Source organism: Salmo salar, chromosome 01 (assembly GCF_965601325.2).
Source record: "Salmo salar chromosome 01, fSalSal1, whole genome shotgun sequence".
In the NCBI taxonomy this organism is placed as follows: Eukaryota; Metazoa; Chordata; class Actinopteri; order Salmoniformes; family Salmonidae; genus Salmo; species Salmo salar.
In genome coordinates this window covers 69,508,671-69,580,759 of record NC_138291.1, presented here as the reverse complement: position 1 = coordinate 69,580,759, position 72,089 = coordinate 69,508,671, and the positions used below count along the sequence as shown (strand labels likewise).

At 44.2% G+C, this 72,089-nt stretch overlaps 1 protein-coding gene across 1 annotated transcript; it reads right to left on the bottom strand.

Annotated features, from left to right (window-relative positions):
- Positions 1-37,304: 37,304 nt before the first annotated feature.
- LOC106607673 (muscarinic acetylcholine receptor M3) lies at positions 37,305-43,196 on the bottom strand. Its single transcript, XM_014204892.3, has one exon. The coding sequence runs from the start codon at positions 43,179-43,181 to the stop codon at positions 41,304-41,306; it is 1,878 nt and encodes a 625-aa protein (XP_014060367.1). The 5' UTR covers positions 43,182-43,196; the 3' UTR covers positions 37,305-41,303.
- Positions 43,197-72,089: the final 28,893 nt, after the last annotated feature.

Sequence of the window (72,089 nt, the reverse complement as noted above, 5' to 3'; positions counted from 1 at the left end):
TCTATAGATGACAAGAGTGGTTTTGCAGTTAATGAAATGCTTGACGTAATACTCCATTTTGGAAGCTGTGTCAACAAAATACGTCTTCTGTGCAATATTTCTGCAATGGTTACAATGGTAACATTTAAAAGAGCCCTTGGGTTTGTGGTCAAGCCAAGTTTTTTGAGAGTCACCCGGAAGATAACTGTGGACTAATTTGTCAATTAGGGTAGGACATCTCTTAAAGCTTATGACTGGTGGCTCAGGAAAGACTTGGCGTAGTAGCGTATCACTTTGTATGATTCCCCAATTATTTTTTATGATTCTTTAATGTTCTCTGCTTCAGTGCTGTATTTTGTAACAAAATACACTCTCTCTGATGGCTGTTTTACATTGCAACCATTGCAGAAATATTGCACAGAAGAAGTATTTTGTTGACACAGCTTCCAAAATGGAGTATTACGTCAAGCATTTCATTAACTGCAAAACCACTCATGTCATCTATAGATTGGAATGTCCACAGTGCAAGGTGTTCTACATTGTACAGACAAAGAGATATACTGTATCATTACATTACGTGATGTTTAATATTTCAATCTAAATATTTATTAATGGCTATTGTAATTTTACGTGATGATAATTATCATTACACAATCCCATAATCCCTGTTGGGCAAAAAGGCATCTAGCCGCAATATTTACCTCCTTTCCACCAATGTTACTCTATAACTCATGAAACACCTCTATGCGCAGTCACTTACCAGAGAATACATCTTGATAGGGCCCTGTGGTAGTGGTCTGGACACCTGAGAGGCATTGTCTGGCGCATAGGGTCAGACTTGCCCCTGGAAAGCCTCTCTCTGACCCCCCACGCTCCTGGAGGTCAGTGGCGGCCTCATGCCTCAATCTGAGGCCTTCCAGATCCTTGGTCCGTTCTGCAGAATGACTGAAAGGCCCGGAGATACTGCAGGACCTCTGCCTGGGGGTTCTCCATCTCTGGGGCTTGTGGCCCCCAAATCCTGCCCCAGAGCCTGGCTCCATCCTATGAGGGCTCTGGCTTGGCGAGCCTATGGGTGATGTCAGCTGCCTGGTGGTGGTCTTCACGTAGGTAGGGTGGATGGGAGGACAGGGCTTGACAGTGGAGCTAGTGGAGGACGTCCTTCTGGAAAGAGATATTTTGGAACTGTAACTCTTCAGCAGAGAGACAGAATAGCTACTCTTCCTTCTGCTCAGAGACCGGAAGATTCTCCCCATGTCCCTCTCCTCCTCCCTCTCCACAGTCAGTTCCATGTTACTCACACTTCTGGATGAACGTGAGTCCGGTCCCAACCTGATGCACCTAAACCCCTCGATGGCGCTACCTGCCACATCAAAGCTCTGGCTCTGAGTCAGCTGGGAGGTCAGCACTGAGTTCTCCAGGTCATCCTGGGTCTCCTCAGTGCTCTCATAGGACGTGGTGGTGGAGTTGGTGTCTGGGAAGCTGTAGGTGCTGGTGGTTTTGGGCAGGGGGCTGTCGCTGCTCCCCTCCGTGTCCGCTGAGGAGGGGCCACTGTCTCTTGGTGAACCTAAATCTGACTCCACCCCAGATGCAACCCTTCCCTCTGCCTCTGATTGTCTATGATCAGCACTTTGGTCTGGTCCTGCAGTATCAGTACCAACAGGTGTCTCATCAACCTGTTCCTTGTCCAGGTCTGGCCCCAGAGTGGAGCCTACCTCCTGTGGGTCAGAGGGGTCAAGGGCTAGGGGTTTAAAATCCCCATCTGTGGTGGGGGAGGTGACCCCCTCAGCCAAAGGGACAGTGACTCTATCCAGGACCACATCAGTGTTCCCATGATTCTCCCTGATACCTTGCTGGATGTCATAGAGCAGATCCTCATGCTCATCCGTAGCAGAGTGGAAGCTGTAGAGGTCCCCGTCTGATTCTGAACTCGTTCTCTGGCCCTCGTCCTCCGCTTCCGACGTTGTCAAGTGGCCATGCTCTGGGTCACCATCCGACATCATTCCCAGCTCATCTGCAGAGAGGCTCCTGTTGACCCCACCAGCTCCCTCCAGCTGGAACCCCTTGCCATCCAGGATATCCTCCTTGGACAGCCCCTTTGCCTTTGACACACTCTTCCTGATTCGCATGCCCAAAAACACAGAGGTTTTGGCTTCCGATTGAGATTTTTTCTTGCCACCATCTCCCCCTTTGGACTTGCCTTTTTTGGATCTCTCAGGTTCCCTGTCCTCCCTGTCCTCAACTCCCCCATCACAGGGGGCATCTTCCCTTGCTGCCTTCCTCTGCTTGGCCTCCTGGTTCCCCCATCTTCCTAAACAGGCGGACCCCCTTGACAAACAGGCCATGCTGCTGGGGCTGGGGTTGCTGCTCCTGGGTTGTTGAACTGGCTTTTTGGGAGCTCAGCACTAATCCCTGCCTGCTCAGCGGTGTTGCAGCTATGAGGATGCTGTTGCTGAGAGGAGGCTGACTGGCTCACTCTCTCCCTCCCACTCCCTCCTCCTATCTGCTCTGTTGCATAATGGCTGCTGGATGAGCAACCCACCCAAGCATGTTCAATGCGAGGCTCCTCCCCCTCCAGAGAAGGCGTAAGCGTCCGGTGAGGATGATGTTGTTGTTGCTGGTGTCTGCGGAACATGTTGGTCACAGTAATCTTCACCCTGTCTTTAAAGGCTCTGGTGAAGAAGATCTCCATCAGGAAAAGCACCTAAGTCTCTACAGTCTGTATGGTCTGCATTCTGTCTGCAGGACAAGCTGGACAGTCTAAATTAACAACAGAGAGAGTGGAAGTATTCAGTAGCCATTCATTCAGTTTATATTTAAACATCATCTTTACAATCAAATGAGATACATTTTGTTTTCAATGGAGCCTATAGCTAAGACACTAAACAAACAAACCTCCATGGAAAATTCCTGTTCAAACTCCCTATCACCTTTTGTCACATAATATAGTCGGACCATAATGTACACTTTCAAAGTGTCTGCTATTGCCATTATCATTAATCCATCATATGGAAAAATAATACAATATAATAATAGCTCTCTGGTTTGTGCTACGACACCATTATAAACATTTCAAATATCCATTGTGGTTATTAACCCTGCCTTGTTCGTTCTCACGTTTTATTCTCCTGCGTATTCCCTGTACTGTTACAAATATGTCAGCAGTTGTTTGTGTCATGCCTATAGTCTGAGTGAGAATATGATTCACGTAATTCAATTTCTACAGCCTGCATATCTATTAATAGCTGTGGTGTTTAGTCCAGCCTGTCTGTCGTTGCTCTAGTACAAACCCAGTGAGCTTGATATTACTTTGATCCTGAACTAACACATACCAAAGTGCCATCTTCAGTACAGTAGATTGAACTGGGAGGAAACATTTGTGTTTTATCTAAGTCGTTACCATTTACACCTGCTAGATATTTATACACGGGCATTCTGTTGACTCTTGTCATACACTGTAGGTTCACTGTTATCAATATATTAGTTAATTCAAACAATGATAACTAATTGAACTTTGGGTGTGGCTCATTGGTAGATCATTGATGAAGATCGCTTCGCCAGAGAATGCCCACTATGATACAACTATCAATGGTTAGCATTGCGCTCAGATGTAAAATGCTCATTCAATTACCTGAGAATGATCACTTTTGATTATGAAAATAATTACTTGAAGTTTCACTTTTCTGATCATGAATATTAATTGTTCTCTACATAGTAATAAACCAAAAACTACATTAGGTGTACTGTATACTATGCACACAGTATAGTCCAACCAATAAAATACTTTCCCAGTAAATCTCACCAAGCAACTGTCTTCAGTAGGCTACTGTTTATCTGTATACATTATGTGCAGACCAGGGGGTTTGGTCAAGACGTTTACACAAATCAGACAGAGTATGATTAGCTTGGTTTCAATGGTGTTTATTTAAATAATAAATCCAAAAGAAAAGGATAGGTCTCCCCCACGAGACCTTCTCCGGGATACCGTCTTCTGGGCTCCAGGTCTTGCTGTATCCTGTCGGGATCAAAACTGCACTCAGTCCTGTTACCACTGTAACTATCCCCCCCCCCCCCCACTCTCTCCCTGTGTGCTGCCCTTCTGGCAGCTTTATGGGCCTTGCACAGCTGGTGAGCAATCAGCCTTTGATTACTCACAAACTCCCAATCAGCCCCATTTAGTTCTGGCACCTGTCGAGACCTGGCACGTCCAGCAGATGGAGCCATCGCCTCGTGATGTATACGCCGTCTGTCACCAGGCCTCGACAAGTCTCCCCCTGGTGGCTGACCTGCTGTACGCCACAATTATCACAATGGGCCAAAATACAAATCTACAACACAGTTTACATGAATAATATACTAGATATACATACCTTCAATATATAGTAGAAGTCCCGCTACACACAGAGGAGAGAAGAGAAAGAAAGTCATTGCCTTAGCGGTTTCTCTCCAGCATTGAGTGGAACACAATCAAGTGTTTGTGATCTCCACTGGGCTGCTCCTTTTCCTTGGTCACATGAAGAAGTGATGTTCATCATCACATGTTCTGATTCTGAATCAAAGTGAAAGAAAATTATAGAAAATGTTCCAAATGACAAAAAAATACTAAATGAGGATGTATTGATTCCGTATGTCTTCACACCTCATAGTTAATATTTGATGGAAGCACCTTTAGCAGCCATTACAGCTGTGAGTAATTTTGATTAAGATTCTACTAACCTTGCACAACATTTAGGGCAACATACCGTGCCTTCAGAAGGTATTCACACAATTGACTTTTCCCACATTTTGTTGTGTTACAGCCTGCATTTAAAATGGATGTTTTTATCACTGGCCTACTCACAATACCCCATAATGTCAAAGTGGAAATATGTTTTTCTAAATGTTAGCAAATTAATTAAAAATGAAAAGCTGAAATGTCTTGAGTCATTAAGTATTCAACCCATTTGTTAGGGCAAGTCTAAATAAGTTCAGGAGTAAAAATGTGCTTAACAATTCACACAAGTTGCATGGGCTCAATAATAGTTTAACATGATTTTTGACTGACTACCTCATTTCTGTGCACCACACATACAATTATCGGGAAGGTCCCTCAATCGTGCAGTGAATTTCAAACACAGACTCAACCACAAAGACCAGGGAGGTTTTCCAATGCCTCACAAAGAACGGCACCTATTGCCAGATGGGTAAAATAAAAAAAAGCAGACATTGAATATCCCTTTGAGCATGCTGAAGTTATCAGTTACACTTTGGATGGTGTATCAAAACATCCAGTCACTACAAAGATACAGGCATCCTTACTAACTCAGTTGCCAGAGAGGAAGGAAACTGCTCAGGAATTTCACCATGAGGCCAAAGGTGACTTTAAAACAGTTACCGAGTTTAATGGCTGTGATAGGATAAAACTGAGGATGGATCAACAACATTGTAGTTACTCTGTAATACTAACCTAAATGACAAACCTGTACAGAATACAAATATTCCAAAACATGCATCCTTTTTGCAATATCGCACTAAAGTAAAACTGCAAAAAAGGTTGCAAAGCAATTAACCTTTTTTCCTGAATACAAAGTTTTATGTTTGGGGCAAAGCCAACAAAACACACCACTAAGTAACATTTTTTCAAGCATGGTTGTGCCTGCATCATGTTATGGGTATGCTTGTCAAGGACTAGGGAGTTTTTGGGGATAAAAAGAAACGGAATAGAGGTAAGCACAGGCAAAATTCTAGAGGAAAACCTATTTCAGTTTACTTTCCAGCAGACACTGGGAGACAAATTCACCTTTCAGCAGGGCAATAAGGTGAACCATAAGGCCAAATATACACTGGAGTTGCTTACCAAGATGACATTGAATGTTCCTGAGTGGTCTGGTTACAGTTTTGACTAATATTGGCTTGACAATCTGTGGCAAGACTTGAAAATGGCTGTTTAGGCTGTCAATAATCAGCAACCAACTTGACAGAGGTTGAAGAATTTAAAAAAGATGATGTGCAAATATTGTACAATCCAGGTGTGCAAAGCTCTTAGAGACTTTTTTAAATTTATTTTATTTATTTCACCTTTATTTAACCAGGTAGGCAAGTTGAGAACAAGTTCTCATTTACAATTGCGACCTGGCCAAGATAAAGCAAAGCAGTTCGACAACATACAAAAACACAGAGTTACACATGGAGTAAAACAACATACAATCAATGATGCAGTAGAATAAAAAAAAACAATAAAAAAATAAGACTATATACAATGTGAGCAAATGATGTGAGATAAGGGAGGTAAAGGCAAAAAAATGCCATGGTGGCAAAGTAAATAAAGTATAGCAAGAAAAACACTGGAATGGTAGATTTGTAGTTTGAAGAAAGTTCAAAGATAAAATATAAATAATATGGTGCAAAGGAGCAAAATAAATAAAATAAATAAATACAGTAGGGGAAGAGGTAGTAGTTTGGGCTAAATTATAGATGGGCTATGTACAGGTGCAGTGATCTGTGAGCTGCTCTGACAGCTGGTGCTTAAAGCTAGTGAGGGAGATAAGTGTTTCCAGTTTCAGAGATTTTTGTAGTTCGTTCCAGTCATTGGCAGCAGAGAACTGGAAGGAGAGACGACCAAAGGAGGAGTTGGCTTTAGGGGTGACCAGAGAGATATACCTGCTGGAGCGTGTGCTACAGGTGGGTGCTGCTATGGTGACCAGTGAGCGGAGATAAGGGGGGACTTTACCTAGCAGAGTCTTGTAGATGACCTGGAGCCAATGTGTTTGGCGACGATTATGAAGCGAAGGCCAGCCGACGAGAGCGTACAGGTCGCAGTGGTGGGTAGTATATGGGGCTTTGGTGACAAAACGGATGGCACTGTGATAGACTGCATCCAGCTTGTTGAGTAGGGTATTGGAAGCTATTTTGTAAATGACATCGCCGAAGTCGAGGATTGGTAGGATGGTCAGTTTTACGAGGGTATGTTTGGCAGCATGAGTGAAGGATGCTTTGTTGCGAAATAGGAAGCCAATTCGAGATTTCACTTTGGATTGGAGATGATTGATGTGAGTCTGGAAGGAGAGTTTACAGTCTAACCAGACACCTAGGTATTTGTAGTTGTCCACAAATTCTAAGTTAGAACCGTCCAGAGAAGTGATGCTGGACAGGCGGGCAGGTGCAGGCAGCGATCGGTTGAAGAGCATGCATTTAGTTTTATTTGTGTTTAGGAGCAGTTGGAGACCACGGAAGGAGAGTTGAATGGCATTGAAGCTCGTCTGGAGGGTTGTTAACACAGTGTCCAAAGAAGGGCCAGAAGTGTACAGAATGGTGTCGTCTGCGTAGAGGTGGATCAGAGATTCACCAGCAGCAAGAGCGACATCATTTATGTATACAGAGAAAAGAGTTGGCCCAAGAATTGAACCCTGTGGTACCCCCATAGAGACTGCCAGAGGTCCAGACAGTAGGCCCTCCGATTTGACACACTGAACTCTGTCAGAGAAGTAGTTGGTGAACCAGGCGACGCAATCGTTTGAGAAACCAAGGCTACTGAGTCTGCCGATGAGGATGTGGTGATTAACAGAGTCAAAAGCTTTGGCCAGGTCAATGAATACGGCAGCACAGTAATGTTTCTTATCGATGGCGGTTACGATGTCGTTTAGGACCTTGAGCGTGGCTGAGGTGCACCCATGACCAGCTCTGAAACCAGATTGCATAGCGGAGAGGGTGCGGTGGGATTCGAAATGGTCGGTAATCTGTTTGTTGACTTGGCTTTCGAAGACCTTAGAAAGGCAGGGTAGGATGGATATAGGTCTGTAGCAATTTGGGTCAAGAGTGTCACCTCCTTTGAAGAGGGGGATGACAGCAGCTGCTTTCCAATCTATGGGAATCTCAGACGACACGAAAGAGAGGTTGAACAGGCTAGTAATAGGGGTTGCAATAATTTCGGCAGATAATTTTAGAAAGAAAGGGTCCAGATTGTCAAGCCCAGCTGATTTGTAGGGGTCCAGATTTTGCAGCTCTTTCAGAACATCAGCTGAATGGATTTGGGAGAAGGAGAAATGGGGGAGGCTTGGGCGAGTTGCTGTGGGGGGTGCAGTGCTGTTGAATGCAGTAGGGGTAGTTAGGTGGAAAGCATGGCCAGCCGTAGAAAAATGCTTATTGAAATTCTCAATTATAGTGGGCTTATCGGTGGTGACAGAGTTTCCTATCCTCAGTGCAGTGGGCAGTTGGGAGGAGGTGTTCTTATTCTCCATGGACTTTACAATGTCCCAGAACTTTTTAGAGTTGGAGTTGCACGAAGCGAATTTCTGTTTGAAAAAGCTAGCCTTGGCGTTTCTAACTGCCTGTGTGTATTGGTTTCTAACTTCCCTAAAAAGTTGCATATCGCGGGGGCAGTTCGATGCTAATGCAGAACGCCACAGGATATTTTTGTGTTGGTTAAGGGCAGTCAGGTCTGGGGAGAACCAAGGGCTATATCTGTTCCTGGTTCTAAATTTCTTGAAAGGGGCATGCTTATTTAAGATGGTGAGGAAGGCATTTTTTAAAAATAACCAGGCATCCTCTACTGACGGGATGAGGTCAATATCCTTCCAGGATACCAGGGCCAGGTCGATTAGAAAGGCTTGCTCGTTGAAATGTTTCAGGGAGCGTTTGACAGTGATGAGTGGAGGTCGTTTGACCGCTGACCCATTATGGGTGCAGGCAATGAGGCAGTGATCGCTGAGATCTTGGTTGAAAACAGCAGAGGTGTATTTAGAGGGCACGTTGGTTAGGATGATATCTATGAGGGTGCCAGTGTTTGCGGCTTTGGGGTTGTACCTGGTGGGTTCATTAATAATTTGTGTGAGATTGAGGGCATCAAGCTTGGATTGTAGGATGGCTGGGGTGTTAAGCATGTCCCAGTTTAGGTCACCTAGTAGCACGAGCTCTGAAGATAGATGGGGGGCAATCAGTTCACATATGGTGTCCAGAGCACAACTAGGGGCCGAGGGGGGTCTATAGCAGGCGGCAACGGTGAGAGACTTGTTTTTGGAGAGGTGGATTTTTAAAATTAGAAGTTCAAATTGTTTGGGTACAGACCTGGATAGCAGGACAGAACTCTGCAGGCTATCTCTGCAGTAGATTGCAACACCGCCCCCTTTGGTCGTTCTATCTTGTCTGAAAACGTTGTAGTTAGGGATGAAGATTTCAGAGTTTTTGGTGGACTTCCTAAGCCAAGATTCAGACACAGCTAGGACATCCGGGTTGGCGGAGTGTGCTAAAGCAGTGAATAAAACAAACTTAGGGAGGAGGCTTCTAATGTTAACATGCATGAAACCAAGGTTATTACGGTTACAGAAGTCATCAAAAGAGAGCGCCTGGGGAGTAGGAGTGGAGCCAGGCACTGCAGGGCCTGGATTCACCTCTACATCCCCAGAGGAGCAGAGAAGAATAAGTATGAGGGTACGGCTAAAAGCTATAAGAATTGGTCGTCTGTGACGTCCAGAATAGAGAGAAAAAGGAGCAGGTTTCTGGGGGCGATAAAATAGCTTCAAGGTATAATGTACAGACAAAGGTATGGTGGGATGTGAGTACAGAGGAGGTAAACCTAGGCATTTAGTGATAGTGAGAGAGATATTGTCTCTAGAAACATCATTGAAACCAGAAGATGTCATAGCATGTGTGGGTGGAGGAACTGAGAGGTTGGAGAAGGTATAATGAGCAGGGCTAGAGGCTCTACAGTGAAATAAGCCAATAAACACTAACCAGAACAGCAATGGAGAAGGCATATTGACATTAAGGAGAGGCATGCTTAGCCGAGTGATCAAAGGGTCCAGTGAGATTCAGACAGCTAGCCGGGCCATAGGTAGCAAGCTGGTGGAAGATGGGAGGGAGGTCTGTTTTTTAGCCAGCTCGTGCGTTTCCGTCTGTGGGTTAGTGGGGTTCCGTGTGGAAGGGGGGACCTGTCCAAGTTGGCAAAATAGTTAGTTATAGTGGCCCAAGAAAAGTGTCCGATAGACCTATTCAGATCGCAGCCGAAAAGACAGCTAACGATTAGCGGGCCGCAGATGGGCGATCAGGTTACGTCGCGACGGAGGGGCCAGTTGGATAACTCCCTCGGGCAGATAACGTCGGTGGTCCAGTCGTGAAGACCCGATGGGGCTCCGGATCGGCAGTAAAACGGGTCAGGATAGGTGAGTTGTAGCCCAGGAGACACTTCAGCTGGCTAGCTCAGGAATAGCCCAGGAGTGGCTGACGGAACTCTTCAGCTGGCTAGCTGGCTAGCTCCGTAATAATGTGTGTTATTTCCGTGACCGACGTTGCCAATAGTCACTCAGGTAACAGCTAGTTAGCTGCAAGATCCAGGTGTAAATGTCCAGAGCCTGCGGTAGAAATCGGGGAAAGGAGAGAGAATAGGTCCGGTATGCTCTGGTCTGAGTCGCGCTGTACAAAAACTGGCGATAGCTTTTCGAGCTAATGGATAGCTGAGGACAGCTAACCGTGGCTAGCTGAACTTCAACGTTAGCCAGTGAAAATGGCTAACCTCTTGCTAGCTTCTGTTGTGGAATTCAGATGAGGTAAATAATACTTTCTTTTTTTAAATTGGTGAGGCGGGTTGCAGGAGAGTGCTTTGAGGTTGAGTTTTTAGAATTAAAAAAGAATATATATATATAAAAAGATAAGTGAAGAAAAAAAATAAATATGTAAATATATAAATACACGGGACACGACAAGAGGAGGGTAGAGGACGTCTGAACTGCTACGCCATCTTGGGAAAAAAAAACTTACCCAGAGAGTCTCAACAGCTATAATTGCTGCTAAAGGTAATTCTAACATGTATTGACTCAGGGGTGTGAATACTTACGTAAATTAGATATTTCTGTATTTCATTTTCAATACATTTGAGGGAAATGAATGTGTAGATGGGTGAGAGAAAATAATCTATTTAATCAATTTTGAATTCAGGTTGTAATACAACCAAATGTGGATTAAGTCGAGGGGTATGAATAATTACTGAATGCACTATAGGTTGTATCCCTTTTTAGATTACATTTCAAGATAGCACATTTTGAAGATTGTGCAAGGGGTGTGCAGACTTTTTCTATGCACTGTATTAAAAAGGGAAAAAAACAACAAGAAATGCTACGTACAGTGCATTCGGAAAGAATTCAGACCCATTGACTTTTTCCACATTTTGTTATTTACAGCCTTCTTCAAAAACATATAGTTTTTATCCTCATCAATCTACAGACAATACCCTATAATGACAAAGGAAAAACAGGTTTTTAGAAACTTTTGCAAATGTTGTAAAAACAAACTACTGTCACGCCCTGGCCATGGAGAGGGTTTTTTTTCTCTATTTTGGTTAGGCCAGGGTGTGACTAGGGTGGGCATTCTATGTGCCCTTTTCTATGTTTTGTGTATTCTTTGTTTTGGCCGGGTATGGTTCTCAATCAGGGACAGCTGTCCTTCATTGTCTCTGATTGGGAACCATACTTAGGTAGCCTTTTCCCACAGGGTTTTTGTGGTTAGATAATTTCTGTTTAGTGTTTTGCACCTTACGGAACTGTTTCGGTTCTTCTCTTTGTTATTTTTGCTTTAGTGTTCAGTTTAACCTGTTGGGTCTAGGGGGCAGCATTTGCACGTCTGGATAAAAAAAATGTACCCGATTTAATCTGGTTACTAATCCTACCCAGTAACTAGAATATGCATATACTTATTATATATGGATAGAAAACACTCTAAAGTTTCTAAAACTGTTTGAATGGTGTCTGTGAGTATAACAGAACTCATTTGGCAGGCAAAACCCTGAGACATTTTCTGACAGGAAGTGGATACCTGATGTGTTGTATTGACTTTAAACCTATCCCATTGAAAAACACAGGGGTTTAGGAATATTTTGGCACTTCCTATTGCTTCCACTAGATGTCACCAGCCTTTACAAAGTGTTTTGAGTCTTCTGGAGGGAGATCTGACCGAACAAGAGCCATGGAACGATGATGTCCCATTAGACACCTGGCGCGCGAGTTCATGTTGGGTACCCTCGTTCCAATACGTTATAAAAGAGTATGCATTCGTCCACCTTGAATATTATTCATGTTCTGGTTAAAAAAGGCCCTAATGATTTATGCTATACAACGTTTGACATGTTTGAACGAACGGAAATATATTTTTTCCCCTCGTTCATGACGAGAAGTCCGGCTGGCTTACATCATGTGCTAACGAGACGGAGATTTTTGGACATAAATGATGAGCTTTTTTGAACAAAACTACATTCGTTATGGACCTGTGATACCTGGAAGTGACATCTGATGAAGAGAATCAAAGGTAATGGATTATTTACATATTATTTTCGATTTTAGATCTCCCCAACATGACGTCTAGTCTGTATCGCAACGCGTATTTTTCTGGGCGCAGTGCTCAGATTATTGCAAAGTGTGATTTCCCAGTAAGGTTATTTTTAAATCTGGCAAGTTGATTGAGTTCAAGAGATGTAAATCTATAATTCTTTAAATGACAATATAATATTTTACCAATGTTTTCTAATTTTAATTATTTAATTTGTGACGCTGACTTGACTGCCGGTTATTGGAGGGAAACGATTTCCTCAACATCAATGCCATAGTAAAACGCTGTTTTTGGATATAAATATGAACTTGATAGAACTAAAAATGCATGCATTGTCTAACATAATGTCCTAGGAGTGTCATCTGATGGAGATTGTAAAAGGTTAGTGCATCATTTTAGCTGGTTTTATGGTTTTGGTGACCCTGTCTTTGACTTGACAAAACATTACACACAACTCTTGTAAATGTACTGTCCTAACATACTCTAAATTTATGCTTTCGCCGTAAAACCTTTTTGAAATCGTAAAACGTGGTTAGATTAAGGAGATGTTTATCTTTCAAATGGTGTAAAATAGTTGTATTTTTGAAAAATTTGAATTTTGACATTTATTTGGATTCAAATTTGCCGCTCTTGAAATGCACCTGCTGTTGATGGAGTGCACCACGGGTGGCACGCTAGCGTCCCACCTAGCCCCAAGAGGTTAATAAAGCATGAACACTTACCACGCTGCGTTTTGGTCCGATGATTCCTCCTCTTCGGACGACGAAGACTGTTACAACTACAGAAATATCACATTTACATAAGTATTCAGACCCTTCACTCAGTACTTTGTTGAAGAACCTTTGGCAGTGATTACAGCCTCGAGTCTTCTTTTGTATGACGCTACAAGCTTGGCACACCTGTATTTGGGAAGTTTCTCCCATTCTTCTCTGCAAATCCTGCCAAGAGACATGTCCTGAAGCCATTCCTGTGTTGCCTTGACTGTGTGCTTAGGGTCGTTGTCCTGTTGGAAGGTGAATCTTCACCCCAGTCTGAGATCCTGAGCGATAAGGTGTAGGTTTTCATCAAGGATCTTTCTGTACTTTGCTCCGTTCATCTTTCCCTCAATCCCAACTAGTCTCCCAGTCCCTGCTGCTGAAAAACATCCCCACAGCATGATGCTGCCAACACCATGTTTCACCGTAGGGATGGTGCCAGGGTTCCTCCAGACGTGAAGTTTGGCATTCAGGACAAAGATTTCAATCTTGGTTTCATCAGACCAGAGAATCTTGTTTCTCATTGTCTGAGAGTCTTTAGGTGCATTTTGGCAAACTCCATATGCCTTTTACTGAGGAGTGGCTTTCGTCTGGCCACTCTACCATAAAGGCCTGATTGGTGGACTGCTGCAGAAATCGTTGTCCTTCTGGAAGGTTCTTCCATCTCCACAGAGGAAATCGAGCTTTGTCAGTGACCATCGGGTTCTTGGTCACCTCCCTGACCAAGGCCCTTCTCCACCGATTGCTCAGTTTGCCTGGGCGGCCAGCTCTCGGAAGAGTCTTGCTGGTTCAAAACTTCTTCCATTTAAGAATGATGGAGGCCACTGTGTTCTTGGGGACTTTCAATGCTGCAGACATGTTTTGGTACCTTTTCCCAGATCTGTGCCTCGACACAATCCTGTCTCGAAGCTATACGGACAATTCATTTTACGTCATGGCTTGGTTTTTGCTCTGACATGCATTGTCAACTGTGGGACCTTATATAGACAGATGTGTGCCTTTCCAAATCATGTCCAATCAATTGAATATACCACAGGTGGACTACAATCAAGTTGTAGAAGCAGGGTGCACCTGAGCTCAATTTCCAGTCTCATAGCAAAGGGTCTGAATACTTATCTAAATAAGAAATGTGCAAAAATGTATTTAAACCTGTTTTCACTTTGTAATTATGGGTTATTGTGTGTATATTGATGAGGGAATTATTTTTAGAATAAGGCTGTAACATAGCAAAATGTGGAAAAAGTAAAGGGGTCTGAATACTTTCCAAATGCACAAATGTCAGCCGGTATTTTTTATTTTTTTATTTAACCTTTATTTAACTAGGCAAGTCAGTTAACCTGTTATGGCTAGGGGGCAGTATTTTCACGGCCGGATAAAAAACGTACCCGATTTAATCTTATTATTACTCCTGCCCAGAAACTAGAATATGCATATAATTATTAGCTTTGGATAGAAAACACTCCAAAGTTTCTAAAACTGTTTGAATGGTGTCTGTGAGTATAACAGAACTCATTTGGCAGGCCAAAACCTGAGAAGATTCCATGCAGGAAGTGCCCTGTCTGACAATTTCTTGATTATCTCAATCCATTACAGAGGATCTCTGCTGTTACGTGACACTTCCGACGGCTCCCGTGGGCTCTCAGAAGGCGGCAAAAAGCTGAATCGTGGTTTTGCAGGCTCTGCCTGAAAAAAAAGTACCGCGTTTGGATAGTGGCTGGTTACAGTACTGTGAGACTCAGGCTCGTGCCCGAGTCGACCCGATGCTTTATTTTGTTTCGTCTGTTTACATAAACGCAGATTCCCGGTCGGAATATTATCGCTTTTTCACGAGAAAAATGGCATAAAAATTGATTTTAAACAGCGGTTGACATGCTCCGAAGTACGGTAATGGAATATTTAGAAATCTTTTGTCACGAAATGCGCCATGCTCGTGACCCTTATTTACACTTCGGATAGTGTCTTGAACGCACGAACAAAACGCCGTTATTTGGATATAACTATGGATTATTTTGAACCAAACCAACATTTGTTATTGAAGTAGCAGTCCTGGGAGTGCATTCTGACGAAGAACACCAAAGGTAATCAAACTTTTCTAATAGTAAATCGGAGTTTGGTCAGGGCTAAACTTGGTGGGTGTCTAAATAGCTAGCCGTGATGGCTGGGCTATCTACTCAGAATATTGTAAAATGTGCTTTCACCGAAAAGCTATTTTAAAATCGGACACCTCGATTGCACAAAGGAGTTCTGTATCTATAATTGTTAAAATAATTGTTATGTTTTTTGTGAACGTTTATCGTGAGTAATTTAGTAAATTCACCGTAGGTTTGCGGGGGGTATGCTAGTTCTGAACGTCACATGCTAATGTAAAAAAGCTGGTTTTTGATATAAATATGAACTTGATTGAACAAAACATGCAAGTATTGTATAACATAATGTCCTAGGCGTGTCATCTGATGAAGATCATCAAAGGTTAGTTCTGCATTTAGCTGTGGTTTTGTTTTTTGTGACATTATATGCTAGCTTGAAAAATGGGTGTCTGATTATTTCTGGCTGGGTACTCTGCTGACATAATCTAATGTTTTGCTTTCGCTGTAAAGCCTTTTTGAAATCGGACAGTGTGGTTAGATAAAGGAGAGTCTTGTCTTTAAAATGGTGTAAAATAGTAATATGTTTGAAAAATGGAAGTTTTTGTATTTTTGAGGAATTTGTAATTTGCGCCACGCCTATCATTGGATATTGGAGCAGGTGTTCCGCTAGCGGAACGTCTAGATGTAAGTTAAGAATACATTCTTATTTACAATGACGGCATATCAAAAGGCCTCCTGCAGGGATGGGGGCTGGGAGCAGCACATCATGGTAGGAGCACAAAACAGGGAAAAAAACATTATTGGGCACAGACAACAGCTTAAAGGAGAAGAAGGTAGAGATAACAATACATCACGCCAAGCAGCCACAGCTGTCAGTAAGAGTGTCCATCATTGAGTCTTTAACCTGTTGGGGCTAGGGGGCAGTATTTTCACGGCTGGATAAAAAAACGTACCCGATTTAATCTGGTTACTAATCCTACCCAGTAACTAGAATATGCATATACTTATAATATATGGATAGAAAACACCCTAAAGTTTCTAAAACTGTTTGAATGGTGTCTGTGAGTATAACAGAACTCATTTGGCAGGCAAAACCCTGAGACATTTTCTGACAGGAAGTGGATACCTGATGTGTTGAATGACCTTTAAGCCTATGCCATTGAAACACACAGGGGTTGATTAATGTTTTGGCACTTCCTATTGCTTCCACTAGATGTCACCAGCCTTTACAAAGTGTTTTGAGTCTTTTACTGTGAGATCTGACCGAACAAGAGCCATGGAACGGTGATGGCCGATTAGACTCTGGCGCGCGAGTTCATGTTGGGTACCCTCGTTCCAATACGTTATAAAAGAGAATGCATTCGTCCACCTTGAATATTATTCATGTTCTGGTTAAAAAAGGCCCTAATGATTTATGCTATACAACGTTTGACATGTTTGAACGAACGTAAATATATTTTTTCCCCTCGTTCATGACGAGAAGTCCGGCTGGCTTAGATCATGTGCTAACAACACGGAGCTTGTTGGATATAAATTATGAGCTTTTTTGAACAAAACTACATTCGTTATGGACCTGGGATTCCTGGAAGTGACATCTGATGAAGAGAATCAAAGGTAATGGATTATTTACATAGTATTTTCGATTTTAGATCTCTCCAACATGGCCGTTTGTCTGTATAGCAAAGCATATTTTTCTGGGCACAGTGCTCAGATTATTTCAAAGTGTGATTTCCCAGTAAGGTTATTTTTAAATCTGGCAAGTTGATTGCGTTCAAGAGATGTAAATCTATAATTCTTTAAATGACAATATAATATTTTACCAATGTTTTCTAATTTTAATTATTTAATTTGTGGTGCTGACTTGACTGGCGGTTATTGGAGGGAAACGATTTCCTCAACATCAATGCCATAGTAAAACGCTGTTTTTGGATATAAATATGAACTTGATAGAACTAAAAATGCATGCATTGTCTAACATAATGTCCTAGGAGTGTCATCTGATGGAGATTGTAAAATGTTAGTGCATCATTTTAGCTGGTTTTATGGTTTGGTGACGCCTGTCTTTGAATTGACAAAACATTACACACAGCTATTGTCAATGTACTCTCCTAACATAATCTAACTTTATGCTTTCGCCGTAAAACCTTTTTGAAATCGGACAACGTGGTTAGATTAAGGAGATGTTTATCTTTCAAAGGGTGTAAGATAGTTGTATGTTTGAAAAATTTGAATTTTGACATTTATTTGGTTTCAAATTTGCCGCTCTTGAAATGCACCTGCTGTTGATAGGGTGCACCACGGGTGGCACGCTAGCGTCCCACATAGCCCCAAGAAGTTAAATGAAGAGATTGAGATAAAACTGTCCAGTTTGAGTGTTTGTTGCAGCTCGTTCCAGTCGCTAGCTGCAGCGAACTGAAAAGACGAGCGACCCAGGGATGTGTGCGCTTTGGGGACCTTTAACAGAATGTGACTGGCAGAACGGGTGTTGTATGTGGAGGATGAGGGCTGCAGTAGATATCTCAGATAGGGGGGAGTGAGGCCTAAGAGGGTTTTATAAATAAGCATCAACCAGTGTGTCTTGCGATGGGTATACAGAGATGACCAGTTAACAGAAGAGTATATAGTTCAGTGATGTGTCCTATAAGGAGCATTGGTGGCAAATCTGATGGTCGAATGGTAAAGAACATCTAGCCGCTGGAGTGCACCCTTACCTGCCGATCTATAAATTACGTCTCCGTGATCTAGCATGGGTAGGATGGTCATCTGAATCAGGGTTAGTTTGGCAGCTGGGGAGAAAGAGGAGTGATTACGATAGAGGAAACCAAGTCTAGATTTAACTTTAGCCTGCAGCTTTGATATGTGCTGAGAGATGGACAGTGTACGGTCTTGCCATACTCCCAAGTACTTTTATGAGGTGACTATGTCACATCTGCTCCTGCAACGCCCCTCTACTGCTTATCCTGTGTCTCCTTGACCTGCCGCCACTCCCCCAGTACTCTCTCCCTCTCCCTCTCTCTGTGTGTGTGTGTGTGATTGTGTGGGCGGAGACAGGTGTGCTGGAGTCAGAGCAGATCCCTACCAGCTGCAACCTGTTCCATAATCAAAACCTCTAACAAATACTCAGCCCTGCCACTTCCACGCTGCCAGATCGTAATCACTGCTCAGTCAGTCTATGTTTCTAGCCGTTTGTTCCTGTTTAGATCCTGTTGTCCTGTTGTGCCTGTTTTCCCTTGCCTGACGCTGTTTTCCTCTCCGCTACAGTTCTGCCCGCTCTGACTCTGGTCCCTGTCTCCAGTCCCACGTCTCGTCATCCTGGATTCCCCACTCTACTACTCCCTTGGATTCCCCTCTGGACCTGCTTACCCTGTCCCAAACCCTCTCGCCTCAGCCTCCACACCTGGTTTCCTGTAAACCGCCCAAGCTTCCAATGGCCTGCATGCCATCTTCCCAACGTGTTTTCAATAAATACCTTGGTTACTTCAACCTAGTCTCTTCATCTGTCTGCTCTTGGGTTCCCCTGTTCCACTCTGCATAAAAGTAAGATCTGGCCAAAGAGATGAACCCAGCAGACTGAAATACTCTCTACCAAACCCTCGCTGGCCAAGGCGCTCGAGCAACATAACCAAGCTCTGAAAACCCTTCTGGAGCACATCAAGGAGTTTTCACGGAGCCTGTCTGACCTACAGGGCCGAACCTTCGCCCAGAGCTCACAACCAGTCCCAAGTCCTTCTTCTCCGCTCCGGGAGCCGTTTGTTCCGACTCCCGAGCATTACGATGGCAACCTCGGAGCTTACAGAGCCTTTTTGGTACAATGTTCACTAGTATTTGAGCAACAGCCCTACTCTTATGCTAGCGAACGGGCCAGGATTACCTGTCTGATTGGCTGCCTCTGTGGAGCAGTGCTTTCCTCAGCCACGGCGGTGTGGGAGAGACAGTCCCCCATCTGCTTCTCCCACTCCAGATTCACGGAGGAGATTAAGAAAGTCTTCAACCACCCGGTCTGCGGTAAGGATGCCGCTAAACGACTCGTTCCTTGTCCTCCTTCTCCCTCCCTCCTTCTCTCTGGAAATCAAGAGGAAAAGATCAGTTTCCACGTAATCAACTGTCCTTACACTCCCCTGGTTCTTGGCCATCCTTGGTTAAGAACAAGTGCCCGTTGCCACTCATCAGCTCTGCTTTTGCCTCCCTCCATGGTGCCACGGTGTTTACCAAACTCGACCTCCGGAATGCATACCACCTTGTCCGCATAAGAGAGGGGGGCGAGTGGAAGACTGCGTTCAACACACCACTTGGTCACTTTGAGTATTTGATCACGCTTTTTGGTCTTACTAACGCCCCTGCTGTTTTCCAGAACCTAGTCAATGACGTGGGATGTTATTGGATGCTTTGTTTTTGTCTATATAGATGACATCCTGATTTTTTTCATCCGCAACTACAGCCTTCTGGCAGCACTCCTCACCACTCTCACCTCCACTCCATTCCACTGAGGCAGAGGCAGTATTCCTGGAACTCAAGCGTCGCTTCACCTCTGCTCCGGTCCTTACTCAGCCCGACCCAGAACTCCAGTTCTTCGTGGAGGTGGATGCCTCTGACACTGGGGTAGGTGCTGTTCGGTCTCAACGTTCCCACTCTGATCAGAAGGTCCACCCATGTGCATTCTTTTCCCGTATGCTCTCACCTGCAGAGAGGAATTTTGAATTCGGAAACCGGGAACTCCTGGCAGTTAAGCTGGCTCTGGAGGAATGGCATCACTGGCTGGAGGGCTCTGTAACCCCCTTCATCGTGTGGACTGACCATAAAAACCTGTCCTACATCCAGACCGCCAAACATCTGAAGCCAGGTGGGCCTTGTTCTTCGGTAGATTCAATTTCACACTCATTTATTTCCCCGGTTCGAAGAATACCAAGCCTGATGCCCTCTCTCGCTAGTTCACCACCGACAACATGGGTACCGAGCCAGAAGCCATTGTGTCATCCACATGCATCATTGCCGCCAACACCTAGGAGATCGAGTCCCGTATCCGCCAGGCTCAGCAGAACCAGCCTGACGCGGGTAAAGGTCCTAGTAATGCTCTGTTTGTTCCAGATTGTGTTCGCTCTGATGTTCTTCAGTGGGGCCATTCTACCCATCTCACCTGTCACCCTGGTATGAACCGGACCCTCGCCTTCCTGCTTCAGCACTTTTGGTGGCCCACCATGGAGAGATGTCCGGGAGTTTGTCTCAGGCTGTTCGGTTTGTGCCCGGGAACAAAACTTCCGGTAAACCCACTTCTGGTCTGCCCTGCTCTCTTCCCATACCCAGTCACTCCTGGTCACACATAGCTCTGGACTTCATCACTGGCCTTCCCCCATCTAATGGTAACTCTGTCATCCTCCCCATTATTGACAGGTTTTCCAAAATGGCTCACTTCATTCCCCTCTCCATGCTCCCGTCCTCCAGGGAGACTGCGGACCTGTTAGTATCCCATGTGTTTTGCCTGCATGGCATCCCCACTGACAACGTTTCCGACAGAGGACCCCAGTATACCTTCCATGTATGGAGATCCTTCTGTTCAGCTCTTGGTATCAATGTCAGTCTTTCTTTTAGATATCCCCCCCAGACCAACGACCAGACTGAACGGGCCAACCAAGAGATGGAGACTGCCCTACGCTGCGTGACTTCTGCTAACCCTTTCTCCTGGAGCGCTCAGCTACCCTGGGTTAAATATGCCCACAACACCCTCACCAGCACCTCGTCGGGTATGTCACCCTTCGAGTGTGCTCTGGGTTACCAACCCCCCTTTTTCCCTGCCCAAGAGGTTGCGGTTTAATTTAGTAAATGCCGGATCTCTATTGCAAGATGCATCATTCACCCAAGTTTCGCCAAAATCGGGCTACTGCTGTCTGAGATATCACAATTGACTAACGAACGAACAAACGGTCAAACAAATGGATGGAGACAATAATGTACAAGTCACGTAATAGGAACTGGGAATGACATTTGACGCTTACTACCTGGGAGTTGTTTCCACAAGGATGCTGGCCCATATTGATTCCAATGCTTCCCAAGGTTGTGTCAATTTGGCTGTATGTCCTTTGGATGGTGGACTATTGTTGATTCACATGGGAAACTACCATACCCTGTTCAAAGGCACTTAAATATTTTGTCTTGTCCATTCACCTTCTGAATGGCACACATAAACAATCCATGTCTCAAGGCTTAAAAATATGTCTTTAACCTGTCTCCTCCCCTTCATCTACACTGATTGAAGTGGGTTTAACAAGTGACATCAATGAGAGAACCTAGCTTTCGCCTGGTCAGCCTATATCATGGAAAGAGCAGGTGTTCATAATGTTTTGTACCCTCAGTGTATCATGAATTAGTCAAAACACTACAGGCAGACTACACCTGCTTTTCAGTAGGGATCAGTAGAGTTCTGAAGCTTGTGGCTGCACTTCCTGTGCTTGTGACCACAAAGGAAGTAGTTGGTTGTTGTTAGCTAGATACTGTTTCACAATCCTGAATGTAATCATCTTCCATCCTTTGTCATTCTGTCTTTCATATCCCTTATGCTGCCACCATCTGTAAGGTAACTTTCCTTTATGTCATTGTTTTTTAGCCTTTAACTATATCCAAATGATTTCTAGCTAAAACGGTCTTAGCCGTTGTCAAATATGTTAAACATAATACATATATTTTTGCTAGCCCCATTGAAATGAGCAATGTACCTCTGTTTTTGTCATACTAGCTAATAAGTACTCTGTGTTTGTACGCAAATGTACAATATTTTCAAATTAGTATGCTTACCCATACCTCTTTTGACTTGTTGCCACGGAGGCCCTCAACCTAAGACTGGAGGCCATTGTTGATAAGATTAACATTGTTTATCATCATTGTTTTGTGTTGTCTGTTTGGTAATGGCTTAAGTTATAATTGGTTGTCTTTATTTTCTAAAAGGTTACGTGGTGGAGAAATTGATTACTTTATCCTACTATAGAATGATTACTTTATCCTATCCTAGGTATTCCTTAAAGAGGTGGGGGTTCAGGTGTCTCCGGAAGGTGGTGATTGACTCCGCTGTCCTGGCGTCGTGAGGGAGCTTGTTCCACCATTGGGGTGCCAGAGCAGCGAACAGTTTTGACTGGGCTGAGCGGGAACTGTGCTTCCTCAGAGATAGGGAGGCGAGCAGGCCAGAGGTGGATGAACGCAGTGCCCTTGTTTGGGTGTAGGGCCTGATCAGAGCCTGAAGGTACGGAGGTGCCGTTCCCCTCACAGCTCCGTAGGCAAGCTTCAACAGGAAGCCAGTGGAGAGAGCGGAGGAGCGGGGTGACGTGAGAGAACTTGGGAAGGTTGAACACTAGACGGGCTGCGGCGTTCTGGATGAGTTGTAGGGGTTTAATGGCACAGGCAGGGAGCCCAGCCAACAGCGAGGTGCAGTAATCCAGACGGGAGATGACAAGTGCCTGGATTAGGACCTGCGCCGCTTCCTGTGTGAGGCAGGGTCGTACTCTGCGAATGTTGTAGAGCATGAACCTACAGGATCGGGTCACCGCCTTGATGTTAGTAGAGACAAGGTGTTGTCCAGGACACAATGGAGTTGTCAACCGTGATGGCGAGATCATGGAACGGGCAGTCCTTCCCCGGGAGGAAGAGCAGCTCCGTCTTGCCGAGGTTCAGCTTGAGGTGGTGATCCGTCATCCACACTGATATGTCTGCCAGACATGCAGAGATGCGATTCGCCACCTGGTTATCAGAAGGGGGAAAGGAGAAGATTAATTGTGTGTCTTCTGCATAGCAATGATAGGAGAGACCATGTGAGGATATGACAGAGCCAAGTGACTTGGTGTATAGCGAGAATAGGAGAGGGTCTAGAACAGAGCCCTGGGGGACACCAGTGGTGAGAGCACGTGGTACGGAAACAGATTCTCGCCACGCCACCTGGTAGGAGCGACCTGTCAGGTAGGACGCAATCCAAGCGTGGGCCGCGCCGGAGATGCCCAACTCGGAGAGGGTGGAGAGGAGGATCTGATGGTTCACCGTATCAAAGGCAGCAGATAGGTCTAGGAGGATGAGAGCAGAGGAGAGAGAGAGTTAGCTTTAGCAGTGCGGAGAGCCTCCGTGACACAGAGAAGAGCAGTCTCAGTTGAATGACCAGTCTTGAAACCTGACTGATTTGGATCAAGAAGGTCATTCTGAGAGAGATAGCAGGAGAGCTGGCCAAGGACGGCACGTTCAAGAGTTTTGGAGAGAAAAGAAAGAAGGGATACTAGTCTGTAGTTGTTGACTTCGGAGGGATCGAGTGTAGGTTTTTTCAGAAGGGGTGCAACTCTCGCTCTCTTGAAGATGGAAGGGACGTAGCCAGTGGTCAAGGATGAGTTGATGAGCGAGGTGAGGTAAGGGAGAAGGTCTCCGGAAATGGTCTGGAGAAGAGAGGAGGGGATAGGGTCAAGCGGGCAGGACCAGCGGTGTCGTTTGACTTAGCAAACGAGGATCGGATGTCGTCAACCTTCTTTTCAAAATGGTTGACGAAGTCATCCGCAGAGAGGGAGGAGGGGGGGGAGGGGGAGGAGGATTCAGGAGGGAGGAGAAGGTGGCAGAATCAGGAGATAGGTTGGAGAAGGTTTGAGCAGAGGGAAGAGATGATAGGATGGAAGAGGAGAGAGTAGCGGGAGAGAGAGAGCGAAGGTTGGGACGGCGCAATACCATCCGAGTAGGGGCAGAGTGAGAAGTGTTGGATGAGAGCGAGAGGGAAAAGGATACAAGGTAGTGGTCGGAGACTTGGAGGGGAGTTGCAATGAGATTAGTGGACGAACAGCATCTAGTAAAGATGAGGTCAAGCGTATTGCCTGCCTTGTGAGTAGGGGGGGAAGGTGAGAGGGTGAGGTCAAAAGAGGAGAAGAGTGGAAAGAAGGAGGCAGAGAGGAATGAGTCAAAGGTAGACGTGGGGAGATTAAAGTCACCCAGAACTGTGAGAGGTGAGCCATCCTCAGGAAAGGAACTTATCAAGACGTCAAGCTCATTGATGAACTCTCCAAGGGAACCTGGAGGGCGATAAATGATAGGGATGTTAAGCTTGAAAGGGCTGGTAACTGTGACAGCATGGAATTCAAATGAGGAGATAGACAGATGGGTCAGGGGAAAAAGAGAGAATGTCCACTTGGGAGAGATGAGGATTCCAGTGCCACCACCCCGCTGGCCAGATCCTCTCGGGGTATGCGAGAACACGTGGGCAGACGAGGAGAGAGCAGTAGGAGTAGCAGTGTTATCTGTGGTAATCCATGTTTCCGTCAGTGCCAAGAAGTCGAGGTGCTGGAGGGTAGCATAGGCTGAGATGAACTCTGCCTTGTTGGCCGCAGACCGGCAGTTCCAGAGGCTGCCGGAGACCTGGAACTCCACGTGGGTCGTGCGCGCTGGGACCACCAGGTTAGAGTGGCAGCGGCCACGCGGTGTGAAGCGTTTGTGTGGCCTGTGCAGAGGGGAGAGAACAGGGATAGACAGACACATAGTTGACAGGCTACAGAAGAGGCTACGCTAATGCAAAGGAGATTGGAATGACAAGTGGACTACACTTCTCGAATGTTCAGAAAGTTAAGCTTACGTTGCAAAAATGTTATTGACTAAAATGACGAAGATGATACAGTACTGCTGGCTGGTGAAGTAGGCTAGCTAGCAGTGGCTGCGTTGTTGACTTTGTTTGAACGTGTAGCTGGCTAGGTAACCTCGATAGTTTCAGTACTACACCTTATCATGAAACAAAAGCAACTATGTAGCTAGCTAACATAGCACTAATCAAGACGTTCCTTTGTAATGTATTTAGTTTCTACAATTCTGCTCGTCGGTAATAGTTGGCTAGGTTTGGAAAAATGGCGTCGCGGGGGACGAAAATAGCTGGCTAGCTAACCTCGATAATTACTCTCAACTACACAATTATCAAACTATGACAAAGACAACTAACACTGCACTAGTCAAATCGTTCCGTTGTAATGTATTAGTTTTTACAGTGCTGCTAGTCAGTAAAGGTTGGCTAGCTAGCAGTGGGTTTGATGATGACTAGGTGTGTTGACTAAGTCTGGAGTCTGGACAACGGCGTCGCGTCGCGGTGCGGCTGGCTAGTTAACCTCGATAATTACTCTAAACTACACAATTATCTTAGATACAAAGACAGCAAAGACAGCTATGTAGCTAGCTAGCACTACACTAATCAAGTCGTTCCGTTGTAATGTAATAGTTTCTACAGTGCTGCTAGTCAGTAAAGTTTGGCTAGCTAGCAGTGGGTTTGATGATGACTAGGTGTGTTGACTAAGTCTGGAGTCTGGACAACGGCGTCGCGTCGCGGCTGGCTAGCTAACCTCGATAATTACTCTAAACTACACAATTATCTTAGATACAAAGACAGCAAAGACAGCTATGTAGCTAGCTAGCACTACACTAATCAAGTCGTTCCGTTGTAATGTAATAGTTTCTACAGTGCTGCTAGTCGGTAGAAGTTGGCTAGTTGGCTAGCTAGCAGTGTTGACTAAGTTAGGAGGATGAAAACAGCTGGCTGGCTAGCTAACCTCGACAATTACTCTAAACTACACAATTATCTTTGATACAAAGACGGCTATGTAGCTAGCTAAGAAAAAATTGCTCAGATCAAACAAATCAAACCGTTGTAATGTAATGAAATGTAATATTACCTGTGGAGCGAAGCGAAGTGCGACTACCCGCTCCAAACCCTTTGCCTTTGCCTACCCATGATTGGCTGACATAATGAGGTTTTTTTGGCGGCTGGACATGCCGAGAGATGACATTCGGATTGGTCTGCCATGCCTATAAAATGAGCTGCTTGTTATGAATAACCAAGTGCGCGCCCTCACTGGAGCGCGCCAAACATTTTCCAACCAAGCAGATGCATCACGAAAGTCAGAAATAGCGATAAAATAAATAATTTACCTTTGAAGATCTTCCTCTGTTTGCAATCCAATGGGTCCCAGCTACATCACAACTGGTCGTTTTGTTCGATAAAGTCCTTTATATCCCCAAAAAGTATGTTTTGTTGGAAACACTTGACTCAGTAATCCACCGGGTTCCCTCGTTCAAAATGTATAAAAATGGATCCCGTAAGTTACCAATAAAATTCTTCCAAACAAGTCAAACAACGTTCCAAATCAATCCTCAGGTACCCTAATATGTACATAAACAAAATTTAAGACGAAGAATAGTATATTCATTACCGGAGATAAATAACGAAGTGTGCGCTCTCACTGGAATGCGCTACAAACACTACAGCCAAAATGGGAGCCATTTACAAAAACTACAAATTCTAGCTCATTTTTCAAAAAACAAGCCTGAAACTCTTTCTAAAGACGGACATCTAGTGGAAGCCCTAGGAACTGCAATCTGGGAGATATTACTTTTATATTCCCATTGACAGCCATAGTAATCAGGGGTGAGCTGAAAAAAAAAGAAAATCTGGATGGATTGTCCTCGGGTTTCCGCCTGCCATATCAGTTCTGTTATACACATTATACACAGACATTATTTTAACAGTTTTGGAAACTTTAGAGTGTTTTCTATCCAATACTACCAATTATATGCATATCTGAGCTTCTGGGCCTGAGTAACAGGCAGTTTACTTTGGGCACCTCATTCATCCAAACTTCCGAATACTGCCCCCTATCCCGAAGAGTTGTTTTCAGGCGCACTATCCTTCTGAACCTATGCAGCCAGGTCCCATCTACTTTTTAACTCCTCACAAGTGTGGCTTGTTTGGTGTCTGCTGTGAAGGAATACCACAAGTCAACTACTTGATTGATGAAGGCATGTCATCCAGCAAAGGAAGCAACAGTCATCAACTACATGCACCATTTCTTCACCAACTACGGAATGGGGAAACACATGTGGACCTGAATAGTGATAACTGCAGTGGCCAAAACAAGAACGTGCTCCGGTATTGAGCATGGCGGACCATGCTCAAGCTCCACCACAGTCTGGACCTTCACTTCCTGATCACAGGCCACACCAAGTTTGCTCCCGACTGGTGCTGTCGCCTCATCAAGCAGCGCTTCAGAAAGACCAGAGTGAACACTTTGTCTGAGATTGTTGGTGTTGTGAAGGACAGCACTGTGACAGGGGTCAACATCCCACAGCTGGTTGGACTGGAGGATGGTACAGTGGTGGTGGAAAGCTATGGCTGGCAACACCTGACTCCATACTTCAGGCCGCTGCCACAGATCAAGCAATTTCAGCACTTCAGGTGAATGTCATTTCAATTGCATTGTACGAGGTTATTCTTCTTATCTAAACTTGGGAGGTGAATGGATGTTATGCAAGTTTGTAATGTCTTCTAAATTGTTTTTGTTATTTCGTGTTTAACAGCTTCGATGCTCTGGAGCCTGGTGTTGTCTCCAAGTAGTGCATGGACTCAGTCTGGACCAGGTTTCAGCTGCTGCGCAACGCTGAAATCCTTCCTCCCATAGATGGTCTGCCTGTACAAGCACCAACTTGACTGGACACAGCTAGACAAACTTATATTTTTGAGAAGATCAGGGAATTTTGCAATGAAGAGGCTATGGACATCACATGCACTGGGCCAAAGTCAAGTGCAGGACAGAAACATAAATGCCCTTGTTCATGCACGGTTCAGATGGACCAGTTCATCACTGGGGGCGAATTCTCAGTCATCAGCACTATCTGCAGTACCTCTATTCACATAACTCTCTCCAAACACACATGCCATACGTTGCTGCTCCTATTTATTTATTTATTTATCCTGCTGCTCAGCCACTTTACCCCTGATTATATGCATATAACTACCTCATCTATCACTGATATCGTTATTGATATTGTTCTTATAATGCTGAATATTATTTGGTTCTTTCTCTACTGGCATTAACACCTGTTATTTTTTTCTTTATATATTTTTGATATTGCTACTATGCAAGTAACCATTTTTCTGTACCGTTTACACCTTCTGTAGAGACCCATCCTCTTAGCAAGATGTGGCTGGGTGTTATAGCATTTATTTCACATGACACATCCATTTAGAGTAGTGTCTGGGTAAGCGTCATCTAATAATTATAAAATATTGTTCTTGACACTCTGCTTAAGTAGAATATTTCCTTATTGTAGGCTACTACGTTTACCACTTTTAGTCTTAATCTTCATTACACTACTCACTGTTTAGCACATGACCTCACATGTGAATCCTTAAAGAGATGGTTGGGGCTGGCTTAAGAGGATGTGAACAATGATGACTGTGTGTACACGAAGAAGAGCTCTAAAGTATGTATACCAAAATATTCAAGGTCCATTTTCTCAAAAGTGGGGTTATAAGTCTATCAACTTTCAAAGCAGAATACCTTTTCCATTGTTCTTCAAATGCAGAATGGCCCTAGCCCTCACCCTCCGTCCAACAGGTCCCAGACATGCTCAATGGGATTGAGATCCGGGCTCTTTGCTGGCCATGGCAGAACACTGACATTCCTGTCTTGCAGGAAATCACGCACAGAACGAGCAGTATGGCTGGTGGCATTGTCATGCTGGAGGGTCATGTCAGGATGAGCCTCAGGAAGGGTACAACATGAGGGAGGAGGATGTCTTCCCTGCGTTGAGATTGCCTGCAATGACAAGCTCAGTCCGATGATGCTGTGACACACCACCCCAGACCATGAAGGACCCTCCACCTCCAAATCGATCCCGCTCCAGAGTACAGGCCTCGGTGTAACGCTCATTCCTTCGACAATAAACCAGAATCCGACCATCACCCCTGGTGAGAAATAAAACGCGACTCGTCAGTGAAGAGAACTTTTTTGCAAGTCCTGTCTGGTCCAGCGACGGTGGGTTTGTGCCCATAGGCGACACTGTTGCCGGTGAATTTATTTTACGTTTATTTAACTAGGCAAGTCAGTTAAGAACAAATTCTTACTTTCAATGACGGCCTCGGAACAGTGGGTTAACTGCCTTGTTCAGGGGCAGAACGACAGATTTTTACCTTGTCAGCTCGGGGATTCAATCTCGCAACCTTTCGGTTACTTGTCCAACGCTCTAACCACTAGGCTACCTTCCGCACCAGTGATGTCTGGTGTGGACCTGCCTTACAACAGGCCTACAAGCACTCAGTCCAGCCTCTCTCTGTCTATTGCGGACAGTCTGAGCACTGATGGAGGGATTGTGCGTTCCTGGTGTAACTTGGGCAGTTGTTGTTGCCATCCTGTACCTGCCCTGCAGGTGTGATGTTCGGATGTACCGATACTGTGCAGGTGTTGTTACACGTGGTCTGCCACTGCGAGGACGATCAGCTGTCTGTCCCGTCTCCCTGTAGCATTGTCTTAGGCGTCTCACAGTACGGACATTGCAATTTATTTCCCGGGCCACATCTGCAGTCCTCATGCCTATTTGCAGCATGCCTAAGGCACGTTCACGTAGATGAGCAGGGACCCTGGGCATCTTTCTTTTGTTGTTTTTCAGAGTCAGTAGAAAGGCCTCGTTAGTGTCCTAGGTTTTCATAACTGTGACCTTAATTGCCTACCGTCTGTAAGCTGTTAGTGTCTTAACGACCATTCCACAAGTGCATGTTTATTAATTGTTGATGGTTCATTGAACAAGCATGGGAAACAGTGTTTAAACACTTTACAAGGAACATCTGTGAAGTTATTTGGATTTTTACAAATTATCTTTGAAAGACAGGGTCCTGAAAAGGGACATTTTCTTTTTTTCTGAGTTTATGTAATGTTCAACAGTAGACATACAGTGCATTCGGGAAAGTATTCAGACCCCTTCACTTTTTCCACATTTTGTTACATTACAGCCTTATTCTAAAACTGATTCAATTTATGTTTTTCCTCATCAAATTTGGACAATACCCCATAATGAGGAAGGGAAAACAAGTTTTTCCAAAAACTTTATGCAAATGTATTAAAAATAAAAAAGGAAACCTTATATAAGAATTCAGAACCTTTGCTATAGGACTTGAAATTGAGCTCAGGTGCATCCTATTTCCATTGTTCATCAATAACATTTGTTATTGAAGTAGCAGTCCTGGGAGTGCATTCTGATGAAGAACAGGAAAGGTAATCAAACTTTTCTAATAGTAAATCGGAGTTTGGTGAGGGTCAAACTTGGTGGGTGTCAAAATAGCTAGCCGTGATGGCTGGGCTATCTACTCAGAATATTGCAAAATGTGCTTTCACCGAACAGCTATTTTAAAATCGGACATAGCGATTGCATAAAGAAGTGTTCGGTGGGAATGCTAGTTCTGAACGTCACATGCTAATGTAAAAAGCTGGTTTTTGATATAAATATGAACTTGATTGAACAAAACATGCATGTATTGTATAACATAATGTCCTAGGCGTGTCATCTGATGAAGATCATCAAAGGTTAGTGCTGCATTTAGCTGTGGTTTTGTTTTTTGTGACATTATATGCTAGCTTGAAAAATGGGTGTCTGATTATTTCTGGCTGGGTACTCTGCTGACATAATCTAATGTTTTGCTTTCGCTGTAAAGCCTTTTTGAAATCGGACAGTGTGGTTAGTTAAAGGAGAGTCTTGTCTTTAAAATGGTGCCACGCCCGTCATTGGATATTGGAGCAGGTGTTCCGCTAGCGGAACGTCTAGATGTAAGAGGTTAAAGCTGGAATCCTTAGTGGTGAAACTGCCACGCCCGTTTGCGATATTACAACAACAAAGACGTTCCTTCAAATAACAAACACATTTTTTGGTCCTTCTGACATCATTGCACGCACAATAGAACAGCAGATTATGTACAACATTGTTATCAGGATGCTGGATACTCATCTCTTTAAAAATCTAAACAAAAACATGAACAAATGCAAGATCAAAATATGACCTTGGCATCCCGTAATCTCAATCATCAACGTATACATTAAGTTTGTTCACAGACTGTATTTAACACCAAGGAAACATTTTACAAGGAAATTGGACCCGACTCCCAAATGTTTTTTTTTTTTAAGTGCGTGGATTGAAATAGTCAATGCTTTGCATCTATTATGTTTTTTAATGATGATAGCCCCTTGAATTTCGCAATCAATCAGAGATGATTACTGCTGGAAGGGAAAACATTGTTGTCTCTAAAATGGCAACCACCTCACTCTCTCCAATTTAACCAGTGGATACTATTACTATAAGGAGTTATAACATTAGAACTACAGTGAGGGAAAAGAGTATTTGATCCCCTGCTGATTTTGTACGTTTGCCCACTGACAAAGAAATGGTCAGTCCTATAATTTTAATGGTAGGTTTATTTGAACAGTGAGAGACAGATTAACAACAAAAAAATCCAGAAAAACGCATGTCAAAAATGTTATAAATTGATTTGCATTTTAATGAGGTGTAAGGTTTGTGCGTAGTGGGTGAGGAATCAAATGCAGGAAGCAGCGATACAGGGTAGTGGCTTTTAATGAGCCCAACGACGAAAACACAAGCCACCCCAAACAGCGATCAGAGCGCACACAAAACAAAGTGCCCCAAACACAGGGGGCAAACACAGTCGGCGCAAAACCACGCACTAGCGCAAAAACACAATCAGAGTGTACACAAGCAAAACATACAGAGTAACAATCCCGCACAAAGAGCAGCCGGGCCTACTGGCTAATATAGCCCTGCTAATCAGCCCAACACAGAACAGGTGCAAACAATAACGGAAAGGGGAAAAACAAAAGGGATTCAGTGGCAGCTAGTAGGCCGGTGACGACGACTGCCAAGCGCCACCCGAGCAGGAGGGGGAGCCACCTTCGGTAGGAGTCGTGACAGTACCCCCCCCCGACGCGCGGCTCCCGCAGCGCGCTGACACCGGCCTCGAGGGCCACCCGGAGGGCGAGGCGCAGGGCGATCCGGGTGGAGGCGATGGAATTCCCTCAACAGGGACGGGTCCAAGTCGTCCTCCACCGGTACCCAGCACCTCTCCTCCGGGCCGTACCCCTCCCAGTCCACGAGGTACTGCAGGCCCCTCACCCGGTGCCTCGAGTCCAGAATGGTCCGTATGCTGTACGCCGGGGGTACCCCGATGTCCAGAGGGGGCGGAGGGACCTCCGGCACCTCACCTTCCTGCAGGGGACCAGCTACCACCGGCCTGAGGAGAGACACATGAAACGAGGGGTTAATACGGTAATAGGAAGGGGGTTGTAACCTATAACACACCTCGTTTATCCTCCTCAGGACTTTGAAGGGCCCCACACACTGCGGCCCCAGCTTCCGGCAGGGCAAACGGAGGGGCAGGTTCCGGGTCGAGAGCCAGAACCTGTCCCCCGGTATGAACATGGGGGCCTCACTGCGGTGGTGGTCAGCACTTCTCTTCTGCCGTCCACTGGCTTGCTTCAGGGATTCCTGGACGGCTCTCCAGGTCTCCTTGGAGCGCTGCATCCACTCCTCCACCGCAGAAGCCTTGGTCTGGCTCTGGTGCCATGGTGCCAGGACCGGCTGGTAACCCAAAACACACTGAAAGGGTGACAGGTTAGTGGAGGAGTGACGAAGTGAGTTCTGGGCCAACTCCGCCCATGGAATGTACCTCGCCCAGTCCCCTGGCCGGTCCTGGCAATACGACCGCAGAAACCTGCCCACCTCCTGGTTCACCCTCTCCGCCTGCCCATTAGTCTTGGGGTGATAACCGGAGGTCAAGCTGACCGAGACCCCCAGACGCTCCATAATTGCCTTCCATACCCTGGATGTGAACTGGGAACCTCGATCAGAGACAATGTCCTCCGGCACCCCGTAATGCCGGAAGACGTGGGTAAATAGGGCCTCCGCAGTCTGCAGGGCCCTAGAGGGACCGGGCAATGGGAGGAGACGGCAGGACGTCAAAAACCGATCCACAACAACCAGGACCGTAGTGCTCCCCTGAGACAGGGGGAGATCGGTCAGGAAGTCTACTGACAGGTGAGACCATGGCCATTGTGGAACGGGGAGGGGCTGTAACTTCCCTCTCGGGAGATGCCTAGGAGCTTTACTCTGGGTGCACACCGAACAGGAAGAGACGTAGAACCTTATGTCCTTAGCCAAGGTGGGCCACCAGTACTTCCCCCTGAGACCCCGCACTGTCCTCGCCACACCAGGATGACCCGAAGAGGGTAGTGTGTGGGCCCACCGAATCAATTGATCACGGACACCAAGCGGCACGTACCTGCGACCCACGGGACACTGTGAAGGCGCAGGTTCCACCCTTAACGCCCGCTCGATGTCCGAGTCCACCTCCCATACCACCGGTGCCACCAGCCTAGAAGCTGGAATGATGGGAGTAGGATCGATGGGCCGGTCCTCAGTGTCATAGAGACGGGACAGTGCGTCGGCCCTCGTGTTCAGGGAGCCTGGTCTATAGGAAATAGTGAACCTGAAACGGGTGAAGAACATGGCCCACCTTGCCTGACGCGGATTCAGTCTCCTAGCTGCCCTGATATACTCCAGATTCTGTTGGTCGGTCCAGACGAGAAAGGGGTGCTTAGCCCCCTCAAGCCAGTGTCTCCACACCCTCAAGGCTTTTACCACCGTTAACAACTCCCTGTCCCCCACATCATAGTTGTGCTCCGCCGAACTGAGCTTCTTCGAAAAGAAAGCGCAGGGGCAGAGTTTCGGTGGCGTACCCGAGTGCTGTGATAGCACGGCACCCACCCCAGCCTCGGATGCGTCCACCTCCACTATGAATGCTAGAGAGGGGTCCGGGTGCGCCAACACGGGTGCCTCGGTGAACAGATCCTTCAACCTTTTGAAGGCTCTGTCCGCCTCAGTCGACCCCCGCAAACGCACCGGCCCCCGCTTCAGCAGTGAGGTAATGGGAGCCGCTACCTGGCCAAAACCCCGGATAAACCTCCGGTAGTAATTGGCAAACCCTAAGAACCGCTGCACCTCCTTCACCGTGGTTGGAGTCGGCCAATTACGCACGGCCTTAACGTGTTTACACTCCATCACCACCCCCGTGGTGGAAATGCGATAACAAAGGAAGGAGACGGCTCGTTTGGATCACACACACTTCTCAGCCTTGACGTATAGGTCATGCTCCAGCAGTCTCCCAAGCACCTTGCGCACCAGGGACACATGCGCGGCGCAGGTGGTGGAATATATCAGAATATCATCGATATAAACATCCACGCCTTGCCCGTGCAGGTCCCTGAGAATCTCGTCCACAAAGGATTGAAAGATGGCTGGAGCATTCTTTAACCCATACGGCATGACGAGGTACTCATAATGGCCCGATGTGGTAATAAATGCGGTTTTCCACTCGTCTCCATCATTAATACACACCAGGTTATACGCGCTCCTGAGGTCCAGTTTTGTGAAGAATCTTGCTCCGTGAAATGATTCCACCGCCGTAGCGATGAGAGGTAGCAGGTAACTAAACCCCACCGTGATAGCATTTAGACCTCTGTAATCAATGCATGGATGCAGACCTCCCTCCTTTTTCTTCACAAAAAAGAAACTCGAGGAGACGGGTGAAATGTGGGTGAAATGGAGGGCCGAATGTACCCCTGTAACAGAGATTCCGTGACATATGTATCCATAGCCACCGTCTTCTCCTGTGACAATGGGTACACGTGACTCTTGGGAAGCGCAGCGTTAACCTTGAGATCTATCGCACAATCCCCCTGTCGATGAGGTGGTAATTTGGTCACCCTCTTCTTACAGAAAGCGATCGCCAAATCGGCGTATTCAGGGGGAATGCGCACGGTGCAAACCTGGTCTGGACTCTCCACCGACTTGGCACCTATGGAAACTCCTATACACCTCCCTGAACACTCCTCTGACTACCCCTGGAGAACCCCGTTTCCACGAAATCCGGGGATTGTGATCAGCCAGCCAAGGAACCCCCTGCACCACCGGAAATGCAGGCGAATCGATAAGGAAGAAACTAAGCCGTTCCTTATGATTCCCCTGCGTTACCATGTCCAGTGGAACCGTGGCCTCCCTGACCAACCCTGACCCTAATGGCTGGCTATCTAGGGAGTGCACGGGGAATCTATCGGCACTAGCGGAATGCCCAGCTTGATGGCGAGTCCGCGATCCATAAAGTTCCCAGCTGCGCCTGAATCGACTAGCGCCTTATGCTGGGAAGAGGGAGAAAAATCAGAAAACAAAATTAATATGAACATGTGACTAACAGGGGGTTCTGGGTGAGTTTGGTGATGACTCACCTGGGGTGACCGAGAAGTGTTCTGCCTGCGCTCTCGACTCCCAGACTGACTCCTCCAGCACCGGTCGGCCGTGTGTCCTCTCCGACCACAGCTGGTGCAGGAGGAGCCACCTCATCCGGTACCCCTCGGTACGGCCCCCCCTAACTCCATAGGATTAGGGGCGGGAGTGCACGGAAGTTGAACGGACAGGACCCTTTCCGAACGCCCGCGCGCAGGCAGCCAGCAGATTGTCCAGTTGGATAGACAGGTCGATAAGCTCATCGAGTGAGAGAGCGGTGTCCCGACAAGCTAGCTCCCTGCGGACGTCCGCCCGGAGACTACACCTGTAATGGTCTATCAGGGCCCTGTCGTTCCACCCCACCCCAGCGGCCAAGGTCCGGAACTCCAGCTCGAAGTTCTGCGCGCTCCTCGTCTCCTGCCTTAGGTAGAACAGACGCTCACCCGCCGCTTGTCCCTCCGGAGGGTGGTTCAACACGGCCCGAAAGCGGCGGGTGAACTCCGGATAGTGATCCCTCGCCGAGTCCGGACCATTCCAGACTGCGTTGGCCCACTCCAGAGCTCGGCCCGTCTGGCAGGAAACGAGGACACTCACACTCTCCTCCCGAGGGAGCAGGTCTTACGGTAGCCAGGTACAGCTCGAGCTGGAGCAGAATCCCTGGCACCCAGCCGCCACTCCATCATACTCCCTCGGGAGCGCAAGACGAAGCGCGCCGGAGCCGGACGCAGTGGGAGGAGGAGGTGGCTGAGTCGGAGGAGCCGGAGGTGGAGAGATGGATGTTCTCACCCAAGATTTGACGGTACATGGCCCCGTCCATCGTCCCTTTGATGCGGTGAAGTTGTCCTGTCCCCTTAGCAGAAAAACACCCCCAAAGCATAATGTTTCCACTTCCATGTTTGACGGTGGGGATGGTGTTCTTGGGGTCATGGGCAGCATTCCTCCTCCTCCAAACACGGCGAGTTGAGTTGATGCCAAAGAGCTCCATTTTGGTCTCATCTGACCACAACACTTTCACCCAGTTGTCCTCTGAATCATTCAGATGTTCATTGGCAAACTTCAGATGGGCATGTATATGTGCTTTCTTGAGCAGGGGGACCTTGCGGGCGCTACAGGATTTCAGTCCTTCACGGCGTAGTGTGTTACCAATTGTTTTCTTGGTGACTATGGCCTTGAGATCATTGACAAGATCCTCCCGTGTAGTTCTGGGCTGATTCCTCACCATTCTCATGATCATTGCAACTCCACGAGGTGAGATCTTGCATGGAGCCCCAGGCCGAGGGAGATTGACAGTTCTTTTGTGTTTCTTCCATCTGTGAATAATCACACCAACTGTTGTCACCTTCTCACCAAGCTGCTTGGCGATGGTCTTGTAGCCCATTCCAGCCTTGTGTAGGTCTACAATCTTGTCCCTGATATCCTTGGAGAGCTCTTTGGTCTTGGCCATGGTGGAGAGTTTGGAATCTGATTGATTGCTTCTGTAGACAGGTGTCTTTTATATAGGTAACAAACTGAGATTAGGAGCACTCCCTATAAGAGGGTGCTCCTAATCTCAGCTCGTTAGCTGTTTAAAAGACACCTGGGAGCCAGAAATCTTTCTGATTGAGAGGGGGTCAAATACTTATTTCCCTCATTAAAATGCAAATCAATTTATAGCATTTTTGACATGCATTTTTCTGGATTTTAAATTCCTTTTTCCCTCACTGTATCGACAGTGAGAATCAATGGTGCTTGTCAAGGAAAAATTGAGGACTGGCCGCCTGGACATATATACTTGACTCTGTTTAGATCAATCTTAGCTAAAGCCCCACACATACAAACCAATTATATATATTTATTTAGGCTTTTGTTACTTTCTTTGCTTTTAGACCCACGAGGAAGGGGTGGTAACTGAAATGCTCTAATATGCTAAAACAGAGATTCTTTTTCCCGAACAATTCGATCATCATCTGTACAAATTGTACTGTAGACCTACGGGACTGTACTGCACTGTCATCTTCTTCAATTTTCTATGATTACAAATATCACTCAGACACTGGAGGAATACAATTTAATAAACATTCAAATAAATGTTTTTTTAAACATGATACAGACCATCTTCTGTCAATAAAAATATGTGTTTATTGACATAACATGGATACGATTAGCATACTTGAAATGTAACAAAAAACAATAAAAGTAATATTTTGTTATTCATTTGATCTTACTTCAGGTAGTTCACATCTCAAACATAAAAACCTCCCTTGATCAGGAGTATAATAACACCGTAGCACATGGTGTTGAAAGCAGCTGAAATATCCATTGGCAATTCAGACACTGAATCATTTCTCTTATCTTTCATCATTATCTGGCTTACATACCCCATTGGGTAGCACTTTATAATAACGTGCCTGTCTGATCGTTATTATAAAGTGTTACCCCACATGGTAGCATTCTGCTATTCTACTCGATATCACATACTCAACATGCCTGTGGTACATGTATGGTATTTGCTTTCACTATCCCTTTACAAACCTAAGTGTAATACATACACTTAAACAGCAAAAAATTTGTCGAACAGTATTCATCACATTCAGGCCTGAACCATTGTGCATCACATAATAACAATATATTAAAATGTAACTATTACATTATTTTAGCACTGTGTGATATTAAAACATTTAGAGAAATCACCTTAAATCACACTGTTTGCACAGCCAAATAACTTTATGTACAATTGATAGAAATGTTCCATTTTGGAAATCACTGAAATGAAAAGCACCACTATTCAGCTCCATATGTCATATGTAGCAGGTCTAAGCTAGTCTAACCAGACTCTTTTGAGTTTTGTATCTGTTCTCAGCTATGGGATTTTATGGGAGAATCTCAAATTTGATTTCTGGCCAGACGAGAGGAGCAAATTCCTCCGTTTGCCTATTAACAAATTGAAACTCTCCTACATACAGTGCATTCGGAAAGTGTTCAGACACTGACTTTTTCCACATTTCGTTTAAGTTACAGCCTTATTCTAAAATAGATTTTTTTAAATCCTCAATCTACACACAATACCCCACAATGACAAAGCAAAAACAGGTTTTTAGACATTTTTGCAAAAGTATTTCAAATTTAAACAGTAATACCTTATTTACATAAGAATTCAGACTCTTTGCTATGAGACTCGAAATTGAGCCCAGGTGCATCCTGTTTCCATTGGTCATCCTTGAGATGTTTCTACAACTTGGAGTCCACCTGTGGTAAATTCAAATGATTGGACATGATTTGGAACGGCACACACGTGTCTATGTAAGGTCCCACAGTTGACAGTGCATGTCAGAGCAAAAACCAAGACATGAGTTTGAAGAACTTGTCTGTAGAGCTCAGAGACAGGATTATGTCGAGGCACATATCTGGGGAAAGGTACCAAAAACATTCTGCAGCACTGAAGGTCCCCAAGAACACAGTGGCCTACATCATTCTTAAATGGAAGAAGTTTGGAACCACCTAGACTCTTCCTAGAGCTGGCCGCCCGGCCAAACTGAGCAATCCAGGCAGAAGGGCATTGGTCAGGGAGGTGACCAAGAACCTGATGGTCACTCTAAAAGCGCTCCAGAGCTCCTCTGTGGAGATGGCAGAACCTTCCAGAAGGACAACGATCTCTGCAGCACTCTACCAATCAGGCATTTATGGTAGAGTGGCCAGACGGAAGCCACTCCTCAGTAAAAGGCACATGACAGCCCGCTTGGAGTTTGCCAAAAAGCACCTAAAGAAACAAGATTCTCTGGTCTGATGAAACCAAGATTGAACTCTTTGGCCTGAATGCCAAGTGTCACGTCTGAAGGAAACCTGAAAATATCCCTACGGTGAATCATGGTGGTGGCAGCATCATCCTGTGGGGATGTTTTTCAGTGGCAGGGACTGGGAGACTAGAAAGGATCGAGGGAAAGATGAACGGAGCAAAGTACAGAGATCCTTGATAAAAAACCTGCTTCAGAGTGCTCAGGACCTCAGACTGGGGGGACGGTTCCCCTTCCAACAGGACAACTACCCTAAGCACACAGCCAAGACAACGCAGGAGTGGCTTCGGGACAAGTCTCTGAATGTATTTGAGTGTCCCAGCCAGAGCCCAGACTTGAACATCTCTAAGACCTGAAAATAGCTGTGCAGCGATGCTCCCCATCCAACCTGACAGAGCTTGAGAGGATCTGCAGAGAAGAATGGGAGAAACTCCCCAAATACAGGTGTGCCAAGTGTAAAGGGGTGCGTAACTGGTGGCAGGGAAGTCAAACGCAGGAGAGCAGAACTAGGTAGTAGCCAGAGCAGTTTAATCCAAAAACCAACGGCATAAAATTACAACAGACTTTGGGTACAACATCCCGATGCGCACCAGTAAACAAGTGCAAAAGCACTTACAACAAACAATCCCACACAAAGACATGGGGGGAACAGAGGGTTAAATACACAACAAATAAAGACGGAAATGGAAACCAGGTGTGTAGGAAAACAAGACAAAACAAATGGAAAATGAAAAGTGGATCGACTATGGCTAGAAGACCGGTGACGCCGGCCGCCGAACGCCGCCCGAACAAGGAGAGGAAACAACTTCGGTGGAAGTAGTGACACCAAGCTTGTAACGTCATACCCAAGAAGGCTCGAGGCTGTAATCGCTGTCAAAGGTGCTTCAACAAAGTACTGAGTAAAGGGTCTGAATACTTATGTACATGTAATATTTACATTTTTTTTATATACATTTGCATAAATGTCTGAAAACCTGTTTTTTCATTATGGGATATTACATGTAGATTGATGATGGAAAAAACTATTTAATCAGTTTTAGAATAAGTATGTAATGTAACAAAATGTGGAAAAAGTGAAGGGGTCTGAATACTTTCTGGATGCACTGTATGACTAACACTTTTCGGTTTCCAGGTAACGGAGGAGAGGCGCACGGAGGAGTTGAGGCATTGACCCACCCAATCTCCCACTTATTGCCCCACAACAGCATTTCCCTGATGGAAGTAAACTGGAAGTTACTAGTGTAGAATGCTATTCATCCAGCAGATGCTGCTGTGGCACTGCTAAATCCTCTAGGAGAAAGAGAGGGTTCATCGAGGGACCACAGACCAATATCTTAGTTAGGGAATTACATTTGGACAGCCAGTGAGAAGAAATGGAGAAGCCTTTTCAAATATAATCTAATAAATCAAAACATTACAATTCATAGTGACTGATCTATTTAGTGTACAATCAATCATTAGGTATCAAGTTAGAAATAGCGATATACCATTACTCTCAACATAAACAACAATTGAATAAGTTGATTCACTTGAACTCACATTGAACACGAGCAGCTCATTGAAGTGCCGTAGAATAGTCAAAATGAATTATTTTCAGACTGGCTCAGAATCTATAGAGGAAAAACTATAGACCAATTTATTATACAAAAACAACCAAAAACGTTGAAAAACTGGTCGTCACAAATAGGACACTGTTTTGTTTTAAATCCTCTCATTTTATAAGACACAAGAAAGCGATATCCAAGTGGAAGGCAATGTACAGAAGTCAGTGTAAAAAAAAAACATATATAACAAAGAAATCAAATTCAGTTATTGACACAAAATGTTTTGGCCTTCACTTTATATACTATATTACAGTACGGATGCAGTTGACTTTGAAAACCCAAACTGCTCTGTACATTACAGATCTGACTACCACAAAATAAATGGTAAGAAATGGAAAACCCCAAATCCATAACAAATGTTACATCATATAATCTCCATAGGTATCAATTGCACTTTGAATTGTCCCCCCAATGCATTTAAAGCCCTTGCTCTATTGGTTTTCACTGTCAGTCTTTTTAGCTGCACTTCACTGCAATGATCAATCTAGAGGAACCTTTCACGACAGGAGCTCTCCTGAAGAAACAGAGGAATATGTCACTGGGAAGGTTGTGGCTACACAGAGAACATCAGACATCACAGCAACAACATGGCTGCCTCCTTGTGAATCTCTGTGCAGTTAAAAACCACAGACAGAACCTTTAGGATGCCTCATCCATCCACTGAGCTGTCAGATTCTAGACTCATCTTCATCACCAGATTCCCACTGGCTCTATATCTCACTACGTTGAGTTTTTAGGAATTCTCCTGTGGAACACTACGGACTGCCGTGCCTGGAACTGTTGCTTCCGCCGTCGCTTGCGCTGGTCCCAGTGGCAGAGCAGTATCATCTTGAAGGTGGTACGGAAGGTCTTGTTGCACAGGGCATAGCACATGGGGTTGACGGTACTGTTGACGTAGCATAGCCAGTATCCCAGTGCCCACAGAGCCTCGGGAATGCAGCCATTACAGAAGGTGTTGACCAGCACCATGATGTTGTAGGGTGTCCATGTGATGATGAAGGCAAACAGAATGGCGCTGAGGGTCTGTGCCGCCTTCTTCTCCTTTACCAGAGACATGCGCTTGCGCTTGGTGATCTGCGTCCGTGCCCTGGAGGCAAATCTCTTGGCTAGAGCTGCCTCTCTGAAGGAGATCGGCATCGAGGGTGATTTGGTGGTGGTGGCAGGGGAGCCAGAGAGTGGCCCCACTCTGGTGGTCTGGATGGCAGGCATGGACTGGACTCTGGAGATCCGGGAGGGAAAGCGTTGTTGGTAGCTGTTGGTGTCTGTGTTGGCCCCATCAGGGGTGGTAGTAATGGTGGTGGTGGTGATGGTAGAGAGGCTGTCCCGACTGTCCTCCTCCCCCCTTAGGGGGTCCTCTTCTGAGGCTATGTCCAGGTCCTCGCAGGAGGTGAGGTGGGAATTGACGGCTGCCTTCAACCCCGGCAGGTTGAGCACTATGGAGAAGATGGTGTGGTCCTGAGGCATCATCCTTCTACCATTTCTCTCTTCATCCTCAGACGAGCCCGAGTGGTCCACTGACAGTCCAGCGTTGTTGTTGTTCCAGCTGTCACTGCTGCTGTGGTCGGCATCCCCATCTACGGGCCGGGCGCTGCCAGGCCTCCAGAAGCGCATCATGGGCCAACAGCGGAAGTGTCCGGCCAGCGCCTGGCTGGGGCTCTTCTTCTGGGAAACTTGGCTTAGCTCATAGCGGCTGCAGCTCCTGGCGCTCCCAGCCTGGTGGTGGACGAAGTGAGCCCTTTCTCCATCCCTGCCTCGGCTCCCTGAGCCCTGCAGGCCCGCCAGTTCCCGTGCGCGGTTCTGCGTCTCCCTGTAGATACGCCAGTAGAGCACACTCATAATAGTGACAGGCAAGTAAAAGGCAGCAATAGCCGTGCAGAATGTAATGATGGGCTCTGAGAGGAACTGGATGTAGCACTTATCAGGGGGCACTGTGCGCTCCCCCACAAAGTACTGCCAGAATAGAATGGCTGGGGCCCACAGGACCAGGGACACGAACCAGGCCAGGCCGATCATCAAGCCAGCCCGCCGTGTGGTCCGCTTGGCCCTGTAGGTGAGGGGCCGGGTGATGGAGAAGTAGCGATCAAAGCTGATGACCAGCAGGTTCATGACGGATGCGTTGCTGGCCACATAGTCAATAGCCAGCCACAGATCACAGGCCCAGTTGCCTAGCGCCCATTGGCCCATGATGATGTAGGTGGTGTAAAGGTTCATGGAGATGACCCCGATGATGAGATCAGCCACGGCCAGGCTGAGCAGGAAGTAGTTGTTGACAGTCTTGAGCTGTCGGTTTACCTTGAAGGATACCACCACCAGGATGTTGCCGATTATGGTGACCAGGGACAGGAGGCCGGTGAAAAAGACAATGAGGACCACCTGCCACACTGTGTGACCCCCAAGAGGGTCATAGGTCAGAGAGGTCACTGTCTCGTTGTGCGAGCCTGTAAAATTGAAGAGGCCACTGATGGAGTCATTGTCATCGGGGCTGGTTAGCTCTTGCCAGATGTCCTTGTGGAGAACGTTGGTGTCTGGGTCGTCAATGCCCATTCCTGGGGAGCTGACGGTCAGGTAGAAGCCAGGGTCTGTGCTGTTGGAGCTCATTATGAAGTCCTGGCATATTCTGAGGAGAACACAGATAGAGAGATTACTACACTATATTGTACTGAGAAGAGTCGCTCCAGTAGGTGATGCTAACAGCACATTTTTGCTCAGTTTAAAAAAGAAAAATTACGTTTACTGTAAGTAGACTGGCAGTTAAGGTGTTTACAGTTTACCCACTTTTCTAGTCAAACTATCTTGTTTGTAAACAATTTGTGTTTAACCTTTGCAGGTAAATGCATTGATACGAAAATTTTTCCCAGTTACACTATACAAGCAATAATCAATTTTGACACATTCATCTTGACAATTTTTTGTTGGAGGGTCCATTAAAAAAACATATTCCTGTGATGACATCTTGCAAATTGCCAAGACAGCAGCGCAGCACAACATGTCATTCTGTGATGCATCCGGAGCCTCAATCTGATTGTAAGGAGCATATTTAAAAACACAATTACACTAATGCTGTAAACAACACCAAGGCTTGGAAACGTCTCCTGTCAGACTACTGGTGTGACTTAGCATGCAGGTGGTGGCGATTATGTAAATTCAGCTCCTGTGTCTCAGTGAAATAAATCACAGTCCCATCCGATCTGAATTCATGGCCTGTCTGTTAATCTCACTGATAGGTTACAGAATAGAACATTACTGGCTCTTGCCCAAGGACATTCGTGGCCAGCGAGTGTTAGAAGAGATACCTATCCGGCCCAGACAGAATAATACAAGCCCACACATACATGCATACATAATACAGGGAAATATAGAGAAACATTTCAATTCTATTTCAAGAGATATTAAAAGATAATGCGAATTTGACCTTCACAAGCCTAATAAAAAAATTACAATTATAGTCAAAGAGTGAGGCAAGCAAACAGCCTCCAAACTAAAGTTTACTACAACAAACTTTCTGCTTGATGTAACTTTTGGAACTAAATGAGCGGAGACAAGGAGGCTGAAGTGGAGAGAGGAGGAGACGAGAGGCTAAAATCGCCTTACAATGCCAAGGACTGAATCTAAGTGAGAATGAAGTTATTAGCTAGCTAGAGCACTCTGCTCTCCATCACATTATGTGCTCACACTCTCACAACAATGTCTACATCTGGGTCTCTTGGGCAAACCAAGTAAGGGCTTGAAGAGAGCGTCTGAATATCCCTGTCTCTGTGTCTGAAAACACAGAGAGCTCTTTCTTTTCCCCAGGATGCTTGCTAATTGGATTCTACTGCTGTGATGGCCCACTGGATATGAAACCATTGAGGAGAGTTCTTCGTTTGGCAGGCAGACAACCTGATGGTGTAACTATAAATACAATTTCTATAAGAAATTGCCAAATTATATTGGCTGGGAGAATGATGGAAATAGTTTAACGTTTAAATGTGAACTATTTTCATACCATACTAAAATGGTACCCATTACAATTCAAAATCTCACTATGAGTTGTTTAACTCTGTATAGAACTTTCTCTGATGTCTCTGTTCAAAGCTTTGTATGTTGGCCTTTCAGCCAACCTGGTCTCAGAGCATTTGCTATTATTCTGGACATAAATCCGAGACACTCCATTTAGAATGATACTGTATGTTATGTTTGGTATGGTTACAAAAGACAGATGGTTACTTAAAGCAACGAGAACATCTAGCAACTCAGTGGTTGCGAGTTCGAATCTCATCACATACAGCGTTATGATGATTTTAGCTAATTAACTACTTACTACTTTTTAGCTACTTTGCATCTACTTAGCCTATTAGCTAATCCTTCCCCTAAACCTACACATAATGTAACCCTTTTAGCTAACCCTTCCCCTAACCCCTGGCCTAGCTAACGTTAGCGAGCTAGTTAATGTTAGCCACCTAGCCAGAATTCGTAACCTATCATATATTTAGCAAATTTGTAACATATTGTATGTTTTGCTAATTCGTAACATATAATAGGAATTGTAATTCATAACATATCATACAAAATGGGTGATGGACATCCACAAATTAATGCATACCATGCAAACTGTAACATATCACTAAATGGAGTGTCTCGGATAGGGTTGTGGCGGTCATGAAATGTTGTTAGCCAGTGATTGTTAAGCAAATAACTGCCAGTCTCACAGTAATTGACCATAAATGAACATAAACACATTTACTATCTCCTGGCTTCCAAGCATAGCCTACAGGCCACTGATGCAGACCTTTGGAACATCTACATTTTAGTATAATACTATAATAAATCCTTGGAATATAGCCTACACCATCACAATAAATCCATTATTTATTTTAGACAGGTCTAAAGAAACATGAAATTAAGAAAATGTAGTCTATTTTAGAAGAACAGAATAGCATACTCTGAGTTGTCCTTATGTTAGGCTCTTTTCTGGCTATGCCATAATGTCTCTGGGCTAAACTAGTTCATTTAGCAGACAATATTTGCTTAGAATTCCATGGCGTTATTTTATATTGTTTTATAGTATGAAGAATAAAATTGAACAAAGCTGAATAAAATAGAAAGGATATTTTCTCCAAATGATTTGAGGGAGTGTGCACACATGCGGCTATTCTGTGTTGAGTGGTTAACAAAGAAACAGGTACTCCTATATGCTTAATTTAGAGTTATTTAAGTAGTTGTGATACAAATGTTGGGCTATATGTTTTGATTTTTAATACATTCTAAGGCTGCATTATGCGACTAATGATGATTTGAAAAAAGTCACATGAAAGGCATGAGCTCTGCTTTGTTTTTTTTGTGCAGGCTGTACACACTTCATCAGTCTCTCATTCACAATTTGACAAGCACTTGATAATGCCTCGAATTTCCCGGCTGCATCCCCTTCGTGTGGCCGTAATGCCCCCTAAAAAAATCTTGTCTTTTGCGGCCAGTGGCCGATGTGCCGTTGGGCTGAATATAATAATTATAATTCCCTTCTCCCGGCTGCGTGCCAAAGCACCTCTCACTCACATGGCTCTCCGTCACGTGATCACGTCTTTCTCACAGGCTACAAGTGAAGACCGACACATCGGGGAGGAAACTGCATGTGTCTATCCAATTCCAAGGCACATATTGAAGATATTGGAAGAACTGTGCACATTTACTTTTCAGCCAACAAGATAAGTCGGTCTAATGAACAGAAAAAGTACTAGCCTATGTCAATCTACTGTTCCCCATAGTACAAAAGTTTACCTATTCTATTCTCTGCGAGAAATAAATATTCCAAACATAGTCTGGGACATTTGTAGGATGCGATAGATCCCAAATGAATACAACCACTAGCATAAAAATTGTTTTAAGCAATGATCCTGACGCAACAGATGAGAATGCTATTGTAAAATGTTTATAGCAGGAAAACACCATTCTCAAAAGTGACCACAAATGCGATTATGCATCGAATGATTTTTTTATAAAAGGTGCACATTTTATGGTGAAAATGATCTTCCCCAAACTTGAAACTCACATGATGCCTATGTATGACAGCTAGGCTTTACACCCATTTTAAAGCAGATTAACTTCCTTCATTTTAAGAAATTATTTGTCCACTTTAGTTGTGATACAAACCACCTTGGGGCGGCAGGTAGCCTAGTGGTTAGAGCGTTGGACTAATAACCAAAAGGTTGCAAGATCAAATCCCCAAGGTAAAAATCTGTCGTTCTGCCCCTGAACAAGGCAGTTAACCCACTGTTCCTAGGCCGTCATTGAAAATAAGAATTTGTTCCTAACTGACTTGCCTAGTTAAAAAAATATAGGCCTATGGTCTAGGCTACATGAGGTGTGTTACTGATTTGAAAAAGTATATTACAAGTGGTAATATATCATTCAGTGAGTGATAGGCTAATATTGTCACCCATCACACTATTATTGATTTAATAATTTCTTTAGATATACAAAATAAATTATGTATGCCATTTATTTTTTGGGAATCGTCCATTATCCTGCACCCGTCTCTAAAAAACACATGTCATCTATGCATTTAAATAGCGAATGCAGGACGCTTTTCCCATGGTTCATTTTCATGCCAGCCAGCCTGTTGTAAATATAAGCAATGTGCTTAATATTAGGAAAGTAGAGAAATAAATATAGTAGGCCTAGCCTACAGAAAGCAGATAGGATCCCCCTCTTTTTAATAGAGTCCATCACTCTGTTTTTCACGTATTTGCAAAGCCTGTAGAATTGTTGCGCAACATGAACTCATGGGTTCTCACAAAATATTTTGATTAGATTTTCGATTACATTTGCATTAATATCACAGTGATTAGAGGGACAATAGTCCTGAGTACCAGACAGTTAGCAAGTTTGGTAGGCTACTAATGACCATCATGCAGCATCAGAGCTTGGAGAAGTCTAATTACCGTGACTAAAATGTCACATGGAATTTGACTGCTGTCATGACTCGTGAACGCCGGTGTGGCGGTAATAAGGTCACCATACTAGTCTCGGATTTATGTACAGAATAATACAAAATGCTCTGAGACCAGGTTATCTCAGCTGCTACCCTGAGCCAGACTAGGTGAGGGGCACTAGAGGTGAATTGGCACCAATGGGAACACCTGTCCCCCTCAGTAGCACCCCCTGGAGCTCCTCCTTTTATCCCAGGCCTCGCACTTGTCAGAACTCCAAACATCCCACAGTACACTGCTGCTATACCCCAATGGCCTGAGCTGCACAAGGGCAAGGAGAGTAACATGCGCTCACACACACACACACACACACACACACACACACACACACACACACACACACACACACACACACACACACCTGCCCCACTAGCTCTCAAACACACACATCAAGATAAGAACAAAGAAGAAAGTCTTTACCTCAAACAACACACGTAATTGTTCACAAAGTGAATTCCGCTGAATGTGTGAAAAGATAAGGTGTCACTAATGATGGCTAAACATCTTTAAATTGGCAAAAGTCCTGAGAGAGAAAATGTGTCTCTGTGAAGATTACAGATTGAGCATTAGGAAATTAGCTTTCATCTTAAACTTCTCATTAAAAAGTCAAAACACAAACAACGAGAGAGAGAGGACAAGTGGAAGAGAGAGTGATACAAAGAGAGAGAGAGAGAGGACAAGTGGAAGAGAGAGTGATACAAAGAGAGAGAGAGAGAGGACAAGTGGAAGAGAGAGTGATACAAAGAGAGAGAGAGAGAGAGAGAGAGAGAGAGAGAGTGATACAAAGAGAGAGAGAGAGAGATACAAAGAGAGAGAGAGAGAGAGAGAGAGAGAGAGAGAGAGAGAGAGAGAGAGAGAGAGAGAGAGAGACACAATCTCCCTGGGGATTGTGACTCCCTGGGGCTACTGTACCATGCTCACAGGAGGTGGTTGATCTAAGCCAGAGTCCCAAGGGAATTATTCCTACTTTAACCTGACAAGTGACAACCACCACACCAAACAATTACCCCATGGGGTCAGAAATACAGGCCCCCAAATGTCAGAATTTGAAAGTGTGATACAACACAGGGACACTTAACAGTGATGAGAAAACTGTTGTATTTTTGTCACACAACAAATCTTTACTCAACAAAAGAGCTGAGGAGAGGAGAATATGGTATTTTCCACTGAAATATACTTCTATCAAGCATTTGGTAGACAAGGAGCACTGGAGGAAAACGATAACTTGTTTTTCTGTCATGGTTAGTTAGAACTCTGCTATAACTCAGGTATGGTGAAGTGCTCAAGCGGGGTGGCTATTTCTAAAGGGGAAATCTGCAGTTCAAACAACAACAAAATGCATCCCTCCTGTTTCGTGAACAGCTAGGAGATGGGGCTGGAGAAATGTAACCACTGTCAAATCCATAGATAGAGCAATGGATGCAAGGACTGACCATCCATGACATCAAACTTAAAGTTTTAGCCATGGTACCTGTGTTTACAGTTACGTTGTTTACGAACAATTAAGTAAAACAAGCTCATATTTTGGGTTCTGATGGAGAACGACAGTTGAACTAATCTTATGAGGCATTTGTAGTTACATTCTTCAAGAATCAATGGTTATTCATAAAACAATCCTAAATGGATGTACCAATCACAGAATGCTCTTTTAAATAGCTGCAGCTATGAACTGTCTCCAGGCATGTATTTTTGGAGAAAGAAAAATGAGAATGGACTCTACCTCCATGTGTATTTATCCTACTGTTTTTATCAAACAAATGTCCATTTTTTTCCACATCCTTACACAACCTGTTATTTGATATTTTGAAGCATTAAGTCAAAAATCCAATAACCTTTTTTTTGACTGCCCAATGGATGAATCTGGCCCATTTCTGTTTTTATCATCAGAAAAGCATCCAGACCGAAGATTGAACACCACAACATAGGACACAAAACATTACTTGAATAAAATTTTTTTTTAAAGACACTCCAGAAAAATGATTTTTTTTTAAATATGATAATGACTAAATCATATTTATGGGGGAATTTACCTTGCACCACCAAAGCATAACACCTGCCTACATGGGTGATGTGCAGCAGGTTTTTTGTACTTCAAAGCATAGAACATTACAGATGCTGCAGGGAGAAATGATGGCACCATTTCAAACCATGAACCAGATATGACATACAATTGCACTAAACTACATAGCAGATTATAATAATAAACCTTGATTGAAATTGCCTTGAATTCCAACTATGACTATACCAGCCCAAGGCGCACGTTTCCACATACAGTACTAAATACGAGCTGGTCTTGGCAGAGTGAGACATGAGCTGAGTGGGCAGTACAACTAATCCTGCCAGTGTGAATAAGCACTAATCAGTCCTATACTACTAATGAATTCTGGAGCATGTCATAGATACACTACCGTTCAAAAGTTTGTGGACACAAAGAAATGTCCATGTTTTTTTTTAAGAAAATACAATTTTTTGTCCATTAAAATAACATCAAATTGATCAGAAATACAGTGTAGACAATAATATTCAAGGGGGACGATTGCATTGTCTTACTAAACGTTTCGGAAGATGAGGCTACCCATGGGCGCCCGCGTCATAGTAGTAATGGCCCTCCCCCTATGACCAACTTTCCAAGCCTTTCTTTCGGTCAGTTTCTACCGGAGAAGACTCAAACCACTTTGTAAAGACTGTTGACATCTAGTGGAGCTTTAGGAAGTGCTCAATGAATCCTAACTCACGGTGTGTTTCATAGGCAAAGGGTTGAAGGTGATTCCACAAATCAGATTTCCACTTCCTGTTAAGATCTGTCTCGGGGTTTTGACTGCCATATGAGTTCTGTTATACTCACAGACACCATTCAAACCGTTTTAGAAACTTTAGAGTGTTTTCTATCCAAATCTACTAATTATATGCATATCCTAGCTTCTGAGTTTGAGTAGGAGGCCGTTTAAAATGGGCACGTATTTTTTCAAAATTCGGTGTAGCGCCCCCTATCCTTTAGGAGCTATAAGAAGCAATAAAACTGGCCTTCTTTAGACGAGTTGTGTATCTGGAGCATCAGCATCTGTGGGTTCGATTACAGGCTCAAAATGGCCAGAAACAAAGACCTTTCTTCTGGAACTTGTCAGCCTATTCTTGTTCTGAGAAATGAAGGCTATTCCATGTGAGAAATTGCCAAGAAACTGTAGATCTCGTACAACACTGTGTAATACTCCCTTCAAAGAACAGCGCAAACTGTCTCTAACCAGAATAGAAAGAGGAGTGTGAGGCTCCGGTGCACAACTGAGCAAGAGGACAAGTACGTTAGAGTGTCTAGTTTGAGAAACAGAAGCCTCACAAGTCCTCAACTGGCAGCTTCATTAAATAGTACCCTCAAAACACCAGTCTCAACATCAACAGTGAAGAGGCGACTCCGGGATGGTGGCCTTCTAGGCAAACTTTTGAAAAGTAGTGTATGTACAATCATGGAATTGATCAGAGCGCTTAGCTGTACACAGAAATGTGCAGTATTTCTGTTACATGTATTTGAAACGTGTATTTGAAATACTTCTGAGTATTTTGTCATTTGTGTTACACAGGGCTGAACTACACTCCAATGTATTTTGTAACAAGATACTTTTGAGAGCTGTAATTTGTATTTTCAAAATGCAAAACATTTTCTATAATATTTTTTTACAGCGGTTCACGATTTTGGTGGTCGCCTTTCACCCTGCATTGGTATCTGAAGTCTGATGGCACTATGGTATGATAAGAGTATCTGCTAAATTACAGTGCCTTCAGAAAGTATTCAAACCCCTTGACTTACTTCACATTTTTTGTTGTGTTAGCCTGAATTCAAAATGAGTTAAATAGATTTTTGTCTCTCATCCTTCTCCACACTATACCCCATAAGGACAAAGGGAAAACATGTTTTTATAAATCTTTGTAAATGTATTGAAGGTACTGGAACTAAATATAAATGTGTATGTAAAAATTGCAAAGCATTCAGAGCATTATTTTAATGCAACAGGTTAGGAGAATTAACGTAGCAGCTTAGGAGAATTAACGTAGCAGGTTAGGAGAATTCGGTTAAGCTGTATCCCATCTACTGCAGGTATGTGCCCGAAATAATGCCAATAATAATACATTTGTCATTAAGCAGACACTTTGATCCAGAGTGATTTACAGTCAACTAGTGCATTCAACTAGATAAACAACAACATATCACAGTCATAGCAAGTAACCGTTACTGATAATGTTGTTTCTGTTCGGGCTGGCTACTTGTGAATGATATTTCAATTTTAATACATTGATCTTTATGGTATTTTGTAATTTTATTTTGTACTGTTAGCCCATCCGTGGCTGTATACATAACCAATGGCCAGACTGACATATACCAGACCTGGGTTCAAATACATGTGTATGTATTTGAGTATCTGGTACTTAAAATACTTTTTTGTTTGTATTTGAGTATTTTTTAATTTTTCAGTACACTATAATTAATCTGGCTAACCTTGTTTGTGCTCTTTTATTATGATAGGCAGTGAGGAGAGCACTTGTTATTGAGGCATCTTTAGTAGCGACTCAAAGTACTACAAGTAAAAGTACAAAGTCTCTCTCTGGAATGCTTACATTGGCATCATTACTTATAAACAGGAACATTGAAGTCAACTAGAGCTCAATGAGATACAATAACGATACCAGGAAAGGAATTCATATGTGCTTGTCTATCCTCTATGCCAGGGATTAGCTGTATACCAGATCATTCTGTAAGCCAGGGTACTGTTATATATCAGAGGGGGAGAAGAGGCTTCTGGAGGCTTCTGATAGGAGGCCATACAAGTTAAAAGTATACATTTCCTAAGAGAGATAATTGGTTAGTTCACTTTCAATACTCAGACACACAGCAAGGACAATTGTGTCAAAGTGTTCTCTCATGCACCTTGCTCTTTTTTTAAATGTATTTTTACCATATTGCAAACCTTTTTTATTCACATTTTGACTTTCCCTAAACAACCAAGAAAGGTGTCTCTTATCAATAACAAGATACTATTAGTCAGTCTTCAAGGGGGGAAATCCAAGAGGGGGAAAAGGATGTTGTTCCGTTTTTGACAGCTGCCAAAGGAACATGTGATTTCACACATCTTGACCTCCGTGGAGGGTCTCAGTTTCTGACAGCCTCTCTAATAAGCCTGGTGGAATCCACAAAGCCTCCCGCGCCAGGCTCAGTCAGGGATCTATCAAATTCAAGGCTAGGCACTTCACTGACACTACAGCACACACAGTGTATACTAGATTTTAAGCCTGCTATCTACGTATGAAGGGGAGGAAAAAAATGCTATCAATTAATTATTATGAACAATAAAGTCAGGACCTATGGAGTGTAAAGTGTACAGAATAAAATGTGATCTAGCTTGTAGATTATAGACTACCTCTAGCTGTACTGTGTATCGTATCTGTCCATTCTAAAAAGCTCTCAGTACACTCTAAATTACATAATCCCTTGTTAAGATGTTTTCTCAAAATGTACATTCAACCCCTCTCACAATAAAGTGTGAGATTCTCTACACATTTCCGTTTCAACGATACACTATCACGATCCATCCTTAAAAGGCAGTGTGGCCAGTTGCCTATTGAACAGACACTCAAGGGAGAGAAAAAACACACAGTCAAATGTAAACACGCCTTTTAGCACGAGGAAAGATTTCTTTAAATGTGAGCTTGGAATCTGCTCGAGAAACTTATGAGTGATCACACCCCATGTACAGAGAGCGTAACTCTTCTCAACAACACGTTATTGTGTTTATGTGAGAAAAGAGGTATGGATCCCTCTTCAGGGTCTAGAACAGGCAGCCCATTTCTCTGTGAAGTGGTGGAGACCATGACTACAAGAGCTTTACTGTATACTCTGTCTTGCTCTCTCTCCCCCCTCTCTATACACACACAATTGTTCACCCCAGCTCAAACACAGCAGAGGACACAGAGTCAACAGACCAAATACTAGGACGTCCTGGTGAAAATAATCTATATATAAAAGCTCCATTGAACAGAGTGTGTTGTCCGTGGAAACTTGGCTGGAATACAAATATTTCTAAAGGTTTTAAGTAAGGCTTGTACAGAATGTTAAGAGATGGCTATTGGATTACAATAGCAATGTTGTTGTTGTTTTTAGGACTTATGGGGCTCTATTTTTGTCTAGCATTGTCAAACGCACTCTCATTGGTAATTTCAATTTGTAAAAGCCAGCGCTCTGCTATTATTCAACACTTGCACCACGGTTAGTAATTAAACTGTCTAACATCAGAGGTGGGAGGGGTGGAAATATTTGAGGTGTGTCCTGAAAAGTGTGAGCCAAAGTGCCAATTTCTGGATTTATTTAAGACCCACCAAAAGCTGGTGTTAGCGGTAGGCCTAAGGCAGGTGGTTATCGCATCAATTTTGCCAACGGAGGTACTCCGTAGCCTATCACCAATGTTTAATAAAATATCACCTTTGGGAGCAGAAAAACCATCAACAGACGTTCCCCTTTTCTTCTTTTCATTGGATGTGCCTTCAGAAAGTATTCACACCCTGTCACGCATACTCCTGCTCCCTCCCTCCGGTGCTCAACGTTGCTGGTCTACTACCACCGGTCCTGGCTTCATTATTATGCACACCTGTTCCCCTTTATTACGCACACCTGGTCGTCATTCCCTCCTTGATTACTCCCACTTTATTTAGCCCTCAGTTGTCTTCAGTCACTTGGCGTTATTGTTTCTCATGTTCAGTATGCGTCTCATGTTTGTTCATCTGTATTGGTTCTTTGTTAAATTCATCTTCTGCACCTGTTCTCTGACTCCCGGCGTATACGTGACACACCCCTTGACTTTTTTTAAAGCCTGAATTTAAAATGGATTACATTGAGATTGTGTGTCACTGGCCTACACACAATACCCCATCATGTCGAAGTTGAAATACATTAAGACATTTTTACAAATTAATGAAAAGTGAAATTCTGAAATGTCTTAAGTCAATAAGTAATCAACCCCTTTGTTATGGTAAGCCTAAATAAGTTCAGGAGTAAAAATGTGCTTAACAAGTTCCATAATAAGTAGCATGGATTCACCCTGTGTGCAATAATAGTATTTAACATGATTTTGAATGATTACCTCTTCTCTGTACCTCAGACATACAATTAACTGTAAGATCCCTCAGTCGAGCAGTGAATTTGAAACACAGATTCAACCACAAAGACCAGGGAGGTTTTCCAATGCCTCAAAGAGAACGGCACATTGAATATACACATGGTAAAGTTATTAATAACCAGCTAAGGGATTTCATCATGAAGCCAATGTTGACTTTAGAACAGTTACAGAGTTTAATGGCTGTGATAGGAGAAAACTGAGGATGGATCAACAACATTTTAGTTACAGTGCATTCGGAAACTATTCAGACCCCTTGACTTGTTCTGCATTCTGTTACGTTACAGCCTTATTCTAAAATGAATTAAAGTACCCCGCCCCCCCTCAATCTACACCCATACCCCATAATGACAAAGCAAAAACAGGTTTTTAGAAATGTGTGCAAATTTATAAAAAAATTAAAAAACTGAAATATCATATTTACATAAGTATTCAGACCCTTTACTCAGTACTTTGTTGAAGTATCTTTGGCATCGATTACAGCCTCGATTCTTCTTGGTATGACACACCAGTATTTGGGGAGTTTCTTCCATTCTTCTATGCAGATCCTCTCAAGCTCTGTCAGGTTGGATGGGGAATGTCACTGCACAGATATTTTCAGGTCTCTCCAGAGATGTTTGATCGGGTTAAATTGCTCCAGAGCAAACTTGATGATTGAGTTGGAGGCGTGCAAGGCCACGCAGTCATGGGTGAACAGGGAGTACAGGAAGGTGCTGAGCAACCTTGTGGGGCCCCAGTGCTGAGGATCAGCGAAGTGGAGATGTTGTTTCATACCTTCACCACCTGGGTGGTGGCCCAACAGAAAGTCCAGGACCCAATTGCACAGGGCAGGGTTGAGACACAGGACCTCAAGCTTAATGATGACCTTGGAGGGTACTATGGTGTTGAATGCTGAGCTGTAGTCGATGAAAAGCATTCTTACATAGGTATTCCTCATGTCCAGATGGGATAGAGCAGTGTGCCATGTGATGGTGATTGCATCGTCTGTGGACCTATTGGGGCGGTATGCAAATTGAAGTAGGTCTAGGGTGGCAGGTAAGGTGGAGGTGATATGATCCTTGACTAGTCTCTCAGAGCACTTCATGATGACAGAAGTGAGTGCTACGGGTGATAGTCATTTAGTTCAGTTATCTTTGCCTTCTGGGTACAGGAACAATGGTGGCTATCTTGTGGGGACAGCAGACTGGGATAGGGAGAGATTGAATTTGTCCGTAAACATATCAGCCAGCTGGTCTGCGCATAATCTGAGGACGCGGCTAGGGATGCCGTCTGGGCTGGCAGCCTTGCGAGGGTTAAAATGTTTAAATGTCTTACTCACGTCAGCCACGGAGAAGGCGAGGGGTGGCCCGCAGTCCTTGGTAGTGGGCCGTGTTCGTGGCACTGTATTTTCCTCAAAGCGGGCAAAGAAGGTGTTTAGTTTGTCTGGAAAGTGTCTGTGACGGTGTCTGTGACGGGGCTGGTATTCTTTTTGTAGTCCGTAATTGCCTGTAGACCCTGTCACAAAACCTTTTCAGGACCCTGTCTTTCAAAGATAATTCGTAAAATGAACCATAAACAATAAACAATTTTGCGAATACCGTGATCTATCTACCGTTTCTGGTTCGGGTAGGTTTTAATAGTCACATTGGGTACAACATCTCCAATGCACTTCCTTATAAACTCACTCACGGAATCAGCGTATAAATCGATGGTATTCTCTGAGGCTGCCTGGAACATTTCCCAATCCGCGTGATCAACACAATGTTGAAGCGTGGATTCCGATTGGTCAGACCAGCATTGAATAGTTCTAGTAATGGGTACATCGTGTTTGAGTTTGTGCCTATAGGGTGGTAGGAGCAAAATGGAGTCGTGGTTGGATTTGCAAAAGGGAGGGCGGGGGAGGGCCTTGTATGCATCACGGAAATTAGAGTAGCAGTGATCCAGTGTATTGCCTGCATGAGTGCTACAGCTACTGCATGAGTGCTATGCTGATAGAATTTGTTCTCGAAATTACTTTGTTAAAATCCCCAGCTACAATCAATGCAGACTCAGGACATATGGTTTCCAGTTTGCATAGAGTCCAGTGAATTTCCTTGAGGGCCGTCGTGGCATCGGCTTGAGGAGGGATATACACGGCTGTGTAATAACTGACTCAGGCGATAATAATTATCTTTCGAGATAATAAGATTGGCATTTGATTGTGAAACAGAAAATATTGCAATCCCGGATGTCTCTCTGGAATGCAACTCTTTCCCTAATTTCGTCTACCTTGTTATCTAGAGACTGGACATTGGCGAGTAACATACTCGGAAGTGGTGGGTGGTGTGCACGCCTTCGAAGTCTGACCAGGAGGCAGCACCGTCTACCTCTTCTGTGGCGATGTTGTTTGGGTCGGCCTCTGGAATAAGATCCAATGTCCTGGATGGTGGTGCGAACAAAGGATCCGCTCAGGAAAGTCATATTCCTGGTCGTAATGTTTTTAAGTTGACGTCACTCTGATATCCAATAGTTCTTCCCGGTTGTATGTAATAACACTTAAGATTTTCTGGGCTAACAATGTAAAAAACCAAATACTGCATAGTTTCCTAAGGACTAGAAGCGAGGCGACCATCTCTGTCGGCCCCATCTTGCAATTTTCCAACAAGATTTTGCAATTTTGTTGCAATTTTTCAACAACACTCATTAATAAGGCTTCATAAATGAGTCATTTACACTCTGTAAAAATGATCATCTGAACCGCTCTGTGGAGCTTTTGGGCAGGTTAAACCCATTGTATTTTGGCAGATAGCGTGTCGTATAGGAGTGATGTGGTCTGACGTAAGACAATGGGATGAACCTGTTACTATGTAGCAAGGGCCCCAGGACCAGTGGAAGCAAAATAGCCCCATAACATTAAAGATCAAACACCAAATTGTACAGTATGGGTTCTTTTCTGCTTATGCATCTTTATCTCAATACCAAACCCACCACTGGTGTGCGTGGCCAAAGAGCTCTATTTTCATGTCATCCAACAAATGTAAACGCTTGGAATTTGCTAAACAGCATTGGCACACATACAGCATTGGAACCTGTGCTATGGTCAGATAACATGAAAGCCGAGCTCTCTGGCCACATACTATGTATTGGACACTCAGTAAGGCCTCATCGTAGAACAACCCCCCAGGAGAAAGTCGTCTCTGTATTGACAGAGCCTTGGCTTGCAAGTGTACTGTGAATCACAGGCGAGATGGCTTAGTGTCCTTGAAATATCTGTATCTCTCTTACTTTGATTAAATGTTCATAGTCAACACTGCTGCTTGCACTTTTGCAGAGTGTTATTTGTTTGTTTACCTCTTACAACATTAATATCTGCTCTTTAGATGTTTTGATATGGGTGTGATTTTATTCATTGTATCTGTTTAATGTTCAAAACAAATAATTTATGAATGCATGCAGAGATACCATGAGTTCACACCGAGGTCCCAGATTTCTAAGAGGCTATTTGAAAGAAACAGCACAAAAGAAACCAGAGAGAAATGTATCTGGGTGAGAGAGCACATGTCAGATTGATTACCACCCAGGTAAAAGACTTATTCCCAAATCCCTGTTTCAATTTCATACCTTTCTCCAAACCTGTAGTGGAAAACCAAACAAAAGCGGTGAAATTGATACACGTCCAATTGCTTGGCATTCCAGCAGCACAGCAAGTTGTTTTATAGCCTACAACTGTATATTTCACTGGGTGCTCACAAGCTAATGGGCCTTGAATGCTAATGGAATAGGCAAGTGATAGATTAAACATGCTTACCGATTCCTACCTGGCCCGAGCTGCCAGGACCAGTGTTGCTTGGTCTGTCTGTCACTGTTCCCAACATTGATAGGGGAATAGCCAGTTAGTATCAGAAACAAGCCCTGAGCTCATTTTCCATTTAGCAACTCATCACTTACACACAGAACAATCAGGGTTGATTGGTGCCTTGGCATGCTGGTTGTATAAGTGGTGGCGTAGAGCAGGTACAGTCCAGCTATAAGCACATTATGAGGATGAGAGTAATGACTCCTCTTGACTTGTCAAAGCATGGCGCCATGATAAGGAGAAATAGTCTTCAACTTTACTGGCATTGGACATTGGGGCACTTCTAATATATGAGCCGTAGCCTCATATATACCCAAATACTGTGAGGAGAACCGCAAAGCAGACCAGGCTCCAGATGCATGTTCTGTATTCAAAGAGTAAAATCTATGTCATTTCTTCTCAGTGTTTACAGTAAGTGCTATATAGTCAGAGGTACAGTATGTAAAAGGAGGCGGCTCTACACACCATCCGTAAAACATACCTTATAGCCAGGAAGCCAGCAGGTTGAGCTTGTATTCATACCTACTTTTTAACACTCCTGATTTATATGACACTGTGTCAGGTATGCCACACTCATCTCATCTCTGTGACAATTTTGATAATGGTTAAACACATTTCAGAATTGCTGTAGGCTAAAACACCACAACCAGATAGCCAGTGGCCCACCAGACTGATGATACCCAATATGTTTTTTCCCTTCACGGTAGCTGATCTAAAAGTGTAAAAGTTTGAGTATCCAACCCAAGCAAAATAAATTACTTGTATGCCCCCAGCAGTCTCGCTCGGGTTGATGGTTCTCTGGAAGTCTGCCCTGTACTTCTTCCCTCTTTATCACAGAAACATTTTCTACTTGAGGCCCTCTTGAGTCACTCTTTTTACACGTCAAAACTGATCAAAGGAAGACTCGGTGGCCCTTAACCTGTTAGGGCTAGGGGGCAGCATTTGCACGTCTGGATAAAAAAATGTACCCGATTTAATCTGGTTACTAATCCTACCCAGTAACTAGAATATGCATATACTTATTATATATGGATAGAAAACACTCTAAAGTTTCTAAAACTGTTTGAATGGTGTCTGTGAGTATAACAGAACTCATTTGGCAGGCAAAACCCTGAGACATTTTCTGATAGGAAGTGGATACCTGATGTGTTGTATTGACTTTAAACCTATCCCATTGAAAAACACAGGGGCTGAGGAATATTTTGGCACTTCCTATTGCTTCCACTAGATGTCACCAGCCTTTACAAAGTGTTTTGAGTCTTCTGGAGGGAGATCTGACCGAACAAGAGCCATGGAACGATGATGTCCCATTAGACACCTGGCGCGCGAGTTCATGTTGGGTACCCTCGTTCCAATACGTTATAAAAGAGTATGCATTCGTCCACCTTGAATATTATTCATGTTCTGGTTAAAAAAGGCCCTAATGATTTATGCTATACAACGTTTGACATGTTTGAACGAACGTAAATATATTTTTTCCCCTCGTTCATGACGAGAAGTCCGGCTGGCTTAGATCATGTGCTAACAAGACAGAGATTTTTGGACATAAATGATGAGCTTTTTTGAACAAAACTACATTCGTTATGGACCTGTGATACCTGGAAGTGACATCTGATGAAGAGAATCAAAGGTAATGGATTATTTACATAGTATTTTCGATTTTAGATCTCCCCAACATGACGTCTAGTCTGTATCGCAACGCGTATTTTTCTGGGCGCAGTGCTCAGATTATTGCAAAGTGTGATTTCCCAGTAAGGTTATTTTTAAATCTGGCAAGTTGATTGCGTTCAAGAGATGTAAATCTATAATTCTTTAAATGACAATATAATATTTTACCAATGTTTTCTAATTTTAATTATTTAATTTGTGACGCTGACTTGACTGCCGGTTATTGGAGGGAAACGATTTCCTCAACATCAATGCCATAGTAAAACGCTGTTTTTGGATATAAATATGAACTTGATAGAACTAAAAATGCATGCATTGTCTAACATAATGTCCTAGGAGTGTCATCTGATGGAGATTGTAAAAGGTTAGTGCATCATTTTAGCTGGTTTTATGGTTTTGGTGACCCTGTCTTTGACTTGACAAAACATTACACACAACTCTTGTAAATGTACTGTCCTAACATACTCTTAATTTATGCTTTCGCCGTAAAACCTTTTTGAAATCGTAAAACGTGGTTAGATTAAGGAGATGTTTATCTTTCAAATGGTGTAAAATAGTTGTATGTTTGAAAAATTTGAATTTTGACATTTATTTGGATTCAAATTTGCCGCTCTTGAAATGCACCTGCTGTTGATGGAGTGCACCACGGGTGGCACGCTAGCGTCCCACCTAGCCCATAGAGGTTAAACTTATTTAAACAGCCTTCAGGGTTGGTGTTTTACTCAATTCAAGATGGCGCCGACAGATGGTTGCCTCGCTTCGAGCCCTTAGGAAACATACATTTTTTAAAATGTATTTCTTACATTGTTAGCCAAGGAAATCTTAAGTCTTATTACATACAGCCGAGAAGAACTATTGGATATAAGAGCGACGTCAACATACCAACATTACGACCAAGAATACGACTTTCCCAAAGCAAATCCTCTGTTTGGACCACCACCCAGGACAAATGGACCTATTCCCAGAAGCCGACCCAAAACAACGGCGCCGCAGAAGAGGCAGACAGGGCAGCCTCCTGGTCAGGCTCCGTAGACGTGCACATTGCCCAACGCTCCCAAGTATACTACTCGCCAATGTCCTGTCTATTGACAAAAAGGCAGCTGAAATTCAAGCAAGGGTTGCCTTCCAGAGAGACATCAGAGATTGAAACATTCTCTGTTTCATGGAAACATGGCTCTCTTGGGATATGTCGTCGGAATCGGATCAGCCTCCGGGTTTCTGCACGCATTGCGCCTACAGAGATAAACTCCTCTCTGGAAAGGGCAGAGGTGTATGCTTCATGATTAACGACTCATGGTGTAATCATAACAACATACAGGAACTCAAGTCCTTCTGCTCATCCGACCTAGAATTCCTTACAATCAAACGCCGGCCATATTACCTCCCAAGAGAATTCTCATCACAGCTGTGTACATTCCCCATCAAGCAGACACCAAGATGGCCCTCAAGGAACTTCACTGGACTCTATGTAAACTGGAAACCATATATGTATCTTGAGGCTGCATTTATTGTAGCTGTGGATTTTAACTTGTTATGGATAGGGGGCAGTATTTTCACGGCCGGATAAAAAAACGTACCCGATTTAATCTGGTTATTACTCCTGCCCAGAAACTAAAATATGCATATAATTAGTAGCTTTGGATAGGAAACACTCCAACGTTTCTAAAACAGTTTGAATGGTGTCTGTGAGTATAACAGAACTCAAATGGCAGGCCAAAACCTGAGAAGATTCTGTACATGAAGTACCCTGTCTGACCATTTCTTGGCCTTCTTTGTCATCTCTATCCAAAACAAAGGATCTCTGCTATAACGTGACATTTTCTAAGGCTCCCATAGGCTCTCAGAAGGTGCCAGAACGTTGAATGATGACTTTGCAGTCTCTGGCTGAAAAACAGTAGCGCATTTGGTAAGTGGTCGATCTGAGAACAATGAGACGGGCCGCGCGTGCACGTGAAGAGTCCATTTTGCCTTTTTCAGTTTTTGAACGAAAACAACGACTCCCGGTCGGAATATTATCGCTATTTTACGAGAAAAATCGCATAAAAATTGATTTTAAACAGCGTTTGACATGCTTCGAAGTACGGTAATGGAATATTTTGACATTTTTTGTCACGATACGCGTCCGCGCGTCACCCTTCGTTACCCTTCGGATAGTGTCTTGAACGCACGAACAAAACGCCGCTATTTGGATAAAACTATGGATTATTTGGAACCAAACCAACATTTGTTGTTGAAGTAGAAGTCCTGGGAGTGCATTCTGACGAAGAACAGCAAAGGTAATCCAATTTTTCTTATAGTAAATCTGAGTTTGGTGAGTGCCAAACTTGGTGGGTGTCAAAATAGCTAGCCAGTGATGGCCGGGCTATCTACTCAGAATATTGCAAAATGTGCTTTCACCGAACAGCTATTTTAAAATCGGACATAGCGATTGCATAAAGGAGTTCTGTATCTATAATTCTTAAAATAATTGTTATGTTTTTTGTGAACGTTTATCGTGATTAATTTAGTAAATTCACCGGAAGTGTTCGGTGGGAATGCTAGTTCTGAACGTCACATGCTAATGTAAAAAGTTGTTTTTTGATATAAATATGTACTTGATTGAACAAAACATGCATGTATTGTATAACATAATGTCCTAGGAGTGTCATCTGATGAAGATCATCAAAGGTTAGTGCTGCATTTAGCTGTGGTTTTGGTTTTTGTGACATTATATGCTAGCTTGAAAAATGGGTGTCTGATTATTTCTGTCTGGGTACTCTGCTGACATAATCTAATGTTTTGCTTTCGTTGTAAAGCCTTTTTGAAATCGGACAGTGTGGTTAGATAAAGGAGAGTCTTGTCTTTAAAATGGTGTAAAATAGTCATATGTTTGAAAAATGGAAGTTTTCGGATTTTCGAGGAGTTTGTATTTCGTGCCACGCCCAATCATCGGATATTGGAGTGGTGATCCGCTAGCGGAACGTCTAGATGTAAGAGGTTAACAAAGCAAATTTGGGAACAAGGCTACCTAAATTCTATAAGCATAATTATTGCACTATGCGCGGGTGTAACTGCTGCTCTAACTTGCGCAATGCATTCATAGTTCTCCCCCGCCCTCCCTTTGGCAAATCCGACCACGACTCCATCTTGCTCCTACCGTCTTATAGGCAGAAACTCAAACAGGACGTACCAGTGACTAGAAACATTCAACGCTGGTCTGACCAATCGGAATCGACGCTTCAAGATTGTTTTGATCACGCGGACTGAGAAATGTTCCGGGCAGCCACAGATAACATCGACCTATACGCTGACTCTGTGAGTGAGTTTATAAAGAAGTGCATTGGAGATCTTGTACCCACTATGACTATTAAAACCTACCTTAACCAGAAACCATGGATGTATGGCAGTATTTGTGTAAAACTGAAAGTGTGAACCACCACAACCATGGAAAGAGGTCTGGGAATATGACTGAATATAAACAGTGTAGTTATTCCCTCTGCAAATCAATCAAACAAGCGAAATGCCGGTACAGGGAAAAAGTGGAGTCGCAATTCAACGGCTCAGACACAAAATGTATGTGGCAGGGTCTACAGGAAATCACGGACTACAAAAAGAAAACCAGCCATGTCACGGACACCGATGTCACGCTTCCTGACAAACTAAACACCTTCTTTGCCCGCTTTGAGGAGAATATAATGCCCTTCTCCGTGGCCGAAGTGAGTAAAACATTTAAACGTGACAACCCGCGCAAGGCTGCTGGCCTAGACGACATACTATATCGCCTCCTATCCCAGTCTGCTCCCACATGCTTCAAGATGGCCACCATTGTTCCTGTACCCAAGAAGGCAAAGATAAGTGAACTAAATGACTACCACCCGTAGAACTCACTTCTGTCATCATGAAGTGCTTTGACAGACTAGTCAAGGATCATATAACCTCCACCTTACCGGCCACCCTAGACCCCCTTCAGTTTGCATACCGCCCCAACAGGACGATGCAGGCGCATTCACACTGCCCTATCCCATCTGGACAAGAGGAATACCTATGTAAGAATGCTGTTCATTAACTACAGCTCAGCATTCAACACCATAATAACATTCAAGCTCATCATCAAGCTGGAGGCCCTGGGTCTTAACCCCGCCCTGTGCAATTGGGTCCTGGACTTTCTGACGGGCAGCCCCCAGGTGGTAAAGGTAAGAAACATAATCTCCACTTCGCTGACCCTCAATACTGGGGCCCCACAAGGGTGCATGCTCAGCCCCCTCCTCTACTCCCTGTTCACCCACGACTGCGTGGCCATGCACGCCTCCAACTCAATCATCAAGTTTGCAGACGACACAACAGTATTGGGCTTGATTACCAATAACGACGAGACAGCCTACAGGGAAGAAGGGAGGGCACTCGGAGTGTGGTGTCAGGAAAACAACCTCTCACTCAATGTCAACAAAACAAAGGAGATGATCGTGGACTTCAGGAAACAGCAAAGGTATCACCCCCCCTATCCACATCGATGGGACAGCAGTGGAGAAGGTGGAAAGGTAAGTTCCTCGGCGTACACATCACAGACAAACTGAAATGGTCCACCACACAGACAGTGTGGTGAAGAAGGTGCAACAGCGCCTCTTCAACCTCAGGAGGCTGAAGAAATTTGGCTTGTCACCCAAAACCCTGACAAACTTTTACAGATGCACAATCGAGAGAATCCTGTTGGGCTCTATCACAGCCTGGTACGGCAACTGCACCGCCCTCAACCGCAAGGCTTTCCAGAGGGTGTTGCGGTCTGCACAACGCATCACCGGGGGCAAACTACCTGCCCTCCATGACCCCTACAGCACCTGATGTCACAGGAAGGCCAAAAGACCACCAAGGACAACAACCACCCGAGCCTCTGCCCGTTCACACCGCTACCATCCAGAAGGCGAGGTCAGTACAGTTGCATCAAAGCTGGGACCGAGAAGCTGAAAAACAGCTTCTATCTCAAGGCCATCAGACGCTTAAACAGCTATCACTAACTCAGAGAGGCTGCTGCCTACATTGAGACCCAATCACTGGCCACTTTAATAAATGGATCACTAGTCACTTTAAACAATGCCACTTTAAATAATGTCACTTTAATAATGTTAACATATCTTACATTACTCATAGTATGTATATACTGTATTTTATACCATCTATTGCACCTTGCCTATGCTGCTTTGCCATCGCTCATCCATATATTTATATGTACATATTCTCATTCACCCTTTTAGATTTGTGTGTATTATGTAGTTGTTGGGAAATAGTTTGATTACTTGTTAGATATTACTGCACTGTCGGAACTAGAAGCACAAGCATTTCGCTACACTCGCATTAACATCTGCTAACCATGTGTATGTGACCAATAACATTTTATTTGATTTTGATGAGGTCAGTAGATACACATGGTAGACTGTATGTGCTCAGGCAGTTTGGCAGTCCCAAGGAGATGAGACAGTAGTCAGTGTACTGTGAAAATGTACAAAAAAGCCTGAGTCTGAATATGGCTTCTCTTTTACTTCTCTATGTTTTATCTCTGTCCCTCTGCCTATGTCACAGTTATAGCTACAGGCTAATGCCTTCATCTCGTGCATTATGTACTGATAAGTGTCTGGAGTATGTATGAGAAACGCTAAATCCCCTGGCGGGGAGACCAAAGCCATTATACGGTTATACTCTACTTCCCCATGTCCCAGAGTGTTCTCCACCTGGAATGAAAGTGCACAAATTTGCACAAATTTGTCATCCATGACCACACGTATATCATCTCCTAGTGGATTTGCTGACTGAAATATGAGTGCTTAAGATGAGCTCTACTCCAGAGTATTTGTATTGGATTCATTTATTCCAAATGCTTGTCTTGTGATGTGTTTATACAGATATTGGACATGCCCAAGAACCAGCACTATGATGTACTGAGGGCAACAACAGTTCATTGTATATTTTCTAATCTAGTTCCAATGTCAACAGTGGTGTCTAAAGCTCCAAGATTTCAGTGAATTAAATGCAATGAATAATTTCTCACTCAAACAGGGGGACATGAAACCATGATGAGGGCATATCATGTCTTGCTTGGAGGTCGTAATTGCTGTAGTATAAACCCAGCAACTAAAATCAGCAACAAACAGCATTTTGGTAATAACTCCAACAATTACTCAAAGTCCCTATGATTTAGCTTTGATGATCATCATACCAAATCAAACAGAAGTGTTTCAAGACAAAAATAATCAAATAAATTGGTGTTGTGCAAAATTGATTCAACCGCCAGGATCTTTGGTCAGACAACCAAGACAGTAGATTGCTTCCAGTTATTTGGGATATTTTCAGATAAAATAAGGTTATCTAGGAAAATAACAATAGTAACGCTATTTAAGATTTAATTGTGATAATTTTGTAGAAAATGAAAGCCCCCATGAGGTATTTTTATTTGTATTTCTTTGTGTGTTTATTTCATTAAAATAACTAATATATTTTGTATCATTTATTTCCCTGGGCCTCCTTTTGTAATTGAAACAGGTATAGACAGACACGTCAAGGAACCAACAGTTCATTGTATATCTTCTAATCTACACTTAACAAAAATATAAACGCAACATGTAAAGTGTTGGTCCCATGTTTCATGAGCTGAAATAAAAGATGCCAGAAATGTTACATACGCACAAAAAGTTATCTTAAATGTCGTGCACAAAATTGTTTACATCCCTGTTAGTGAGCATTTATCCATTGCCAAGATAATTACCTGACACGTGTGGCATATCAAGAAGCTGAATAAACAGCATGATCATTACACAGGAGCACCTTGTGATTAGGACAATAAAATGGCACTCTAATATGCAGATTTGACACACACAATGCCACAGATGTCTAAAGTTTTGAGGGAGCGTACAATTGGCATGCCGACTGCAGGAATGTTCACTAGAGCTGTTGCCAAAGAATTGCATGTTAATTTCTCTACCATAAGCCGCCTCCAACTTTTCTTTATTTTGAATTTGGCAGTATGTCCAACCTGCCTCACAACTGCAGACTCTGTATAACCACGCCAGCACAGGACCTCCACATCCAGCTTCTACACCTGCAGGATCGTCTGAGACCAGCCATCTGGACAGCTGATGAAACTGTAGGTTTGCACAACCGAAGAACTTCTGCACAAACTGTCAGAAACTGTCTCAGGGAAGCTCATCTGCGTGCTCATCGTCCTCACCAGGTTCTTGACCTGACTGCAGTTTGGTGTCGTAACAGACTTCAGTGGGAAAATGGTCACTTTCGATGACCACTGGCATTCTGGAGACATGTGCTCTTTACGGATGAATCCCTGTTTCAATTGCACCGGGCAGATGGCAGACCATGTGTATGGAGTCGTGTGGGCAAGTGGTTTGATGATGTCAATGCTTATGGTATGGACAGGCATAGGCTACAGACAATGAACACAATTGCATTTTATCGATGGCAATTTGAATACACAGAGATACCGTGACGAGATCCTAAGTCCAATTGTTGTGCCATTCATCTGCCGCCATTACCTCATGTTTCAGCTTGATAATGCACAGCCCCATGTTGCAAGGATCGTCACACAATTCCTGGAAGCTGAAAATGTCACAGTTCTTCAATGGCCTGCATACTCACCAGACATGTCACCCATTGAACATATTTGGGATGCTCTGATTCGATGTGTACGACAGTGTGTTCCAGTTCCCACCAATATCCAGAAACTTCGCACAGACATTGAAGAGGAGTGGGACAACATTCCACAGGCCACAATCAACAGCCTGATCAACTCTATGCGAAGGAGATGTGTCGCTCTGCATGAGGCAAATGGTGGTCACACCTGATACTGACTGGTTTTCTAATCCACGCCCCTACCTTTTTTTAAGGTATCTTTGACCAACAGATTCATATCTGTATACCCAGTAATGTGAAATCCATAGACTAGGGCCTAATTCAATTATTTCAATTGACTGATTTCCTTAAATGAACTGTAACTCAGTAAAATCTTTGAAATTGTTGCATATTGCGTTTATATTTTTGTTCCGTGTGGTTCCAATGTCAACAGTGGTGTCTAAAGCTCCAAGATTTCAGTGAATCACGTGATGAATAATTTCTCACACAACAGTAGGACATGAAACGATAAGGGCATATCAAGTCTTGCGTTGAGGTCGCAATTGCTGAAGTGTAAACACAGCAACTAAAATCAACTAAAACCCAGAGCCTCCTTTTGCCATTGAAATGCTCAGTCTAATTGCGTGGGCGTGTTAATATAACTTTGAATATATTTACATACACAGCCCTGATTGGCTGATAGTATCATCTACTCCAGTCCTCGGGGGCATGATTGGTGTCACACTTTTTCTCCATCCCTAGCAAACACAGCTGATTAATCAAATTGCATTCTAAACTGAAGATCATGATTTGGTGATTATTGGAGTCAGGTGTGTTAGCTGAGGCTGGGGAAAAACTGTGACACCAATCAGGCCTCCGAGGACTGGAATTACCCACCCCTGATCTCGACTCTAGAGCCTACCCTGCTTACCCCTTCAAAGTAGGAGGATACATATGCAAATAAAAAATGACTGGTCATTGGTCAGAATAATCAGATCAGATTCTGATGTAATGCTGTGGGCCAAAAACTCCATCCCACCTGAACAGGCTGAAATTCCAGGAGTTTTATTTCAAAAAGCTCTTACACTAAAAGGGAATTATATAATTTTCACAATTTCAGAGTATTATTATGACCTCATAGTGTGGAAAGATAATTAAACAAAAACGAAAAATCACATTTTTGACCACACTGACCCTTTAATGTGTTTTGATGTTCATCACCACCCACACACTGTTGCTTAAAATCCTGCTTTCAAAGTCACTGAAAATGTCATCAAAAATTCTACTTCTCTCCTGAGGTCTATCCTAAGGGTGCACAGATTGAAAAACATTTATCATCTGAGTCTTAACAAGTCAGTTAGTTTGCCCTAGTTTGGACCAAAAAGCTGGGGTGGCGAGAAACCAATTTTGTAGAGATCTGATCAATACCACCAAGACATGCAAGTAACCAATCTGAATCACGGAGCACGAAGCCGAATACATGGGAAAACATCATTAGTTTCTTCCTGAACACAGAGTACCTTTTCTTAGATGGCAGTTCAATTCAAAGATCCTAGGTCTTTTTATGTGCAAACTTGTTCCTGAGATTGCTTCAGTAATGAGGTTGTACATTTTGTATAATTCAACATTTCAGTCATTTTTTAATTTCTAAGTAGCACATTATCATTACTAGGTTAATTAAGTGACATCAGTGCTTTCACATAATGTCACCACTCACCTTCATCAATACTGCCCTTATTTCAATGTCATTTGTCATGTCTACTACCTTCTGTTTCTTACACAACTGACATCAAAGTGCTGAAACTAAACATCCAGGTAGACAGAGGTAGAAGTCACATTTAATCCAGCACTGTCAGTACGGGAAACACACTTGACAAATAACATTCACAGTATTACCATGGAACTGACATATATACTAAATGAGCAGCCAGCATATGTTCAGCTTGATTTGCGCACGGTGGCGACAACGCTAGTGTTGTTACATTATTCTAAACATAGATCAGGGTTTAGTGGTTTGCAAACTACTGGTTTGCAAACTGATCAGTAACCTCATTGAAACACTTAACACTCTTAGTCTCTAAGAGAAGACATGGCTATTCACTAGACCTTCTGTATTTTAAGTATTTGGGATATATACACTGCTCAAAAAAATAAAGGGAACACTTAAACAACACAATGTAACTCCAAGTCAATCACACTTCTGTGAAATCAAACTGTCCACTTAGGAAGCAACACTGATTGACAATACATTTCACATGCTGTTGTGCAAATGGAATAGACAACAGGTGGAAATTATAGGCAATTAGCAAGACACCCCCAATAAAGGAGTGGTTCAGCAGGTGGTGACCACAGACCACTTCTCAGTTCTTATGCTTCCTGGCTGATGTTTTGGTCACTTTTGAATGCTGGCGGTGCTTTCACTCTAGTGGAAGCATGAGACGGAGTCGACAACCCACACAAGTGGTTCAGGTAGTGCAGATCATCCAGGATGGCACAACAATGCGAGCTGTGGCAAGAAGGTTTGCTGTGTCTGTCAGCGTAGTGTCCAGAGCATGGAGGCGCTACCAGGAGACAGGCCAGTACACCAGGAGACGTGGAGGAGGCCGTAGGAGGGCAACAACCCAGCAGCAGGACCGCTACCTCCGCCTTTGTGCAAGGAGGAGCACTGCCAGAGCCCTGCGAAATGACCTCCAGCAGGCCACAAATGTGCATGTGTCTGCTCAAATGGTCAGAAACAGACTCCATGAGGGTGGTATGAGGGCCCTACGTCCACAGGTGGGGGTTGTGCTTACAGCCCAACACCGTGCAGGACGTTTGGCATTTGCCAGAGAACACCAAGATTGGCAAATTCGCCACTGGCGCCCTGTGCTCTTCACAGATGAAAGCAGGTTCACACTGAGCACATGTGACAGACGTGACAGAGTCTGGAGACACCGTGGAGAACGTTCTGCTGCCTGCAACATCCTCCAGCATGACCGGTTTGGTGGTGGGTCAGTCATGGTGTGGGGTGGCATTTCTTTGGGGGGCTGCACAGCCCTCCATGTGCTCGCCAGAGGTAGCCTGACTGCCATTAGGTACCGAGATGAGATCCTCAGACCCCTTGTGAGACCATATGCTGGTGCGGTTGGCCCTGGGTTCCTCCTAATGCAAGACAATGCTAGACCTCATGTGGCTGGAGTGTGTCAGCAGTTCCTGCAAGAGGAAGGCATTGATGCTATGGACTGGCCCGCCCGTTCCCCAGACCTGAATCCAATTGAGCACATCTGGGATATCATGTCTCGCTCCATCCACCAACGCCACGTTGCACCACGGACATGTGGAGTTGGCGGATGCTTTTGTCCAGGTCTGGGAGGAGATCCCTCAGGAGACTGTGCTTTGACCTCTTTCTCCCCTCTCTCTCCAGATGAAATCTCGCGTCTTGTGACGGCCGGCCGCCCAACAACCTGCCCACTTGACCCTATCCCCTCCTCTCTTCTCCAGACCATTTCCGGAGACCTTCTCCCCTACCTCACCTCGCTCATCAACTCATCCTTGACCGCTGGCTACGTCCCTTCCGTCTTCAAGAGAGTGAGAGTTGCACCCCTTCTGAAAAAACCTACACTCGATCCCTCCGATGTCAACAACTACAGAGCAGTATCCCTTCTTTCCTTTCTCTCCAAAACTCTTGAACGTGCCGTCCTTGGCCAGCTCTCTTGCTATCTCTCTCAGAATGACCTTCTTGATCCTAATCAGTCAGGTTTCAAGACTGGGCATTCAACTGAGACTGCTCTTCTCTGTGTCACGGAGGCTCTCCGCACTGCTAAAGCTAACTCTCTCTCCTCTGCTCTCATCCTTCTAGACCTATCGGCTGCCTTTGATACCGTGAACCATCAGATCCTCCTCTCCACCCTCTCCGAGCTGGGCATCTCCGGCGCCGCCCACGCTTGGATTGCGTCCTACCTGACAGGTCGCTCCTACCAGGTGGCGTGGCGAGAATCTGTCTCCGCACCACGTGCTCTCACCACTGGTGTCCCCCAGGGCTCTGTTCTTGGCCCACTCCTATTCTCGCTATACACCAAGTCACTTGGCTCTGTCATATCCTCACATGGTCTCTCATATCATTGCTATGCAGATGACACACAATTAATCTTCTCCTTTCCCCTTTCTGACAACCAGGTGGCGAATCGCATCTCTGCATGTCTGGCAGACATATCAGTGTGGATGACGGATCACCACCTCAAGCTGAACCTCGGCAAGACGGAGCTGCTCTTCCTCCCGGGGAAGGACTGCCCGTTCCATGATCTCGCCATCACGGTTGACAACTCCCTTGTGT

What these genes read in the sequence shown, in the direction of transcription:
- LOC106607673 (XM_014204892.3), bottom strand. Translation starts at nt 43,181, where the DNA reads ATGAGCTCCAACAGCACAGACCCTGGCTTCTACCTGACCGTCAGCTCC.